Source organism: Hetaerina americana, unplaced genomic scaffold (genome assembly GCF_022747635.1).
Source record: "Hetaerina americana unplaced genomic scaffold, ioHetAmer1.1.p SCAF_5, whole genome shotgun sequence".
NCBI lineage: Eukaryota > Metazoa > Arthropoda > Insecta > Odonata > Calopterygidae > Hetaerina > Hetaerina americana.
The window spans coordinates 43939044-43999991 of record NW_027287095.1 but is presented as its reverse complement, the minus strand read 5'-3'; the positions used below and the strand labels follow the sequence as shown (position 1 = coordinate 43999991).

The following is a 60948-nucleotide window of genomic DNA, read 5'->3' as shown; positions in this document are numbered from 1 at the left end:
TAACATTATTTAGTTGTCTCATGGGTGAATCTAGGAAAAAAGTGCGTAGCTAGGAAGATTAGCATTGTAAATATGCATTAGAGAGTGCTTTATTTTTGCTCTATTTTCCTATCTTGAAAAGGAATGTAATATATGCTATCGACATTAGAATGATAAATTGGAGAATTTATGTAGTAAATTGCCTACTAGGTTCTTATTTTTGCGTGCATGGCCGGTACTCTAATATCCCACCTCCCCTATCCCTTTGCAACATGGTATACTGATCATGTGTTGATATATTGCATATTGTTGGCCTTATACAAAAACCACTCTCCCCCGAACCGGCATTTTTGTGTGATGCCATGATCCCCAGAGGAGGGGGTGATAATTACAAAACTGCACCAGAGCTGAGACATAAGCTGATGAAACTGTGGTAGCTAGGAATATTACAAAAATGGTCATAAATTTTGACATTGCTGTATAGTACTTTCGTTTTATCTCCTTATCTGAATAATTTTTTTGTGGCCTGCATTTTATTTTTCATTTAAGAGTATATTTACAAGTAAATAGATAAATCTGCATTAGAATAGGATGCTCTGAATGGCTTTCATAATCACAGGCATTTATTAATCAATTATTTAAATGTGACAAATTTCAAGGCTATGTTTATTTTTCAGATATTTAATAAAATGCTAGCAGAAGAGGATTTTAACTGAAATCGTACCAATTGCTGATGTTATAGTCCACCACAATGGCAGAGGCTACAGCTCCACGTTCTGTCCTCGCTTCTGAGGTGGAACTTACATTTTCCTGCCGGTATGTCTTTTTACTGTCTGTAGTTCTTTGATTTTTTTGTGGACCACTGTTTAGTGCATCCAAACAAACTAGATTTAAGAATTTAGATTGAATGATCAGAATTCAAAATTTCACAAGTCAAATGACATTGATTGGTCAAGAATCTACAAAAACTTTTTAATAAATTATTGGTATGCAATTTTTACTTAATTTATTTGCTGTGTGGGTCAAATTTCTTGTACTCATGGAGGTGAACTGAAAATTTTATACAAATCTTGATTATGCCATTTTCTTCTTTATTACCCAAGTACTCCCATAAAGCTTAGAGATAGCAGTTGAAAATGAAAACTGAATGACAAATAGTGGGAAAATGCTAGCAACTGTAACGCTTAAATTTTTAAATTGTATCATATCAGCAGCCAAATGTTCTACTAGACATTAGAGCAGTATCTCAAAATGATATTGCTCAATAAATGGAATTCATGACTGGAGAAATTATGATAGAAAGGGGTGTTGAAATTTTTTTGCCTTTTCACTGGAAAAGCACAAGCAATGCTGATATCCCTGTCAGTAGTGTAAAAATATAATTTGACTACTTTGGAAAATTATGCTGCTCACATCAATATAATGCTGAATGAAATTATTATCTGCCTTGAAGGGTAAATCTGAAAAAAATCATGCATTCAAAAGTATTCTCATGGTTTTTCAAAACACAGACATGTGTAATTAATTAGGATGAAATCTGTCATTATTAATTTTGTGTATTTAAAGCTGTTTACCATTAAAGTTATTAAAATGTGAAATTTTGCTCATTTTTCCAATGCACCATGTAGAAACCTGCTGGATCGTGATGTCTTTTCCCTCTCTGACCCCATGTGTGTTGTGTATGAGCGAGCAAGTGGTGAACAAGATTGGCGGATTGTGCATACAACTGAAACTTTACAGGATACTTTGAATCCTGATTTTTCCAATCATTTAAGGATGCAGTATCATTTTGAAGAACAACAGTTTTTACGGTTTGAAATATATGATGTAGACTCAGGAGATGAAGGAGGACCTCTAAGTAAGCATGATTTTTTAGGAGCTGCTGAGACCACTCTGGGAAAAGTAAGTTCTTCTTGCCTTGCAATTAATTAATCAACTATTTATAAACTAATGCCATGCAGGCTCTATTTTTATTTAATTTTAAAATTGTGTACAAGAAAGAATTTTTATTTTTCTATGATTTTAATTTATTTTTTTAAGTTTATAATTATCTCTAAATGTAGATGGAGTTGAGACTCATAATTAATACCCTTGCATTTGACACTAGTAGATTAGGAAAGTCACCTCTAAATTCATGAATCAATATTAAATGAGTTTCTTAGAACCATGAAACATCATTACAACACACTAATCATTCATTTTGTGTTGGCTACTTTTTAATATGTAGTATGCAGTGAATGAGTAATACATAAATAAGTGTACGTTAATCTATAAATTAATTCTCTTTAAATTTTCATGTGATATAAAATTAAAAATTATAAATGACCAAGTTCTCTAATTTTCATTAAAATATACATCTGCTTAACATGAATGTAAAATAATGCAATTAGGCTCTAAAATGCAGCGTTTTTTTTTTTAATTTTGCACAAATTCTGCAATCATAATATTTTTTTATATAATCAGTGAATTACTCACACACAGTTAATTCCCACAATTTACACTACCAAAAAGTACTGATTAATTCATAATGCAATGTTAATAAATAGTGTTTTGCACAATGCATATATGTTTTTGCATGCATTTTATTGCAATGTGAATTTTGACAAATTGTCTGTCACATGTATGCATTTAAATATCTGAGTCACCAACTTAACACAAATATGCATTTTATGCTTCTGAAGAATCATGCATACATTGAATAGTTTGGTTATGGATGCTTTAAATGCATATATCTTGCAAGCTACCAATGCATTGATTGTTTTCTTTTTACTATTGGTTTTGAAACATTTAACAATGTTTTACATGTATTCTTACTTACCATTCTTTCTCAATGAATACTTTGAATCATACTTAGCACAATAACTTATTTATGTGTATCATTAAAATTGCATCTTAAATATTCACTGAAATTGAATAGATAAATAGCCACTCTGAAGTAAATCATGTACATAATAAAAAAATATATTTTCTTCACTGTGGGTTAATTTGCTTGATAAGTTTAATCACATCATAATATGTTATTGCATTAGTAGATAATATAGCATTTCAAAAATCACATAATGAATGATGTCCTTATTTAAATAGGGTTTATCCTAACCATGCTCATAAAATTTAATGTCATTTGAAATAACAGATCATGTATGTTGCTTACTTGTAGCATTGCTTCTCAGAATTGCATATTGCTGACTTTCTATTTCTGCAGAAGATGCCAGCAGGTGGTTAAATCATTCTTTGATTCCTCTCTGCCTTGAAAAATCTTATCTGGTAAGTAATAAATGATGACCCTAGAAAGGAAGCCTTAGACACAACATTTAAAAACTTGGTAATAATTTAATTAAGTAATAATTTAGTTTTATTACAAATTTACCTTGCCGTGTCTCTACCTCCTGTTTGCAGGGAGGTACTGCCTTGCAAATTTATGCCATACAAGGATTGTATACAATGGATTTTGGCCAAATTAAACTTTGTTACATTAGGTAGTCAAATTCATTTCTCAAAACTCTATTGGTTAAGTTCTTAAAAACTAATGAAAACCATGTGTTTGCCAAATTATGCTTTTCTTTTTATTATCTATAAACTTTTCTTATTTACGAGTCTAACCAATTGATGCCATTACAATTTTTCCTCTGGTTAAATAATAATTGCATTTATTCAGTTAGAGTGAGGCATCGTAGGCTGTTTTTGAAATGAAAGATGCTCTTTAATCATAAGGGGAAATATAAAAATGAATGATCTTATATTTTTACTCTCATTATGTAAGGATGCAACTTTATGGTAGTAATTATTAAAACAGTTGCTTGAGGAAGAGATGATATTTCTTCTTCTATTAATATAATATAACATATTTATGTCATGTGACCCATTTACTGTTACATAATATTAAGAAAAAGTTCCCATCATGTAAGATATTGTGCATATAAAAAATTTAGAGAATAATCTCAAAAGGCAAAATCAGAGTTGATAAGTGGTTTTAAAAGTAATTCTGATGCTTTTAATGTGATACACTATTTCCATTCCATACGGTCATATAACAATAAATAATGCCATGAACACAATTCATAGACATAGCAGAATATTTCCCCAAAAGTTCATATCTACCACTGTATATTTTGTTCTCCAAGGTAAGATTTAGCTTTATTTTAAAAAGTAATAAATAAATAATGGGATAGGGTATGTGGAGTAATAATTTTTATTATAACAGATGCTGAGTTATGTGGGTAGTTTTTGATTACTGATTGCTGTGAATGCCATTTTTCCCATGAATGTGATACTTATGAATAATAGTATTTAAAAAAGAAAGGTGAGGATGAGTTTTTACGAACAGGACTGTAATAGATGAAAGGATGTAATAGATTAATGCAAATAGTTGCTAGGGCAAAGAAAATATTCAGATAACTCTGTTAAACTCACATAGTTAAGGAATGTGGAAGGATTTCATTTGCTAAAAATATTTAATGTGATAAAACATTAGAGAGTATATAAAGTAGTAATTATATGGCACAGTAATTGAAAAATGAAAAAAGTACATGACATGTGCAGCTAGTGGAGTATTATGGGTGTTACTTGTCCCAAATAACTAGAAAAACCCAAAGGCCATACAGTCAATTTATAAATTACCATGGTGATTCTGTTTTTGTGATGAATCACGTCAAGGTACCATGGGAAAAATGTTTGTGAATGTACAAACATGTACTGCTCAGTATGGCATTAACAGCAGCAGCTACAGGAATTGGTTATGGCTTCTACAGCACACTTTACATTATTCATTAATCAAGCATCGCAACGTACGATAACAACAGCAAAAGTGTCAAAAACACGTATGTTATTATTATTATTAAAAATACACGTGCTGATAGACAGTGTCAGGTGGCACACAAGTCCATAATAATCGCAAAAGATGATAGATAAAATCAGACTTCCAAACACAAATCTCTTTAACAAAACAAGTGAATCCTCATCCCATTTACAACCATTAATCAGCAAGAAAAAAAGATAAATAAAAAAAAATTAAGCTATTACATATGATACAATACACCACACATCAATCAAATTATTACATATATACCTTACATCTATTCTTAAAAGTATACACTCTGTTAGGAAAGGGCTCGAATATTTTTGCAGGTAAGGTGTTCCTATCAACAATTGTTCTATTTAGAAAAGAAAATTTTTTTTAAATTTGTTCTCTGTGCCCAGCATTTTACCTTAAATTTGTGATCATTTCTGCCTATAAAATTTGGGTTCCCCGCCTCTTTCCTAAGATCTGCCCAAGCTTTCTCCCCCTTCAGAATGCGGGACATTCCACAAAGTCTGCTTACTTTCCTTCTAGTTTCTAGAGGTTCCCAGCCCAGCGTTTCTAGCATGTCAGACACACTCTCCATCCTCCTCTGCTTCCCCAGTACATATCGGGCAGCCTTTCTTTGCACCTTTTCCAGTTTTTTAATATGACCTTCTTCATGAGGGTCCCATACAAGAGAAGCGTACTCTAAAATTGGTCTTACTAGGGTCTGATAAGCCTTCTCCTTGGTTGCTCTAATGCTCCCTTTGAGGTTTCTCATCACCCAATGAGGAGTTTTGAAAGCTTTCTTAAAGATGTACTCCACATTTAGCCCCCACCCTAAGTCCTTAGTTAAATATACACCTAAGTATTTGCAAGAATCACTTCTAGGAATGACATTTTCTGAGAATTTATATTCCCTATTGTTTCCATTTACCTTGTTGCTAAAAGTGATGGATTTGCATTTGCTAACATTAATATCCATCCCATTTTTTGTCACCCAATCCACCATTTTATTAATGTCCCTTTGAAGTTTATCACGGTTAGGTAGAGGAGGGTAGTTAAGCGTGACTTGTGCAAGGGGTTCGCTGGTGTCCTCTATGGCTCCATCACCAGAACAAACTGCTTAGGAACCACAAGTGATATAATTTCCCATCTTTCATATTATAGGAGTCTCTAAAACACATGCTTGCATAAATTTGTAAAAACGTAAGGCTACAAAATGATTTTGAACGATCTAAAATTAGCTTGCTTAATACAGCATAAGTAATTGACTTAAGGCAGATTATCATTTTGGACTCGCCAGTGGCCCACCATCACTTAGGCTTTATCCATTAGCCAAATATTAGAAAATCCAGAAATTTTAAAGTGTAAAAATCATTTGACTTGACCAATATGTATGATTATTACACATTGTGCAAATGATTTTTATCGCATAAAATTTCTGAATTTTAATGCATATTAGTAGATGACTCCAGTTAAAGTTACTGTCGTGGTATCTCCTGCAGTTCTTTGTATTAGAAAATCAAAATGGTAAACATTTCAAACACAAAGCATTATGACTTGGATGACGTGATATTTCTTCCAGTTGACACATATTCTGTTTCATTGAGAAATCCAGGGAAATAAGTTGTGACTTCGTCATTCTTATGCTGTTTTGTGGATTTGATAATTTATTTCTGCATGCTAAGCACTACATAAAATGAATATGTTTTCTTATTTTACTTTTATGAACTTAAACTCAGCCAAAAATGAGCAAATAAAAAATTATATTTCGAAATAAATCTAATTTTATGCACTTTTTTGGATCACACTTGGTGGTGTCATATGTTGCCTTTTCAGCTCCTGCTGGGTTGACGATGTGGAAGTTCAGCTGGCCAAAAATCCAACTCTGCCTTCTGAGCCCCTGCTATACAGTTTTTTATTGTTGAATTTGTAAGTTCTTTTCTTACATTTTGTGTGTCTCTATGTGTTTTTGGTGCTTTAGAATGATGAATATAGGTTTGAGTGTTAACCATATTTAAAAAACGAGTATTAGATTTTTCAAGCATTTTATTTAAACTTGTAGTTACATATTTTTTTTGGTTATAAAATATGGACATTACTGTGTGTTAGTAGTTACATAGTTACATGTTTGTTATAAGTTGATAGCAAAAGGCATGAAGGCTGAAAAACCATGTATAATGTGGACCAAAAGAATGGGCCTTTCCAGTTATTATTACATCATACTATTCATGTAATTTCTGAGGCAGTCCATATGTTTAATTGATGGAAAACTCTAAGATAAAGGAATCGTAGTATATGGCTAACAGAGTGAATACCTGGGACAAATGCTTTAAACTCCTATTACACCACATTTTGTTATCTCTAATGTTAAAAGCATTTTAATGCAAAAGAGAAAGCAATTAAAATACATATGAAGAAGTTTATCAAGAAATATTCTTTATTACAAAAGTTGTTTGATTTTTTCTAAGTTTATGATTTCTAGTTTTGTATTATTCAGTGATTTGCTTCTTTGTTCAGTGATGTGTATCTCTGTTTATGTAAATAGTTTAATTTCTGTAATGATACACTGTCCTCATCTGTTCATAGTACGGGTAGAAATAAAAAGTTGGTTGTTACAAAAAGTTAAAAAGGGTAAAAGTAGTGCTGGTGGTACATTAAAACCACTCTTTGATGGATTGCTAGGGACTCAGTTTTTCTAATGTCTTTTAAGCCAAAATTCATCTGCAGAGGGTATTTTGGAATGCATAATTTTAGGACACCATTTAATGTGTGCAAAGTGTTGCTATTCTGACTAAGATATCCAATGAGAAGTTGAAAACTGAAGTAGATTTCCTTTTTTCGTACCTAAAGATTGGCTGCTTGCATCCCACAAGCATTTAGTTATAATTTTCGGGCAATATTTAACAGTAATGGTGAATGAAAATCTGTAAGCCTTCCGCAGCTAACTATCCAATATGCAAATGAACAAGTTACAGCTAATATATCTCATAATTACTGTAAAATTTTGATCTCTCTGAATCATTTCCCTTGTCAAATTCATTCCTTTATTTAAAAATCTTCATTTACCTTCCTGCCATTCCGTTAGCATAAGCAGAATTTCCAAAATGTGCATCGGTTAGGTAAATCATAAAATAAATGGGTTACTTTATCGGCACAATATGATTTGCTTTATTTTTTAAGAAATAATATGTCTTAAGTTGTACCATAAAACAATATTTTCCAAGTTCGATTATTCAAATAACCATTTGAATTAATGGATCATACACGTGGTATATTGAGAAGCCAATTCAACATAAAATGAAATGTGGACATTTTCTGTGAAAAGTGATGGCAGGAGTTGAAAGGTATGGTGTGATCTGTGGTGGTATCTTTGCGGAATATTGAAAATTGAAAACATTTTTTATCCTTTGGTATCGTAATATCCGAAAAGTTGATTTTCCCTGCCTTCTCTTCCTCACACATGAATTGGATACTGGTGGATTTCGCCTTTAAAGTTTTTAGAAAATTCTCTGTCCATCCATACCCGTCCACACAACAAATATCTTCCACACTCAGGAGACAATTACAACTGCATACTTAATACCATAAGATAGATTGCAAAAAAATTGATACAGCGGTAGGGTTATGGACTCGATCCTGGAAAAAAAATTTCGCTCCTTTACCATCCAACTGAAGGGAAGGGTACTTCCCAAAAGTGGTGCAAATTACCATTCTATGAAGATGTATCCCAAAAAACAAGAAAGGTCTTTCCAAAGGACCCCACTTCAGGGTTGCCTGCTACAACAGAAACAATCTAAGATGTATTTTTGATGGAGCAAAAGACAGGACCGATAAATTGGAAAAAGTGGAGTGTAAAAGTTAAAATGTAGTGATTGTAACACCATGTATGTGGAGCAGACCAGAAGATCCTTCCAAACAAGAGCAGAGGAACACAGGAGAAGTTTCCTTTACTGGAAAACATCCCAATCCCACTTTGTGAGTCATCTGCTGGAGGATGGACATGCAAGTGACTTCACTCCTGAAATCCTACGTCTTATCAGAAAAGGGTGTAAAATATACATATTAGAAGAGCTGGATATAATAAGACAAGTGGAAAAAGGGCATATCCTTAGTGACTCTGTTTTTCAAAGATATTCTCCGCTATTTTCAACCCCCCTCTCATTTAAGAGAATCCTTGTGACCCTCAACGGTGAGCCTTCATGACCAACTCCATTCTGCTCGGCCCTTACCCTCTCCACTTGCTGTAGCCCACTGCCCCTGCCCCCCTCAACCACCCCCACGAACGTCAATCAATTCCAGCCACCTCTTTCCCTTCTTCACCTCCACCATATATATATATAAAACCCTATATAGACCTGTGTGTGTAACTTTGCACCTGAGGATGACAGTGGTGCATTAAAACTATTTGTACCGAAGAAAAAATTTAGTGGAGAGATAAACCGGTTCATGACAGAATGTAACGAGATTATGTTTTAGAGGTTTCACAAACAAACAATCCACACTCCGTAAAGGCTGGAAGCCAACTGCCCCCGGCCTCCAGCCTTTCCTGCGATTCCCATCTCTTGAACCCAGCCAGAGAAACCGCTGCCTATTTGGGAAAAAATAAGTCTTACTGTTTATGGGACAGACCTTGTATATTGCTTTATCCATGAAATTGCCATTAAATAAGGTATGCATCTTATGTGAATTCAGACTCTACAGCTATTTCAGCCTTTTACAGAGAGGTCCTGGAAAACTGGGTCATTCTGCTGACCCCTCCCCTTTTGCCTTCTCAGTCTGAGATCAGAGCTTGAAATTTTATGGGTAGAATATGCATTCTAGTTCTAGTTCAAAGCAATCTATTACTGTTTTTATCTGTCTTATACCCTGGTCCTTTTGAGCAATATGTCATACTTACTTTGTTGTTCCAATGTGTTTTAAAAGAGAATAATTCTCACTGCTTCAATGATTTGGATCTCCCAAGGCTTTGATATATTGATAGTATTCATTTGTAAATTATGTAAGATACAGACATTTTATAGTAAATGATATATACACTAGGGAGGATGACAGAATTAATAATGAAGATTAAAGCTCTGTGAATAAAGCTTCTATTCGTATTCATATATATTCTCTTCTGTGTTAGCATCTAATTGGTTGGTTTCTAAAGTGCATATACATTTTTCTAAATAATGTGTTGACAGTGATCATGTATTGAGTCCAGTGGCTAACCTGGGAAGTCTGTTAATTACTTCAAGAGATCATGTGGATAATTTATCTGAAGGGAATTAAATCCCAAGATTTTGAAGTGTTACTTAGATGGCTGAAATCTAAATATAAGATTCTCTTAAAGAAAACAAAATATATTTTGAGACTTAATATTAATTGTACATCAAGTAGCGAAATGCTAGAGAAAATTTTGAACTTGATAAATTTTAAGGGTGTAATCTCATTCCAACTCCATTCCATTCAAATTCTGAAGAAGCCTGTAAATTCGAAAGCCTGAGGGGATAGGACCAGAAGCACCACTTTCCAGAAAGACAGTGTTTATTTACTGTCATACTAGATATCCACTAAAAGATCAGATTAGGGATGGAGTATGGGGTTTTTGTTAAGGACTTAAGAACCAATCTATAAAAGATTTTGCAGGTGCATTATCCTGGAATATTGCAGAAGATACTGTGGGCATTATTTATCTTTATAATGCATATAAAGTTGCACTGAAATGTGTTAGTGAGTGTTGCACAAAAACTTTTCAACCTCAAGAGTAGTTGTCACTTGTGCAGATAAAGCTATTTTGTGGCTGAACCCCAGACAGCAATGACATGGATATTTGCATCTGAAATAACTTAAGAAGTTGTTAGGTTGAGCAGGTGACCAGAAAAAAATATTAGAATATTCCTGCACTTAAAGTGAGAAGGTGGAAAATGATGGCTTGTGAACAATCAATGTAATTAGGGTCGAACTACTCATTAAGGAACATGTATGATGTATTTTTAGTCATTTCAGTATGCATATATATAGTTGGACCATTAATTTTCGTCTGCATTTACCAATTCTCACTGATGATGTTTCTTTGTTATGCAGGTAATCTCACACCTTTAACTTACTCTGTGAGATGGTTTTTCTGAGTGAATTACGAGCATTATGCTTTTGCATATATTATTAGTGTTAAGCACAGTCATAAGGGATACTCTGATTGGGGAGTATGGGAAATTTTTTTGTGGTAGAAATATTTATGAAATGTTTGCAATTAGAAATCAATATTTAAAATTTTCATGATTATTTGTCTTTTCATTCTTGTACATACCTACATTCTCCTCAGTTGCACATGAGCATTTGTTTGTCATTACGGTTGATAATATAAACATTTGTCACTAATGGTTACAGAACTCTCGCACATCAACAGAGTAATGCATTGCTAAAATTATAATTTTTAATAATGAGCACTATCACTATTGGCATTTTCCAGTCACATCACCAACATGCTTCACCCTGATGCACATAGTTGATATATGAACGAAACCATACATGTGGTACTTCTATGTTATACACATTCATTGATTTAATTATCTATAAATGTTTATGTATGAAACTATTAGATATTAGGCATTTGTGCTTGGTCATTTATAAGTTAAGATTATGGAGCAATTGCAGATATTGTGGTTAGATTGTCAATTTATTATTATACATATTAATCATGATTTTATGAAGTTGAGATAATATTTCTACCCATTTCTAAATCAAATAATTATTTTATATGAAATGATCTCCCTGACTTGTAATATGTAGGTATTGTACCAGCTCAATTTCCTACCAGCTCATTCCATTCTGGAAGATTTGGTATGTCCTAAGTAATGTCTTTCATAATGAGATTAATTTCACACCGTTTGACTGTATATCCTTTATTGGCTTCAAAAGAAGAAAACTTACCTTTTTTATTTTAAAATGCATAGCTATTACACTAGGCATTGTGATAAGCCAGTGGGAAGTGTTCAACTCTGGACCAGGGGGTTCTGGTTCTAATTTGTGGTATGCCTCGGAACACTCATATAACTTCATCCAAACTGTCTTATTTTCTGAATACAAAGCTGGGTGCCTGAAAATCACCAGTTTGGTTACTATAGTGGTGGAAGTGGAAACTGCATATGTAGAAACCCATTTCTGAGTAAGAGTTTAACTTGTTTCTTGAAATAGTGATGGAGTGGAATTTAAATTTATTGCAAACATTACTTTGTGGCGATGAAGTATTATTGCATATCTTGGTGATTATACCATAAAATTCTTTGAAAATAATTTTGTGGGGCAATTAATATTCATGAAATGATTGACAAATTGAAAAGTTCGTGCATGAATAGTTTTGCCCCAAATTTATTTCTTAATCTTCTGAATCTTATTACAACCTATCTAATGGGTAAAATTATAGTAAACTATGAATGTGATAATGACTAAATTTGAATATTTATGTGAGTAAATTTCTCGAATGAGGTATTATACAGGATATGCATGCTATAAAATGGGGACTAAACATATGCAGTCATATCTTGTTTGGTGCAAGGTACTTCTTCCAGAGAGCATTTACACTATACTAATTTTTGTAAAATGGGAACATTTGTATATGGAGGAGATGGGGAATTTGAAGGCTTTGAAAATTTACTTATGTTATTATAATCCCTATTATATATAGTTATTATCATCTTCAAAGCCAATAAATAAAAAAAATTTATGCAAAAAACATCTTCTCTCGTAAACTTAATATTCCCTATTTCAAGTTCCCATTTTTCATCATCATGGTGCCAAAGTTGATTGCTGATTCACTATCAAAGTGAGTCACTATTGGTATTGATGTGTTTTATATTTAAAAATCTGGAACTAACTAGCATTAGCATAGACTCTTTCAGAGCATTCATCATCCCCATCTTTTGTCAGGGACTCAAGTAAAGTTAAAGCTTTGAAACAAAAGACTGACTGTATAAGAGAGATGTCATATCACTACTGTTAATCAATCCATGAAGCAAAATGCTTTCCATTTTTTCCAATGATGTGCGTTTTTTCACTGCAGTAACTATGGCAGATGAAACTCAACTCATTTTTTTCTTTGTTCAAATGATGTTATCAACCATTATATTTGTACACTTAAATTTATGTACAATGACCTACTTATGCTGCCCATTTTCTAAAGCCTATGTTACTTTCATCTTATTTATGAGATTTATATTTCTCCTCACAAATATTGAAGTATTTTCTGTTTCATGGATGGCATGTCATCCTTTTGTTACCGAATCTAACTCAATTTCACTCCTATAATTGTGTCACCAAAAATTGAGATTACTCATAATTGGTGGTGCTTGCAGTGGCTGCTATTAGATTTGATACAAATATGAATGAACAAAATAAAAAGCGGCAGCAATTACTTACATTAAATTCACATGTTTGACATTTAAGGTTAGGGAAAATTTTGAGCCTGAGAGACCATTTGGCACTAATGCAGAGTTGCACTAAAAGAGACGTTAATTATATTAAGAGAAATAACCCTTCCCCAAAATACAGTATGTATCTTGATCAAGAGAAACCAATAAATAAAATTACTGCCAATTTTTTTCATTGTAGGCAATTCCCTCTGGACATACCGGGGGAAATTGTATGAAGAGATTTCAATCCATTCCTGATTTAAAAGTACCACCAAATAGCGGCTACATGAATAAATAAATGCACAAATGCTTGCATTTATTTATAATTTATACACTCTGGCTAAATTAAACTCATTGCTGTGGTTTTTAATTGGCAATTAAAGAATTTGATTAGTACAGCATCAAAAACAGGGCTCTTGAGTTCTGGAAGTTGTCGTATGTTTACCAGACGCTTTATTGCTTAAAGTTTTTTGTGCTGTCCATGTGGCCCTCTGTTCAAATAGATAAGCTGAACCATAATTTTTTTTCAGATTGTTGCAGCAGCAGGTGGTGGTGGAAAAGTAAACCAACGTATGGTTTTAAATTTGACTGGAATACCTCAAGCAAGAGGCACAATATTAATTGGTGCTCGTGAAATTACCAAAGCTGATCGTGAACAGCTGGTGCTGCAGTTCCATGGTCGTCATCTAGATGCTACTCATGTTAACAAAGCTTTCTGTTGCATAGCATCATCTGCAATTCCTCAATTTTTTCTAGAGGTGTGGGTTCGAAGATTTCAGGATGTTGATGAAACCCTAATAACACGCTTTGAACCTTTAGAAGGTTCTTACCCACAGTGGGAGCCAATGAAAGTTGGTGCTGGTGCGTTACATGGAGGAAAACCTGACACACCAATTCGTTTTGTTTGTTACATATCAGGGAAACGTAAACCAGTGGGAGAATTCTTCTCCTCTGTGTCAGCTATTGAAGAGGGAATGTCTGAGGCAAAGGAGTTTGTGATGCAAATTCCGAGGGTAAGTTTGACTTAAATCTTGTGATATACGAGCTTGTTTCCTCATGACATCGTGGCAGTGACATTTTATGTACCGTCATATTAAAAAGTTATTACACAAAGTAGCTGCAGTATTTTGTTATTGTATCAGATTGTTACGTCAGATCACAGTAAGATCTTAGTGTAGTAGATTTGTGTTAATATAAGTGTGATATTCCTTTGTCAAAATTATTTCTTTAGTTACTGGGATGGTAATGGTAAAATTCAGTCTCTTTTACTATAGTTATGGCTATATTCCCTAATTTCATACTCTTTTATGATGAAGAAGGCTTCAGTAACTTTTTGAAAAATTAATGAGAATGTAATTGATACACAAAAAGTTATCTTGGATACAAAGTTAATGTTTATTACAAATGTCTTAAGCATCAAATGTTATAGTCATTATGTGGGTAAACTGGGGTAAAACTTCATGTATATTGGTAATTCAAGTGAAGTTTATTTCCATCACTTGTAGTCATTATATTGATTTACTTCCTGCGGTTATTTAAGATACTGCATTTTACCAGATGAATGTGGTACATTCATTTCGTGTGTGCCACTTGATACTCTGTTTCACAAAACCTCTTTAAATTTTTATAGGGAAGGAATAGCATTCAGAGCGCTGGGGAGATAGTGGTTGTCAGCTTCAAGAGAGAGCAAGTATTTACATTCCTTGATTATATCACATCTGGAACCCAGATCCAGTGCTCCATTGCAATAGATTTCACTGGTAAGCTTCAGCCTTGTAAAAATCTCTAATTACTTAGTACCAAGATGAGCCTTTTAGTTTGGCCATTTTAAATTTCCTTAAGGTCTTTTGCAAAGTATGTAGGTAAGTTATAACAAAAATCCGGTTTAAAGAAATAAACTAAATACATAGTATAGCCAGTTAATGGACATATGTAACAGTAGTAGACATCTGTGTGATGAAATTAGTTGTACCATATCAAAGTTTTCCTGAAATATGAATTCATCTGTAATCCTGCGTACAAGATTTCATATTTATCCTGAAACTGTTGAATACTTTTTGTAAAGATATATGTATTTGATTTATCTAAACTAAAAGGCACACGCAACCCTGTTTGATTAGGTACTGCTTTTTGCTTTGAATTGCATTGTTATATGAATTATGCATTAATAAAATAATGAGGCGTTTATTGTATAGTGGCAATCTTCATCCTGTCGGTATTATTGTAGAACTTCATTCATTTCATATTTACATGTACTTTTTGTACTAAACTACTGTAATATCTGAAGTGCAACTTATATAATTTGACACAGATCATTGATATAGATCAAGGATAGCAAGGACCCCAAAATTAATCCCTGTGGCACTCCTCTGGTAGAAGAAATACTTATGGTTCTATTCATAGTTTGTATATAAAGTATCAGGAAAAGTTTAGGAAAAATAGATTTATTTAAGATTTTCTACAATGCCTCAAAATTCTTCAAAGTACATCCCTTAAGGGTCCACTCACTTTTGCCAGTGGCTTTTCCATGACTGATTGGTTATTTACTTTTGATAAATGAGCCCTATTATTGAATGTTTCTCAGGATTTTACTTTATCTTCCTTTACAGCTTCAAATGGATTTCCTGATTCCAAGAAATCTCTGCACTTCTGTGGTGGTGATAAGCAAAATCTTTATGAACAGGCTCTAACTGCAGTATGTGAAGTTGTTCAAGATTATAACAGTGGCAATGAATATCCAGTGCTTGGATTTGGTGCTCGACTCCCTCCTGATGGCCGGGTGTCACATGAATTCTTTGTCAACTTTGAAATGAACCCATATTGTAAAGGCATTAATGGTAATTATGCTTTTATCATTCTTAATTCTACCTGATATCTCATTACAGGATTAGGCAATTTGTATGTAGATAAAAAAAATGCACTATTGTTACTTCTTATTTGGAACAAACTGTAGGTACATTATTCCTTGGCTTATTTTCTTTGGGAATATTTGGTTTTTTTATCTATCATAGCCAGAAATTTTTACATGTGGTGGTTAATTTCACCAAGATAGTTCCCAACAGGGGAATGGCAGCATATTTGGGCTGATTCTTTTTTATTATTTTGATGTTCTTAAATATTGCTCAAACTCACCATTGACCACAACTTTGATGTGGTGGTATGGCTAGCATGTTCCAATAATCCATAAAGCTATGCTGGAAGGAGCAGTGATAATTGTGGCCACCAGGGTCACCCAGGCCAGATAGGTTGAAGGGTCAAGCCAGAAGAAAGGTAGCCCTTGCAGTGTTTGCTCTTCAGTAAAACAGCTTTAAAGACATTCAACCCCAGTGGGGTGGCCATTTCAGTAATGGTGATTTGTTAACAATAATACTGATAAAGACTGAAGGAAACAATATCAATTAGGGTACGTAAATAAAGTTTCAAGACTGGTCTCAGAATGCAAAGTTAATTGAACACTTTCATACATCGGACTCCAACAAAATTTCCACTGCTGGTAAGCTCCCTGGAACTCCTCAACGGGAATGCTGTCCAAAACCCTCGTTGAAGCCTTTTGGACTGCTGTGACACCGTCAAACCACTTCCCTTTCAGGTCTCTCTTTATCCGGGGGAACAAAAAGAAGTCACTGGGGGTAATATCAGGGCTATAGGTAGGTTGTGGGAGCTTTGCCGCGTTGAACTGGGTTTAAACTTCAGTGATAGCGAAGCAGGTGGGAATGGTCACATTGCCATGGTGGAGCCTCCAGTTCTTTCCTCTCTGGGCAGACGTGGTGGACTCAATCCCTCAAATGGCAGACCACTCCAGCATAATACTGACCATTGACAGTCTGACCGGTTGGCACAAACTCTTGGTGGATCATTCCTTTCACGTCAAAGAAAGCAATGAGCATGCTTATCACATGTGACTTGCTCATGTGGGCTTTCTTCGGCTTTGGCGATGAGGAGGTGGTCCACACCGAGCTTTGTCTCTTCAACTCTGGATCGATCATATTCGAAGACCGAGGTCTCATCACCAGTGACCACTTTATCCAAAAAATTGGATTCGGTTTGCAAATGTTCGAGCATTTCATGTGAAACATCCTGTGAGTTATTTTGATGTAGATTGGGGTTTAAGGCTATTTTTTTTAGTAAATTTGGGTAGGGGTTAGGAGTTCAGTAGTGTCTAGTGCTTGGATCCATTGGAAAACTTTTTAACCCAGTAGACTAATGCTGAAAAAAACAGCAAAATTAGCACTCAACTCCAAGTAGTTTACTTTTCCTAGATCCTGGGTAGGTATGTGACCCGCGTATCGTGACAATACAACAGGATGCATAACACTGCAAACATAAGAGGGTCATCCGGAAAGTAGTACCCGTTCGTGCCGCATGAAGTGCTGACGACGCGAGTAGCCGCTGGACGAGGTCAGATAGCTTCAGTGGCTTGTCTGCCTTCTCTGAGCCAAGTTGCGTGACGCTAGCATTGCCTGTGTTGTTTCTGTGATTGTTTACAATGTTTAAAAAAATTGAGAACGCCGCCAGTTGTGAAGTGAGGGCAGTGATTAAATTCCTCAATGCAAGAAACGTTCGCCCATGTGATATTCATCGCCAATTAAAGGAGGTGTATGGAGACAATGTAATGGACGAGTCGTCTGTTCGGCGGTGGTGTCGCAACTTCAACATGGGGAGGGGGAACACACACGACGATGAGCATTCGGGGAGACCATCTGTCATTACAGACCAACTGGTGAGCTCAGTTGACGAATTCGTGAGGAACGATCGGCGCGTCACAATTGATGACATCTGTGAGCATTTTCCCAATGTTTCTCGAACAATTGTTCATGAAATTGTTAAACACCATCTGCATTATGCAAAAATTTGTGCAAGATGGGTCCCTCGCGTATCTCAATGAGCTGGCGGCGAAGGACTATGCAGCAGGAATACAGAAACTTGTCACACGTTATGACAAATGCCTTAATTTGCTTGGAGATTATGTTGAGAAGTAGTTTAAAGTATCCTCTTTCAAATAAAATTTTTTATGTTTGTTAATATTTACTTTTGTGTCATTATTTCACGAACGGGTACTACTTTCCGGATGACCCTCGTATTATTTTTACCCTATAACTGGCTGCCCATTCCTAGTGGGATGTGTGAAGACTGCCAAGGCTATTTTCAGGAAGTATCCAATTCTAGACTCTTAGATTTTGAAATATTTCTAGTACTTAAATTTATTTTATTCATCTAGTTTTTTACCCAATGCTGAAGATATATTTGGGGCTCAGAATTGTGGAAGAATTACAGGGGTTAACTTCAATTTTTAGAAAGGCAAATATAAATTAATTACAACATTTATGAAAAAACAAACTTTTATGTTTATTTTATATTATTATCAGAAAAATATTACTTCCATGCAATGAAATGGTATTCTTTAATGATAAAATTTAGTTTTATTTATATAGCATAAGTCCAAAAACAGCACATTTTGGCTGTTACATCAGACTATTATCAATGATAACAATGGTCATATTTAGAAACACCCAAGCCCTAGGTGGAGGAAAACCCATCCAGGTGGGAATTGAACCCGTGACCCTTGGAATGGCAGACACGGATGTTATCTCGCCACCACTGGGGTTTGTTTTCTCTCCAACATTGCATTTTCATGATGAATAATTAATTTTTGTGAGAGGTACAAACATTTTATGACTGTACACTCTTGCTTTCATCCATTGATACACACATGCTTATGGAAGCATTCGCCGTGAAGGCCTTTATTGCATTTAGCACACAGTTCAGGATATTTTTCTTTGTCCTTTTCCCTTTTTCTCTCTTAGGCTGCATGCACAACAGTCCTTCTCTTTATTATTTGGCAGTTTTATAAGTGTTTTGACGCCACCTGTCACTGATGACTCAGGTTGCTTAACTCTGTTTATCTTTTCTTGAAGCCACTCTCTGCAAAGTTCCTCTATTATGCTAATGTTATAAGGTTGCCTGGACCAAAGCTTTTTTCGACTTCTCAAATATTTCCTGTCCTGTTGTCTCTAGAAACTCAATGGGCATTTTCAAAGGGTTATCGTTGTTCACTCTTACTTCCACCCACTCATCTTTGCCTGGATCAACATTTCCATCCTCTTTTTGTTTGCACCCACATGAGTCATCTCCCTTGGAGGAAATGAGATCTGACACCTATTTGTCCCTGACCTTGAGGTTTAAACAAAAGATTCTTCACTGCTAGAAGAATAAATCTCTTCATCAGAGATCTTGGATGGCAAGTCAGTGTTGTCATCATTAATGATGGGTGCATCTTCAAACACTTTGATATTTGTCACAGAGACAACCCTAAAATAATATTTTATATGTTATAACAAAATGAAAAATTGTGAATAGAAAATTACTGCATCTACTTGACCAATGCTTAACAACATGGAGAAGGAGAGGCACACAGTTCAGGAAAACATATACAACAGGAACACACAGCGTGAGCTCCCACCAGCCCAAAAGATCATATGCTACAGGCCCGAAGTAACGAAAAAACACGGCATAACTTACGAGGCAAACATAGTGTGCTCAGCATATATCTTTAGAATTGGGGGAAACCATCTAAGTAAGCATCAGGGATAGAGCACTAGCCTTAGAAAGAGGCGGGAGGCATTTACTGGGCCGCGTATCATGAAGTAAACTAGTCAAAAACAAGGGACCAGTAAATTGGGCGGTGGTAATTTTTGCACATCTAATGAGGGCCGATATATCAGCTTGCTGGCAGTAATAGGGTTAATAGGTAGCCTATTTTGCAAGCCAATTAATGATGGATTTTGGACAGTTCCTAGCAACTATTAACTCCTCAGTATTGTAAGAACTTTCTCTTTTTTTGCCATTTTGCTTTCTATATTAGCCTTCAACATTCCCTTCTCCACCCACTTTTTCTTTAAGTGAGTAAAGTGAAGGAAGTAAGAACTTCCTCTTTCTTTGCCATTTTGAGGGATGAAGGGTGGAGAGAAACCCAGCATTAGCATTAGCCTACTCTTAACAAAAGGCACCAAGGGATCACAGATTAATGTCCTATCCAATGGACGGCGTACCTACTCAAAGTGCTCTCCACCTTGCACCTCAAATAAGGATTGGGATACCATGGAAAAATCTGCTGCACTCAAGATTCGAACACAGGCCCCTTGGGTGGGGAGCAAGTACGTAGCCTCCGCACCATCATGATCCCCCTGCATATATTTGTTTTTAATGTGTTACATTTGTGCCGTACAATCATTCATTAGTAGTGATGACACAAAGAGTAAAACCATAATGTAAAAAAATCTGGATAAAAGAAAAAAATCTCAAGCACATCAAGCACACTCTGTTTTGCTGGTTATGAATTCGTCAAACATAGCTCATAGTCTGGAGGATGATTGTATGGGATGATGAAGTATTTTTTGAGTTCCTTGTGCCAGGATAATAATTATTGTACATTACACCTGTTTACATCCTTTGGTGGTTTCAAAGCTGAATAAAAACTGCCAACTGACAATAAAGCTTGTTTAAGAGATGGTTTTACCCCTCAAAATTCTTCCTTTGATAATGGTCTTTTCTCATAAAAAATTAACTTTCACTGTAGGTGTCCTGGATGCCTATCATGAATGTGTGAGGAAGGTGGAATTTTGGGGACCAACAAACTTCAGTCCAGTAATCAATCATGTGGCAAGCTTTGCCAAAATGTATGGTGATGGATCACAGTATTTCATTCTTTTGATTATCACCGATGGAATCATAACTGATATGCATAAAACAAAGGAGGTAAGTGTTTTTATGATGTATTAACACTTTGTGAACCACTATAAAGTCCTTTTAGTGTGTATAAAAATAAAATTTGGAAGTTCATTATGGTGAATAGGCCATCCTACAATTGTTTTATGTCAGTATATTAATGTTTTCATACACGCATTTAAGATAGAATTCTGAAGTGACTTCATAGCTCATTCAATCCTTTTAAGGATGGCATCTGACAACAAACTGTGAGCATTTTTCATAGTGAGTGAATTGTCTATTGTTTGTTGAATTGTGTGTTGTTAAAAATATGAAGAAGTGAATAGGTATTAAGTACTGGCCTGGACTCTTTTAACCTAAGTTTTCAGTAAAAATTACATCCCTCACTCTAAAGAAAGTAATTATTTTAAATTTTATGGTGTATTGTGTCTGTGAGGGGAGTTTGGGAATTAAAAGTCATTGTTTACTTAGAGAGCTGGCACCTTAGTTTTTCAGCTAGTAGCATCTCTTGAAGGAGTATGCACTGAATTTCAGCCAGATTAGTTTATTGCTCTGTCTTAAGGATATGTTTCAATCGAGCAAGTAGAGTTATTTACAAAAAAGTGTGAAAGAGAATTTATTGAATTGATCAAACTATTTATGAAAGGCAAATCTCCTCTTGTAATGAAAAAAAAACTTGAAAAGTGTAATGGTGAATCTGTGCTTGTGATTTGGATGGTTTATACGTTTTTCAAAATCTTCAGGGTGACCATATAAGTACAAGCAATCCTGAATGTTTTGAACATCCTGTTGAGGTCAAAACTTAAGAAATCTTTGATTAAATTCATGATATGGTGATGGATGATAGAGGGGTTGATGCCCATGAGATTGTTAATACTATAGGCATCTCCAGTGAGCTAGTGCATAATATTTTGCATCCACGTATTTGGACATGAGAAAGCTATCCATCCACAAGATGTGGGTCTTTTTTCTCACAGCTGACTAAAAAAAGTTGTATTAAATGTTCTTAAGCCAGTTTGGAGCTATTTCATCAAAATCTATGGCACTTAAAGCAACCTTTTGTCAGTGTAAGTGAAGCATAAACAAATTGTTACACACCTGCAACCAAGGAACAACTGAAGCATAGGGATGCTATCAGGGAGTCTTCACCAAAGAAGGTGAAGAACATACCTTCAGCTGGGAAGGTGATAGAGAATAATTTTGGGATTCAAATAGAATAATCTTTGTTGCTTATTTGGGAAAGGGCCAAAATGTCACGGATGAATCATTATTAGACTGTATGAAAACTAAGTTGCCAGAAAAAGTCCATGATTGACTCAAAAAATTCCTTATAAAAGTGACCATTCATTTTGTTTTAATGTTGAATATTAATTTGCCTCTGATTCATTGTACATTATTGCTTTAGATGACTTTGACTTATTATTACATCTTGTGGATAAAATTTGGGTAAGCATGAAATTATATATGGAGTTTTTATGCTGTGTACTTTTTTTTACTCTTTGAGCAAAACTTATGGATAATTATTACTACATGTAGGATTAAATCAGGAATGAACCTAGGTTATGACATTTTTTCCAAATATTTCATTAATTGGACAGGCATAAAAAAGTTATGAATATTCTGCTGTTTGCTGTCAATACCCTCTTTATTTAATATTGGGAACTTTTGTGCATGGTGTTATTTATCACTTGGAAAAAAAGTTGATTCAACTTTCAATTCAGCAGTCTTTCAGTCATATACAGAGTGTGCGGTTATCTCCGGACAAATTTCATTTGAATTTCCTGCCATACCGTAGCTCCACTGTTCTTGATAGCTATGGGCATCTAGTAAATAGTCATAACTTCAAAATGGCCAAGATGTTACGTACAAATGCGGAGTAAAATCGAAGAGCCACTATTATATTCGTGCTGGAATTTTGTCCAGTAAAATAGTTTGATTCTTTGGGTACCCCAGGTCAATTGTTTATGATATTTTGGCTAAGCATAATGCTTCGGATAAGTCTGGGGAAGGTTTTGCTAACCCAGCAAAGAAATCTCATTCGAAAAATCCTCATTCGAAGAAACGCGTGTCAAGAACTGCGGCAGTCGTCGAGAAGGCTCATGCACTGATTGCAGAGGACCTGGGACGATTGCTGCGGAAGTTAGCATCAGAATTGAATGTTAGTGAGCGAACAATGCGTCGGATGGCAGAGGAGGACCTAAAATACAAGTCATACACAATAAAGGTGCGACACATGCTGTCTGAGGCTGCCAGAACAAAGCGGATTGCTCGTTGCAACCAGCTATTGTGTTCTCTAAGAAATGAAGTTGTGGGGCGAATCAGATTCTTTTCTGAAGGAAAAATTATCACCGTTAACGCGAAGGTCAACCTGAGAAATGATCGCTGGTTTGCCCATGACCCCGAGGACATCCCGATTGTTGCTTGAGCAAAATTTCCGGCTAATGTTCATGTCCTAGGTATTGTGTCCAGTGAGGGTGATGTCATGCTGCCATATTTTTGTTTGAAAAGGGACAAACAATCACAAAAGAAGTCTATCTGCAAATTTTGAACAATTTCGTGAAACCGTGGATGGTAGTTGTGGCCTCAGGGATACAATATGGCTTTCAACAGAACTATGCACCAGCTCATACAAGTCCGCAACTGGCTCTCAGATAACATTGACATGTTCTGGTCAAAGGAGTTCTGGCCCCCGCATATACCGGACTTGAACCCCCTTGACTATTATGTTAGCAGCGTAGTCGAAAGAGTTACCAATTAGACGAGGCACCCTAATGTCGTATCTCTACGCACCGCTATCGTAGCAGCATTCACGAATACGAGCAGCGCTGTTTATAAGAGTCCATGCGATCGATTCAGGACAATGTTGGAGGCAGTCATGGTACCTGAAGGGGGTTACATTGAATAATGTTACTCTTGACTGATACCACTACTTCTATGTAAAAGGATTTCCATTTTCATTTGTATTTTTCTTGGTAAATTTTTTAAATAAAAATTCATTTGTCCGGATTTAATTGCCGTACCTTGTATATTTACATGAATTGAGCTCATTACTAGTGAAGTAAACCATAAATTAATCTTAACATTTAACTTCTATTGTTTCTTACTAAAGAAGAACATTTCTGATAAAATTAATTAATCTCATATTATAGGCTCTGGTTGCTGCTTCTGTTCTGCCAATGTCTGTTATCATTGTTGGAGTGGGAAATGCAGATTTTGGTGATATGGTTGAACTTGATGGCGATGTTGTACCCTTGGTTGGGTTTGAGGGCCAAAAAGCAGCTCGCGACATTGTGCAGTTTGTTCCATTTTCAGAGTTTATAACCGCTGCGGCAGCAATATCAAAAGGTGATGAAAATTCCACTGCAGCCAAAACGCTGTTGGCTCGTGAAGTATTGGCAGAAGTCCCGGCACAGGTTGTGTCATTTATGCAAGGAAAGAAAATTTTGCCTGGTCAGTGGGTCAAGAAAGGAAAGGAAGAAAAGAAAGAAAAGATTTAGTTTTATCTCAGTCAGGTCTTCCAAACATTTACGGTTAGAGTGTATTACTTATATATTTTCTTATAGCCTTTGACATATCTAATAAAAATGTAATATTGTATAGTTTTTCAAAAATCAAATTTGTAATCAAACCAAATTCTCTTGCACTTTGTACAGTAGAATAGGCCTTTCTTGTCCTGTTGATACAGCATGAAATCATCATGTTACCATGTAAATATCACCCAAATTATAGTTCTTAAAATAGAGGCTATGATAAATTATCATTTGCAGAAAAATGCTATGAAATATTTGATTCTTTCAGGCATGAATTTAACGAGCATCAAAATTTAGTCTCCATCATTCTAAGTGATGGCCTATAAATAGAGATCATTCTTGTGATTATTTGTGAATGTATATTCTATTGCCTAATATGATTTATGAAACAACTGGGCTGAAAATTAACCTTTTTTAATGTCACTCGGCTATCTTTTTTCATGGCTACCCAACAGTGATGAAAATAACCTGGAGGTTAATTTAAAGATGTGGTTAAATGAGTTTAAAACTATTAAAATGTCTGTTTTTGATGTTTGATGTGATTACTGACTCAAGGTATATTACCAAGATTCAAGTACAGAGAAAAATAAGTTGCTCATTTTCCATCAACAGGTCATTTTGTTGGTGCATGTTTGTCGCTATGAAATTTAAACAAATAGTTAACAGACATGAAGCCAATTCTAATGTCAAGTGGTAAAAAAACCATTTCTAGGATGTAAATGAAATTTTATATGTAAGTAGTTGCAACTATAAAAAACATCAGGTAATATTGATGTAAAGTCATGTAGAAAGTGATCTTGTAAGTTGTAAGTAAAACGCTTTTGCCTTTGCCATCTCCAAGAATCATCTCTGAAGAGGTTAGCATGTGGGAACCTTTGTACAGGATGCATCAAGCAAAAATTCTTCACAATTCTAGTGAATTGTGACATACTATTTATCTGCAAATGCCAAAATAACTTTTATATACTGCAACAAAATGTTTCATAATGGAAATGGCATGTGGCTGAACAGAATCATTTATTTTGAAGACATTTCAGCATATGTATATGCTCTTAAATATTTTAATATGATGAAAGGTTAAAGTTAGAAAAGGAACAGATATAGCAGCCCTTGTAGTGTGTAAGGGTATATTGTTATTTTCAGTGATGTAAATACAGTATTAGTTCCACTTTGCTGCAGGGGCAAGGACTTCAGGAAAGCCATTATGAGTGATGGATGTTTGTCCAGATGCTGCAAAATGCCACATGCCATAAGTAATTTGTAAATAAGGTGTTCAAGAGGCACATTTCAATAGTAAGGGCCAGTGGGTATTAAATTGAGAACTAAATGAAAAAAATAAACATTTAGTTGTGGTTCCAAATTTTTCCATATAACACTATTTTCCTACATTGTTCCTGGTCACTATTTCGTTCCTAACATTTTTGATATGCTGAAACAAGCTTTTTGAAACCCTCCACAAGGAATTCTGCCGCCTGGAATTTCAGCCAATTTTGCATTTATTTTTTCAGCTGTTTAACCATTTTCACAAATTATTTAGATGCTGGCTATTTCTTGAGGCATATTGATGCACAAAATTTATGTTTTATCACCAGTTATGGAATGAGAAAAAAATTTGTTACCCTCGTGCTTATAACAGTCTAAAAAAGCATCTGCAGGTTTGATTTCGATATCTGGTCTCAGTACTTTTTAACATTTTTGGCACCAATTGTGCACAGTTTGTGATACCCTGGTGGTCATCCATGATTCCAAACAATATTGCCCTTGAAATTTCTAGGAAATTATTTGATAAGATAACTAATTCTCTTTCTTTCACATTTACAATCTCAACAAGACCATCAGTCCAGAATCTAGGTCTGCCAAAGCTCTGCTCATTGTGAACATATGAGCAATATACCTTAAACTCATGACACCAGTGCCTCATTTTCCCATTACACATTTTAGTGGGTGCATATTTTTCACAAAATTAATGGTTAATTTCATTAGTACAAAGTCCTTTTGTTTTTTGAAATCTAATCACTGATCAGATTTTATACCCGGCAAGATTGGTTGTAATGGCACTCATTATAACACACTGTTATGCAAAAGTAAACTACACAAAACCGATGGCAGTATAGTGGTTTTCCAAATGGCCAGTTAGAACTAATGTTCATGTTTGATGTAATTATTTCTCCCTATTACAATTGATTACCAATTGACCCTTACTTTTGAAGCAAGCCCCATAATAGTTATATTTTAAGTCAAATATGGAATCAGTAAATAATTTTACTGGAGTCCCTTATCATATTCATATCGTAGTGTAGTTATTAATATAATCCAATTTTTTAGCTCTCTATTTCTATTAGCCATTTCATAAAGGAATATATTCGTATTATCAACCTCAAATTCAATGTTTTGATAGTCCTACAGTTAAGGACTAAAGAGCACGCTCATTCACATGGTAAACGATATGGTCAAATGAGATTGAAACATTGGAATTTCACTGAAAAAGTTTGTAGTGGGAGCATCACCATGTATTCAATATTTTCCAATGTGACTCCCAGGTTAATACATGAGCATAATAGGTAAGCTCAATGGGTTATGTTATTAGAGGTGATTCTGACAAAAGCATATAATCAAAAACTTGTTTATCTGATAGTATTTTGAAATTATGATTAATAATTGACTTAAGTGTTCAATTCATATCAATCTGAACCATTGTCAATTGCAATATTTTAACTATGCATTTTTTAAACAATGAATACCTGTAGAGTTAATAATCAAAAGGTTTACTGAAACCAGTGTAATAGGTATTAATGTTTAGTCATGTGTCCTGAATATACCTTAAATAGTAAAATGAAATTCATTTAAATTATCAGATGAACATTAATGATGATTAATGGCATAGACACCTCATTTTCAGTGGGCATGAAAGTGTTTCAAATTACTGTATAACTTCAGATTCTTTTTTGCTTAAATAATTGTCTTCTTAGTTTGGGTTGAATGTCTATGTCTGTATTTTTAAATCCTACTGCCAAGTTTATATATTTAAAATACTAGTTTATGTTGGGTTCTTAACTGTATATTAGGTCATTCAATTCATTCTGTATTTTTCTTTTTGGACACCATCAGTTTTCTATGGTACATACAGTAAGCCTTCACAATGCTCCAGGTAATGTGATTAATCTTGCTAATATGTACATATGTGATCTGATTAATGTGCTTTTGCTCTTTTATCATTAATATTCCAAGTTAAAATTGCAATGGAAATATCTTCGGCAGGGTTTGGATCATCGGACATAACTGATCAAAATCATTCTCAAAAGTGAAGTTTGTGAAAAAGTCTGCATGGTTTCTCATTTCAAATTATCTTTTTTATGTTAACAGCAGTACATTTAAATTTGTTGAATTGGGTACATGGGGTGGTCCTTTTCGTGTGGTCACACTGTCTAATGCTAGAACCTTAGTGTGCATCAAGTCTGCTGTTTGAAGAATCATTCCATAGATTTCTCAAAAAATTCCTCTAATTTTCTGAAATTACCATTCCTGCCAGTGATATTTCATGCACTGATTAGTATCCTATGGGTTAAGGATTTCTCTTTAAGGCATGCATATATTTTTTGACTAAGAAAACTCCAAATTGGCACTTTGCTCACATTAGGGTATTGGTTAATCTTTTTTTCTATTTCAGTCTGCTAATTTGAGGGTTTACTGTATGTAGTCCATTCAATATTACATAAATTAGCCCTGAAAATACTTCTGAATGAAATGTATTTGTGTTTTTTATCTGTAAATCTAAAGATTTTATATGGGGCTTAAGTAAGTTCAGTGGTTAAAATTCAATGAGTTTAATTATATTACAATAGTTCTACATTTATGATTGGTCAAGTTAAAAGGCGTGCCTAGAAGATGACTGCCCATACTGATTCATCAATAGAAAATATGTATTGCAAGGAAAAAGAATCTTTCATCCTTGAAAAAATACTTTTAATTTTCTTTCTTCATTTTTTCTTTCCATGTTGTCCCTGCCTTTAACCATAATCAAAGCTCTTATCTCCTTTCCATTGGAGGAAGATGTGAGGCCACATTTCTTTGTTGAGAATGCAACCATTGGCCAGCTATCACAGGCATTCTCACTTTCAGTTAATAAGAGAAATTTCAAGAATTAAGCAGTTAACTCTTAAATAACTCCTTTTGTTCTTATGATTTCTTTGTCTCACATTTGTATGACATCTGGGAGTATTTTTTACTCGCATTGAAATACTGGCCAAAATTTAGAAGTATTTCTTTCATTGTAAGGTCCAGGTAATGTGATTAATCTTGCTAATATGTACAGCTGTGATCTGATTAATGTGCTCTAACTCTTTTATCATTAATATTCCAGGTTAACATTGTTAACAAAATTGTATTGTCTTTTCTCAGGTGGGTGGGCATAGAGGGGTAAGTTCATATTTAGTGCGTTTGGAGACTTATGAGGAGGAAAAAAAATCAGAACATCAGCTTTTATGCATACAAATTTAAATGTATTTATAAATGATGCATTCTCTCTTTCCTTTGAATCCATGCTGAAAGTAAAGTTAGGTCAATTGATCCTAGCTCATATTTTACAAAGGCATAACTTATCACCTTCTATCCACCTCCCACCCCCTGATAGAATATAAGGTAAAATTAAATATTGCACATAGTCCTGAATTTTGAATGAAAATAAGGGATTCTGATGTAATCTGATTCTTGTGCTCCATGTGTGTATTTTATTATATATTAATGGCCTTAAAGCCTTGTGAGATCTGTGTTCTTGGCATGAGAAATCTCCATCTACTCAAAAAAAAGGAGATTTTCTTTCTATTCAAATCAAAATGCTCTGTAGTGTAAACTAATATTTGTATACTTCAAATGTCTACTTTTTATATAACCTATTGTGTAATCGACAATTTTGAAGGGCCATCAGCTTTTTTAAGCATTGGTGGTATATTTAACTCAGTTCCTGATCATTTAGCTCAGAATAGTCAAATCTCTCCCTCTGAATATTATCTGTTCCAAAAGTTGATTTATGTCTGTATATCTTGAGAACCAATGAAATGTGTTCTAAATGATTTTTCCACTAAAACTTGAGTGGAATTCATGTTTATTTGAGTGACTTACAATGTTCATGGGAAAATGTCATCCAGTTTCATTAGAGTTTTCCCTAACTTATCGTGATTGACTGAAAAGTTCTCTTACTCTCTCAACTTTCTTGTACGTCTATAGTGAAGTCATCATATTTAATACAGATTACCTTATTTTATCCATTCTTTTTTTATAACATATATTTATATACATACATGTCATTGAATATTATAAGATATAATATATGCATACATATTCCACTGTCATTGCTCATCTGCTTAGTAGGTAAATTCCCAAATGCTTTTTTCACTGTTAGAAGCATAAATTAAGTCATATATTCCTTTACCTTTTTTTGTAGAAGTACAATAAATAGTTATATTTATGTTTCCAGAATTTTTAGTTGGAAGTAACTGCTTTTTGCGTAATACAGGTATTTTCCCTCTGAAAGCATATGGATGTACATATACATTATTCTTGTGGTTTGTATATTTGTTTTTTATAGCGATTTGAGTTTACACACAAGTAATAAGGTTTGTTGATTTTCAGAAATAAATAGCTACACATTAAGTGGAATGTCAGGAAAGTACATATTCATAATTTTCTTAATTCTAAGTTAATTAAAAATAAATTATTTCGTCCATGCTATGTTTGAATATGTCTTTGATTGATATTATTGCTTAGATATGAAATTCTTGAACAATAGTTTTATTTACAAAGTCCTGGGTGAACTGGAAGTATCAGTTTTAGGCATTTCTACAGAATACCTTTGTATTAATAGGCCTGCCATGTTTTCTGAATGTTTTATTGTTTCTCTCTTCTAATATAAACAGTATAAGCACATTTCAGCAGCATTGTTATGTTTGGGACCAATTAGAAGAGGGATAGGGGAAAGGAATCCTGTATTTCATGTCAGAATCAAATTTTAAATGCATTTTCTAAAAATTATTTAATTCTAACATCTCTTACTGTGATTTGGTGCATTGTGTGCTGGTATAATCTCTCTCTTGTATTCAAGTTCCCCAATTGATTTGTAACAGAGTTAAAAACCATTTCTTGATTAATGGAAAATTAACATTGTTAAGGATGTGCCCTTTTATAAAACAATTTGTTATGCATTGGTAATTTCACTCTTCACATAGTAGCACAGCAGTTATGAAAATCCTTGTACTATAATATTAGTGCGCTTGCTTTTGCAATAATATATGCATTACTGTAGTGATACATATGCTATGGGAACCCATATAAGCTAATGGCAGTAAAGGAATGCTGAATAATTCAATTGGGGCATTAGACTAAAAGCAAGGGCTAGACCCACTTAAAATGTATTAAGAAAATATTATAACTGCATATTGGGACATTTGCATCATGCTAAAATTATAAATAGACAATTGCTTTCCACTATTATAAAGTTTCACTGCAGAATTTAACTGTACCATGGGAGTTTGCTGCACTCCGCGCATCATTATGCATTTCATCATGAAACCTTTTATATGACTCGTACTCTAAGAGGCTTCCAGTTTTTCATGCTGGAAGACTTAACATGTAAAGCATTTTGTACAAGACTACATTTATACTAATCAATTATTAAGGCTTTTAGTATTGTCTTATTTAGTTCAGAGTTAGTATTTTTGCATGAAAAATGTTTAAAATATCTTTATATTTTGTGAATATAGCATTTATTTCAAATACTTTTTGCTGTTAAGTTGTGGTTTACTCATTTCATAGTTCATATATATATGCTCTTTCAGAATACCTAATATAATTTTTACAAGTGCATAATATATCGCTGCAGGTGATGGCATTGTTTAAAGAAATTTTTAATGGTCATATTTGGCCTTTTTTTAGCTTAGAATTTTCATCAATTTTCAATAATATAGTCAAAAAGAATAAGTGTCTTGACAATTTATTAAAAAAAAAACATGCCTGCTATGTAAATTAAAGTAATGAAAAACAGAAGTATGTAGCTAAAATATTTTTTGATTTCATAAAAAATATTGCCAAGGTCACCCAATTAACCCGTACAACCTCAAAAAACCAGCTTTTACTAGGAACAGTACCACTCCAACATAATATACACCAATGATGGCATATTATATACCTACATCAGTGTAGATTGCCATTTTTTTTGGCATTTAAAGCATCTAGGTATTCTAAGAATATCAGCATAAAGCAAATTCTTATTAAATGAACTATGAATTTGTTTTTATCTAATAATCCATATATCTATGTTAAAAACAGCACACATTTAAGTGGACTAAAATTATGAATGAGCAACTTGAAGCAATGGATACAAACAAAAAATCTATTATTGGCAAACTTGTAGCTTTGAGTAAATTTAACTTGAAAATTATGTACAGTTGCCATTTGTTTCATGAATGCCATTTTTCATTGTACAAAGTTAAACAGGCTAGCCATTGAGTGCCATACATTAAATTAGCAATGAAAAAGTGACAAGGTAATTGAAAGCAATTAATTTCCCTTTCAAAAAATGTAAATTGTTTGATAAATTTGTAAAGAAATTGATGCTACTAGATTTGTATGTTACAAGAGGACATACATGTATACTGTGTTAAAAATTGTATATTTAATGGGTTTGTACTCTGGTGGCTTTTGATTTGATTTTAGCTCTGAAAACATTGCAGATAACAACTGTGCACCAAAAATGGTGATGATATTTATAAATACTACTTAGGAATTGAACTGGAAACTTTTTTATCCCTGGGTTGATTGATAGAAGAGCCAGTTGTTTATATGCATAAGCTGCTTGTATGTATATATTTATAATAATTTTAAACAAACTTCGATATGCAATAATATTATTAATGTACCTGATTGACATTGCTATTTCAATCGCTCAATGTTAAGTTGGTCATTAATGTGAAAATAATGTCTCTCCAAAGTTATGAGAGACAGCAATAAAATGCCAATTTTAGTGATGGTTTATGAGGTTTTACATGTGTATTAAGTGATTCATTCACACTGCATCTGAATGCATTGTATTTTCCATCCATTGTGAATGATTTATTCAATTGTATTGCAGCCACCCTGTGTGGTTAAGCATATATGTAACAAAATGGCCATTTTGTGGAAGGAGCGTTGTTTTTTATCACTCGGTTATCTGTGTTCAGTGCTCACAACAAAATTGTTCTTTCTTATCTGGCCTAACCTTCCAGATAAGGCATTGTAGAGTAGAATGGCATTTTATTTACCTAAGCTTAATGAATGTAAGTGATATTATTATTATCATTGAGGTATATATTGGAATATTGCATGTAAATTTAAGCAATAAATATATGAAGAAATGTATAAGTTGTTTAATATTATATTGGTCATTCTTCAATTGAAACATTTTCCCGTTCTGTTATATGTAAAACTTTTTAAGACAAGGATTTTGTATTCAAGATGCCATTCATGGAACTATCATTCTAGATTTTTTAGTGACCTTTAAGTTCAGCAGTAATTAATCCCGGCCACACAACCTAATAGTGGCCTGCAGGGTACAATGCAGATTGATAGGTAGCTATAGATTGCATAGCAGATTGATAGATAGCTTCACTCAATTTGTATGATTTTTCGGAAAGTGGATTTTCCTAGAAGCGGATCTTACTTGATCTATGTCAGGAAAAGTAGCTGGCACACCTACCCTTTTATTAATTAAACACACCTTTGGGTTAGCACTAAGGTAGCTACCATCACCTATCAAATTAGTCTTCAGGTTGATAACTGGGGTTCAAATATCGTAATTCTTATTTACGTAGTATATAAGTTATAACATGGAATTTTCCACTCTAATGATGATGGTGGAAGCACACCAATGAATTTGAATAGACTGGCAAGGCAAAATCTGTTGCTCACAGGTAAATTTTCACATGTAATGTAGTATTATTTATTACATAACCTTACCTGGTATTTAGAATAATTGAAATGGTTTTAGAAATAATAACAATATTTTTTGCTAATATTTCGTTATTCATTTTTACCGCGAGACTTGTTGATTTATGCCCGTTGGCAACTTGTGGAGTAAAGTAAAACCAGTGACGGTTCCTGTAGAATTACTGATAGTTGATCATATTAAGCAAACACTTAAATTAGCTCCTTGCGAGAAGTTAATTAGCGGTTCGTACTACAAGAAAATCAGTTTAAAGATATTACCAAGCTGAATAAACTCCCTGACAAGACGACGACAAAGGTGGAATCACAAAACACATAGCTGTCGGTAAAGTGAGTAAGTTTTAATTTTCTATTTAAAAAATTCATATTTATGTTCTAGAATAGCAAAAATCGTTGATTTAGTGAGGGACTTCTTATGTAAAACCAATGTACCAATACATTCGAAAACCGTTATCTAAACTAATTGAAACAACCCGAATTTTATATTTATTCAAGTTAAATTATATATGTGTATTCAACTTCAGATTTAAATTAAAGGTAACTATTCGTTTTGTTGTACAATCTTTTTAGTTATCAATTACAGATTTCTAATGTAAAGGGAAGGATTCAAAATAGGGAAAAATATGGAAATTGGTTACTTATATAATCGAAAAGCTCTTTCATTATACTGGCTTTAGAATTGTTTGTTAATCAATTTTTAAGGGTTCAGTTATGGTTCAAAGAATCGTTTCATTTCCCTGGGACATTAAACTGGTACCTATATCTTCTAGCTCTTACGAGTCCGTGAGTACAGGCAGGGAGGTTAAGCGGGTACCTACCCTCCAGCAGTGTTCGCATGAATTTAAAATATAATTCGTTGCTTTTGAATTTTGAGGAATTTGGCCAAATGACCAAAATTATCAAAAAATTCAAGAGTCACATCAACGGAAATAATTTTGTTTGATGGACAATGGATTTGATGTCAAAAATACTAATTTCTTTTGTGGACCCTCCCACCAAAACCAACCGAGAGCATAATCGAAGAAATTGTTGAGAAAGGGAAGATAATTAATTAGGGAAAGGAAGGTAATGATTAATGAGGAAACTTCGTTTATCTTTGGTCTCCACCAAATTATTCACCTGCCTTCTTTCACGGCTTTTAAAATTGGTTTCTCTCATTAAAATCGTGGCATGTGTTTACTAAATGGATGAATAGTAATTAATTGACATAAAAGTTGAGTTCTCGTTGTAAATGTGCCACTAGCAAATAAAAAATTTAACGTATAATCCACTTTCAATCTTGCATCAGCCGCTCAGATTATCTCAAGCCTTAACGGGAGAGAGTTGTTCAAAATGGCGCTAGATGACAGTCACAACCTTCGATAAGCCTCTAAGACTCTTTGGCACGTCTCGTAACCACCTTTCAGTTCGCCTCGTTTTTAATAGATGGCTCACCTGGTCTCTGACCGCTTGTTTCGGCAGATCAACGCCAAACTCAACTTCCGTGAAACGCTGGGGCATGATAAGAGATTATCTACGAAGTGAATTTCCTGCATCGCTACGGGGGTGGGGGAGAACATTTCGACTTTTAGGACCAAAGGCATGTGGCATCATCTTTCTTTCCGATGTAACAGAAAAGATTCGCAGTTGGTTTTCCAGGTACAGAGTTATTATCAATTCGCCAATTATACGAAGGTAATGGCTCGAATGCTGAATTATTAAACATGACCCGAATAAAATAATTTGTCGACATTAGGTAAGCGTTACCAAATTATTTCTAACGATTTCGACTTGACGATTTTTTATTTCATCCCTCAACAGTTAAAAAAAATATCATATGCATATGAAAAACTCCCACGACGTCTGTTTTGAAATGATTGCAACTTATATTAGTTCGGAAACATGAATTCCTCAAATTAAACTCTAGTAGCAAGCTGAGCTCAATTCAACGCGAACAACTTGCTCGACAGCTTTACAATTTTTTTGTTAAAATAACTCTACTTCATGACGGCTTTATTGATGTATTCATTTACTAATTGAATAATTAGTGTATCGTATACGTATTTGGGAGCTACGTAAACAATTTATCTAAAATGTTTGTAAAAGAATGAATAAACCAGAATTATTATTACTTACTGCTTTCGAAAATGTTATTTTTGCAAGAATAACGCTAACGTGGTCACCTAACCTAAAATGCCCATGCTACGAACATAATAAAAATTTCATTAAAAACTAAAAATGTAAATCCTAATTGTTATCGTTTTTAGTACTGGATAGTAACTAATATATTTTGTTAATTTCTGAAACATCAAACATTTTGACCAATTTCATCGACGAAGAAGAATTTCTTTGATTGATTGAAATAGTTTTTTAACTATGCTGTTTATTCTTGACAGGCATTACCTAATGATTACCTAGGTTTTAATGCGGTTTTCATCTTGGGTAGGCGAAGAAATAGGTGAGAATCGAAGGAATTTAGTCGACCAGGTGCAAGCCTTATCGTGAAATGGTTTCCTTTCCCGTCCCTTGTTTCGTACATTTGCTATGAGCGGACGCACCTGTCCACGCGAATATTACCTCCTTGGCATTATCCTATTCCGTGAGAACAGAATTGCGAAGGGCTCTTCTGATGATAAATAGCCGAGTGTTTTCCGTCCTCTCTTGACTGTTGGTGTGTCGCTCCATTATATATTTTTTACATCATTATTGCCGACAAAGCATGATCCATCTAAATAAAACAAACTCTGCAGTGAGCAATTCACTGTTTCGCAAATTCCTATCTAGATCAAAGAATTAAATTAACTGTCGAATCAAAAACGGTGCACATGGCTTTTACAGAAAGGACGCTCAAGTCACCCAAGTCTTATGTAGAAGAGAAACCGGCTAGACGGGAATCAAACCCGTGACCTTAATATCACCAGGCGAGGATGATACCATCTTACCAAGGCCGGCAAAATTTTTGATTTTTGCCAGGAAGCCAAAATATTGAATATCCCCCATCGGAAATGTTAGGCTGGATTTACAATACAGAAAGACTATTGTGAACCAACAATCGAATTGATGGTTCACAATAGTCTCGTATAGAGATGACTGCACTTAATATTCGAGGTGCGAGTTAAAATTCTAAATGAAGATATATACTCCAAATAATGTATGAGAAAATCAAGAATACGTAAGAATTGCATCCTCCGCTGGCAGAACTGTCTAAATCATCGACTGCTGTACTTTCAGTCCGTGAAGGGAGTCATTGTATCTCGTGTCGCATGCCCTCCTCTTTGGTGTAACTTTCTTAAGTGTCGCGAATTCCGAGTTGATTATTTAAATAACTGCCCATGCATTTTCAAACTCTTTGTTACTTATAAAAGGTAAAGGCGTGCTCACTCTTTAGGATAATTATTAAAGTGCTGGAGAGTGGTACTGTAGGTTGAACTTAAAAATTTGTTCAGATTTTTGTTTAAAAATTGCGCCCACGATTGTGTGGACATGCGAAAAATATGACTAAATGGTTATTTTATTTAAAAGAATGAAAAAGTAATTCCAAAAACTATTCATCCTTCATGGCAACACTGAATGTAATATTTAATAGGCTGACGAAGGATTTTTGGCCAAAAATAAATGAATGACCTATAGGTGGTGGTAGTAGCTGGAGTCTGTAGAAACTGCATGATACACGAGCATAAAATGAGCACATACTAGATATTTTAGATAAATAATTATTAGATATCTGCAAGTCACCGGTAGGCCATGTGGTAGGGGGTTAATACACACCAGACTAATTTTAACCCGAATATAACCCCTATCGCGGTCGGACAATGTTATTCTGATCCCTTTTCGTTAGTGGAAAAAATGACATCTTCAATCTATCTGTTCTACGCTTTATCTCTCTAATTTTATTGACATGATCTTTTCTACGATGGGGGTAATAGTGTATAGATGTATACAGTGTTTTTGTCTTGTTTAGACTTGTAATTTGATGCAATAAAAAATAAATAAATTGTTGATGCAATATTCTTTGATGGAAGGTAAACGGCGCCAAAAATTCGCCCGCCAGAGTCTAGTATAATGATCGTCTTCATCTCCAGCACATTTCCTTTCTTCTTCGGTCTCGTTGGGTGTCAAACGAAATCTGATCTTTCGCAGGCGACCATAAGTACAAGTGAATTGACTTATGACCACCTTAGGAACTCAGTTATTCTCATTAAGATATGAGTAAAGATTAGGAATAAGGATGGTTGGAGTGAAACATACTTCCGTTACCTGAAAATACGAGAGGACCCATGGCTCTAAACTTTACCTCCCGGAGTCGGGCTAGAGCCCTCGGCAAGAGTAAAATATACATCAGCTACATAACCAGTTCCTTCCCCACGAGCGAAGAGCAAGGACGCTACTAAATAAGGGATAATATGCAATTTGCCGGTTTTAATGGGGCAGCTGTTGATGCAGAAGGAATAATGAAGCCTATTTCCGTAGGCTTATTCTCTGGCGGGCCTTATTCTGGGTTATAATGTTTTAACGCTGCTTAGTATTCATTATAAATAGGTGCTCCTCTTTTCTTCTAACGATCGATAAGTACCCAGGTAGTGTAAACACCGCTAATTACGAGCGTCCAGAGGTGGGCCCTCGGTCCTTCGCTCGATCACACTAGCCGCTCTCGAATCATGTCTTCGTCTTTTGCAGCGTCATGCGTCTTTGTCCATTTCTCAAGACACTGCCGTAACATTTATATATGTTCATGCTCTTTAATGGGGTTTCATCAATGGAATAAAACCTTACTGACTTGGGAAGCTCACTCTTACCGGCGAGCAACGAGTTCATAGGCTCTCACTCAATGCTTTTGGGATCAAATCCCACCTCAATAATCGAGATGGCTGTTACGCTTTTCAATAATGAATATTGTTGGATGACGTCATTGTAAGACATGATCTACGCTTTTAAGGATTCTAAAAAGCCGAATTGCTAAAAGTATTCGAATAAATAAATGCTTGTGTTTCACAAAGAGACGAATTTATTATCTACCTAAGAACTAACAACTAAATAATTTGAGCTAAATTTGAATTTTTCTGAATAAAGCTTCTATCATGTGAAACATTACGTGATTAGTACATGAAATTTGCTAGTATGCCGATATTTTAAATTATTCAAAGATTTCGTGTTATCTTTCTCTCTATTAGTTTTAGTCGATACCAACGTCCACCAAAAACGTCTTGCATAGATTCTCTAGCGAAGGAATTGTACCCGCGATAGTGCGAATGTTCATTTCTGCAACTCCCTTTCCTCCACATATATTCTCTCTCTTATCCTTGAGATATGTTTTTCTTCTTTTGCTTCTTCCTTCCAAATTTTCTCTTTTTGCAAATTTACCTGTATTTTCGCTTTGTCTGCCAAAATAAGTTCTATGACATGCCTTGTGTCTCAACTCGAGAAGAAATCTGCGTTACACGTTATTTTCCGGTGAACTGAATGTATGGAAGATACAATATTGTCTCTGATCGACTGTGGCCATGGATGTTTTCCTAGGACCTTCGTTAGTTAAACAAATTACCATGAAATCTCCTTCGATCTTCGTCTCTTTCCTTTTTTACATCTTCCTGAAACCCGCTTATCACCCTCCTATACCTGATACGTTCATGGAAGGCGTATTCAAGGCTACTCTGACGGACACTAGTGTTACAATGGATTCATGTTACCACGTGTCAGGGTAGCTTCAGAGACTACTACATTTGTTGCAATAGTTTTAGGGAAACTGCTCTTTTTGTTAGACTTATCGCTAGGTTAAGACGGTAAAGTCACTGGTTACATTTTTAAATTTTAGAGTGACGTACCACTTAAATACTGTATTTTCCTCGTTAACTATCTGTTCTAACTGGTAGTGTTGTAAGTATTATATGTTTTGTGCCAAGTTTTGTTGATTTGATATTTACTTTCTTTAAAAATGACCAGCTAGTTTTTGCTTGAATACATTTTTCGATTTAAGCCAGACAATTAAGAAATAAAATTTTAATGATAGAAAAAAAATAAATTTTCTCTGCAGCAAATAAAACAAAAACATTTTGCATTTTCTCTTGTCATCGTGATACAACTGGCCAGGCGTTATTGTTTGAGAATAACCCAAATAACCTAAAGACCATCGATATCTGCAAAGAGTTGGCAGTTGAGTGCAAGCTTGTACTGCGGAAAAATGTACAATTTCCAGTTACAAAAGAAATGTGTCCAATTTATGAAATATATTCTTTAATCTAACAGCGCTCCTGATATTTTCCTCTTAATGCAATAATTTAGTTAATTCGGTGAATCAACCTTGAATTTAATAAGTGAAGTGGTATTTGATACGAGCATTTGAATTGGCGATGGAATACTGAACACTGTGATGGGGAGATGATATAAAGCAATCGTGGTAGGGGTAGGAAAATGCTTGGGATGTTGGCCGGAATGAAGGGGGCTAGAATGTATGACGATTTGAAAAACAATGCAACGATTCCAAAGTGTAAAAATCATTCGTTTTGACCCGGATTCGCTATGATTGCGAATGATTTTTACACTTCAAAATTGTTGCATTGCCATGCGCATTGTTGGATCACTCCGTTTAAAGTTTACTGCCGCGGTATCTCCCGCAGTTTCTTTGAATTTGTCAATTGAAGGATAGTTGGTTGTAGTTTGGGGTGTCAGGCTTTGTCTTTTTAAGATAAGCTAAGAAATTTAGGAGCCCATCCGGCCTGTGTTCATTCAATACCTGCCTAAAACGGTACGCATAATGAAGGGGCCTGAAATTCAAACGAAAACTTGCATGAACAGTAAAAAAATACTGTTGGTGGCTGAGGGATATTTTAAATTACATTTGTTTTAGAAAATCATTTGCAGCAATATTTGACCACGTACGGTAATGGATAGTGTTATTCTTCCTGCAAGGCTGGTGCAAATATCACCGTCCTAGTCGTTTCCAATATATAACTAGTATTTAAAACATTTACTTCAACGTTTTACGCGAAAATGAATTGGCCGTAATGGGTCAGGTAAGCGCAGGATGAGTGCTGCAGGTGGATCATCGGCGAGAATGGGAATTCAACCCGATTTAAAATTCTGGCATATTTCAAGATTTATTACGAGAAATACTCATCTATTATAAAATTCTTGACTAAATGTAATCACTGCAACAAATTCTGCATACTACCTTGAACAAAAAGTTCCCGGAATAACCACCGTGTGGCGCTCCCATCGTTCCGATTTGAGTTCTGTTATTTTGTTAAATTGGTACATCTGTTGTTGATATTCCCTTTAAATCTTAGTGTCATAACTTGACATTTGCAAAAGTTACGTAGCCAAGAGTACATCTATCTCTGTGTGTGTTGGCGATTTTTTACAATTGCAGAAATGGATTTAAATTTGCAACAACGAACTTGTATTAAATTTTGCGTAAAAAACGGATTTAGTGGCGCACGGACGTTGGAAATGTTGGAAAAGTGTTTCGGCAACGATTCTCTAAAAAAAACGGTCGTTTACCAGTGGCACGAGCGGTTCAGAAGTGGTCGTGAGTCAATCGAAGATGATGAACGCAGTGGCAGACCATCGACATCGAAAGTCGGTGAAAAAATTGATAAAGTAAAAGAAATGTTGGTCAATAACCGCAAATTAACCATCAGAGAAATAGCGGAGGACTTGAACATTGCCTATGGATCCGCCCAAGACATTGTGGTTAATGATTTGGGTTTCCGTCGTGTAGCAGCAAAAAGACCTCAATTTCATGCAAAAAAGAGACCGTGTTGACGTCGCAAAAGACATGATTTGCGAGGCTGAATCCGATCCCACATTCATCAAAAGGATCATTACTGGAGACGAGACGTGGGTTTATGAGTACGACACGCAATCCAGACATCAGGCAAGTGAATGGCGTTCACCAAATGAGCCGAGACCAAAAAAACCACGTCGTTTTCAGTCAAAAAAGAAGGCAATGCTGACGGTTTTCATGGATTACAACGGTGTAGTGCATCGTGAATTTTTGCCAGAAGGCCAGACAGTAAACAAAGAGTATTATTTGGGCGTTATGAGACGTTTGCGTGAAGCAATTCGCCGAAAGAGACCAGAAATGTGGGCAGAAAACTCGTGGATTTTGCACCATGATAACGCACCGTCGCACAGTGCTATCATTATTCGTAATTTTTTGACGAAAAAAGCAACAAATACCATCCAACAGCCACCGAATTCACCTGATTTGGCTCCCTGTGACTTCTTTCTGTTCAATCGAGTTAAAAAACCATTACGGGGAACGCGTTTTAGCAGCCGAGAGGAAGTAATGGAAAAATCGCAGGAAGCACTGATGGACATACCGAAAACCGACCGTAACTTTTGCAAATGTCAAGTTATGACACTAAGATTTAAAGGGAATATCAACAACAGATGTACCAATTTAACAAAAAAAACAGAACTCAAATCGGAACGATGGGAGCGCCACACGGTGGTTATTCCGGGAACTTTTTGATCAAGGTAGTATAACAACTAGGTGCCAAATTTTATAAATTTGGGATTTTCCTTACATTACTGGTACACAGTTACATGCGTACAAAGCAGTTATGCACAAACTATTATATTGGAGGAAATGTGATGGTATTTTTATTTAGCTCATATTGCCGTTGCATACACGTACAATTGTTTCTCTTTGTACGCGCTCCTTTCTCTGACTTCATGTGCTTACGTGCGACTATTCTGCCCCCTGTCCACGCGTGGGAAATCGCTCTCCCAATTCTTCCATTTCCCTCTTTACCTTTTGAACCCTGACCAACCCCTTCACCTTCTCGCCAGTTTGATTCCCTTCACTTTCTCTCCCCTAGGCCCCCTCCTACCTCCTTTTAGCATCCAGTGGGCGAGCTTAAGAGGATAACCTCGCGCGAGGAAGGAAGTCGTTTATTTATCACGGATGGGGGTGTGTTGTCGGCCCTTCTAGAGACTTGCTTCGCTGTTGGCATTGTTCTGGCTCCCCACCGCGTTCATCGTCATTATTTTTTTATATATTTCCCTTTTCTTATCCCCTCCCTTCTCCCCTCCATTTTTTTCTTCTCGTTCCTCGACGGTATCCATCCGTCCGTCTTCTCGAGTTTCTTAAAACTGTGTATTTTCCCTCTCGATTTCTTTCCTCTACATCTTCGTCTCCTTTCGCTATATTCTTAGACTGACCCTATGCTCTACAATGTCAACCCAACTTCCCATCGTCCCCGCATGCACCTGCTCCGAGTTTAAGGTGCGAAGGGGTGGGAGCCAATAATGGAAGAATTTAGTTACCTATTCGGATGAAAGCATCCGCTGGCCGCGTACTTTGGTTTCGCAAGTATTTATTAAAAAGGTTTATAATAAACTTCAGTTGAGTTGTGCTAATGATGAATTCAGCTGGTGTTGTTTTAGATTTAAACTTAAGGAATTCCATTCAGTCTAAGTTTCTCGTAATTATTTTCTCAACAAAGAGCATCGTTATTGGCCAAAGTGTGAAATATTAATAGTAAAAATCCATTTTTTGTCCATTTACTTAACTTTAATTCTTTTTAGTTACTTATGTGCAAGCTGCCATAGCGGGACGACGATAACTTGCGTTATCGTAGTTTTTGCGTATTGCATTGTCGACCGATTCGTCGAATCGCATAGTAGTCATTTGATGCAGACTGTTTTATTAGCTTGTTACTGGTGATGTTTGGGTACCTGAGTTACTTACAATAATTATAATGTTGTGAAGTTAGTAAATGAGAGTAGCATGCTACTGTAAAATAAAAGTTCATTAGTAATTAAAATGCTGACGGATCACATCAATTGCATCAAAGATTAATACCTACTTTTACACTTCATATGGAAATCATTCAGGGTTTATTTGTTGAACATTGTCAGGTTTGCTTTTTAAATAGAATAATACAAAAATTCCTTCCCCAAATCATGTAAGTTCTGTATTAAGTATTAACATGATAAACCTTGCTTTTTTATAATTTAACAGCGTTTAGCAATGTCTTGTCTCATTCTCCAGCTATCTCTCACTATTACTGATAGATATTATAATTTTCTTGATAATGTAAGATTCCTACATTCGGTAATCAACAAATTTAAAACACAAGTTGTCATAAATTTACTGAGTGGACAATGCGTTAGTGTTCAATATTTCAACGAAAAACGTTTTACAAATATCGAGTCGAGATAGTTTTACATCTAAATTTATAGCGGTGTATTGACAACCAGATTAAATGGATCTTTGGCATAGAGAGTCGAAACTAGTTCTTTGTTGATTTTTTAATCGTTTTTTAACGCCAAAAACCACTGATCGGAGGATTATAAGGTTGGCAACATGTATTTCTTCACATTATCATGGGAATTAAACATTTTCGCCATGATATTCTTCAAAAACTTTAAAAATGCACCGACAAACTTGCTGAATTAATGAGCTTAGGGAGAGAACGGAGTCTTCAAAGATGAGATGTTGTCATGCCCCATACATTTTCTGAAGATGACCCCTAGGGATGACGCAAGACAGGTCACTTTGGGAAAGAGAAATGAGTGGAAATGTCAAATGTCTACAGGTAAAATGAAAGATGCGGGAGAATATTTTTCGCAGAGGCGTTTAAAAGATGCTTAATAAAATATTTATCCTTATTTTTCAAGAGGATGATTAGCGATTAGTGCGTAAAATCGCTGGATTGTAAAATCCCCTTGACTCTTTAATTATGCGTTTTCTTTAATCCTCTAAATTAGTAAATTATTGAAATTTATGGTTTGATATTCGATGGCAATATATATTGACATACATATACCGGTATTGCTCAAATATAGCGTGGGGCAACCATTTCCGGAACTTTTGATCAAGTATCCTAATGCTTTATCGTATTTTGGATTTGAATTTTTTCTTGTATTCTGTAGCAATTGATCTAAATACTTTGACATCCTAGCAAGTAGTGCTACGAGTTGTATTGACATGGAAATTAAATCCTTTTTCTCCTTGAAGCAATCCGTAGTCCTTTGTTTTTGGTCCTCACCTACCGACAAGGTCAAACCTTTTGCAGAAATATTGGATATATTTTGTGAAATATATAATTTTTTATATTTTTGCAAGCATAGGTGTTGTTCTATAGATAACTATTCGACATCTCCGCTCATGTTGCACTCTTACGATTGACATTTGGTGTATATGACAAGACAGGCGATTTCTGTCGCACCTTCTGACATTGGAATTAGATAGGTATCCTCCGAAAACATGCCTTCGAGGTCTCCCTTGCACTGCTTTCCATCAAAGTTCATGTAGTGCATACTACCTAAGTCGATAGTGTAATGGCAACTTTGTTGGCAAAAAGATTTTGAGCCTCTACGTATCGTCATTTCATCCGCAGAAATGTTCTCTGAATCACAAGCCTGTAATATCGCCACAGAATAGTAAGAGAATGAGTTAAAAACTACCGACGGGCAGTGCTGCAAGTTTAATTAACTAAAACTCAATAAAGGAGGTTAAAATACAAACGAGAGACATTAGGCTTGATACACATTTTCGTTACGACCAAGATACGATCACGATACGGTCTCACCATAGTCGCGGTCCATACTCATTCACAGTGACAGTCCAATTTCTTGCCAATTACGGTTTAGCGGCCGAGTTTTCTCGACCACTCTGTGTAATGCGTATTAGTTTATGAACTCATTTCAATGAAAACCCCACTGATAGAGTTCATGATTATTTCTCACATTTTTTTCGTGATTCCAGTCGCCTTCCATTTTTCATTATCTTCTGATTAATGTTCATCATCCACTGCAACACAGGTAAAATCAACTTCCCCGACCAAAGAACTCCGCGATAGTGAAGATAACAAGTTCGGACATGTACACTGGCACTCCAATCTCGTTACTGAACGATGACGCATCGCTCTTGATACGATAAAACATTCCTTTGGAGGAGCGCTCTAGCCGCAAGCGAATACAGAGACGTCGGGCTGTTGCTATACGTTGAACGCTGAAGTGTTTTGATCCATCTTGTTTGGGCTAAAGTGTATTTTATTGGGGCGAGACAATATTGTAGCCGTAACGCTAATATGCATTAAGCTTTAGGGTTTAAAAAAGTCATCAGAGTATTCCTTCGAACGAGTGTGGCTGTTTACCAATAGGTTTACCGATTTCAAATACAGGTAGATTGCACTGTTAAGTGCCTACTGGTCAAATAGATTTTTCGATGCTAAATTTATGAAAAATTTGAAAATTTACTAACAGGTGATGATTTATTCTCCCATTTTAATACCCTGGTGCACACTTTTATTTAATAAGAGTCGTTCGTGTTGACTGTATTTTGCGTAGGAGCTATCCGTCCCATAAGGATATCCCGAGTCTCGCTATCGCTCGCGATGGTTCTCGCATTGCGCAACTATGATGTACGAGTTGTAGGATGTGGTGAAGGAAGGCTTTGGGTGAAGTATCTCAATTTGTTTGTGAGATATTTGTGTCTGCTGGGGCCTTTTATATCAATTCATTACTCTTTCACGATAAATAGTCGCTTCTTACACTTTGCTTCTCCGTTCGGCGGCCAACGATGCGTTAAGAGATCGCTATCATCATCAGATTATTCGCCAATGAGGTTTGAGATATCGAGATTTGAGATAAAATCGGCTTTGAAGGCATTTCGTGTCAATAAACTAGCTGGCATGGTATAAAGAGTAGCGTATCCAACCTAATATGAAAAAATATGCCGTAATTATCCGGTAAATGAAAATCATTACTTCTTTCACCAATCAACTCTGAGGGCTTGCGATTTAAGCTTAGAGGACTGAGTAAAATACGTTCCTGGAAGTCACACTAGCATCGGGCACAACATCAAGGGAACGCTTAAAAATATCTGCGGAGCTGTATTAAAAAAGCGTTGCTTCATCAATTTACTTTTGGAGACGTACGTCCCACTATTATTTGAAGTTCTTCATTTGGAAACCACTGGAAGCATGACAATTAAATGAATAGCTTAAATACTCGTCCTAAGTAAATATAAATCATATGAGTTTTGATACCAAAACAGGGGAAATATTTTTAATTCCACGCAGTAAGTGAGATATTTCTGAAGAAGCTAAGGTAAATTGCGCACCGGACAGACCGGTATAAGAAACCCATTCCTTCTCGTTCAATTAATGAGCACAACAATAGAAAACATAACGTAAAGCTATGGAATCTTCTCGAAAATAAAACTGTCCTACATGATTAAGAAAAGGGAATAGATTGGAAGGATGGGTGACGTAAGAAAAGTTTGTGCATGGATCAAATCTCACAGTTAAGGGTAGCAAGGATAGAATCATGCCGGGAAGTGGTTTGAAGGAGTGTGAGGAAGGGTTACTGGGTATCTCCAGTACTTTTCAGCATTTATGCTGATGAAATTTCAGGGATAGGATGGGAAGGGCTTGAGCTGAGAATAAAAGTGGGGGGTGATATGATAATTCCGTTAAGTTTGCAGATGATCAAGCAATAGCAGTCAGACAACAAAGAGATTTCGGTTATTATTGAGTGCTTTATTGTAGCAATACAAGAGGTATGGAGATGAGGATTGATCACAAGAAAGCAAAAGTAATGAGATTCTCTATGAGTAGGAAAGTTCAGTGAAACAGTCGGGCAAGCGGGACTTAACTTAATTTGGTAAGCAGTAAATGTATTTGACCAATATTGTAGAGTAAAAGGAGCATAGAAGTGGGGATATTAGGAGAAAAATTGCGTCAACGAAAGAGAAATTAGCAATTAGAAAATAATTAATGGCGGATACATTAAGTAAAGACGTGAGTAAAAGGTTCGTAAAAACTTAAGTATGGAGCGTGGGGCTTTACTACTCGCTTGCAATGAGGCATTTTAAAAATGTTGGTTTGACTTTCAAGTCACAATATTTACATATACTTGTGTGGCAATTAAAAAGGTACACTATGATTGCAAGGACAAACGGCAATTAACTATTTGGGGCGTTAAGGTATTTAAGAAATACTTGGGCCATCTCATTTACTTTTCATAATTTTAAAGTGTGTCATTCTATAACAGCTAACAACTGAAATAGTGGTTTGGAATAAGTACAAATAGATGAGGGCTTGGGCTGTTACGATATCTAGCAAATACAAAGGCCGTAACAATTTAGCCCAAAAATATTTTTATGACCGTTGGAGTTTAACACCAGCAGCTGAGCTTGGTATTAAGAAAGATGGTTTATTACAGCGTTCCATTATCAAAATAGTAATCTTATCAATGGGATTTTTAAATTTACTTTGGGGGCGTGTTACATTCATGGGTTTGCACAAATTGTTTTTGAATCAGTCTGTTGTTCAACTCCTGCACCGGGGCACACGGTTAGATATTCATTTCAGAGTCTTTGTTATGTATCTCCGTACCCAATGCAGATTCCTGGAGTTGGTTTGCATCAGTTTTATTTTGAAAAGTTTCTTGTATCGCCACTGATACTGTTCCACTCGCACAAAATTATTACTTGAATGCATGAAAAAATTGGCTGCTCAAAAAAATAGTCCAAGGATATAAAATGTGCAGGGGTCAACGATATATACTCTGTAAGCTGCCCCGTAAAATAATTATCTTAATACTATATTTTGAAGGCATCCATAAACTGCGAAAGCATCTACGCGACAGGAGATATACTTTCATCACCCGTGAGGTACTATCATGTTTTTATTGTAATTACCGAGTAATAAATCATGACAACCTTATAAAGAGACTTAGGGGCATTATTTTCATATAAGATACTTATCGTAAAAATCGTTGGATGAAAACGATCGGTAAAAATTTGGTAATAATTGAAGGTTAAAACGCTTAGAGAACATCGAATGACACTAGAAGAGCATTTTCTTCGCGTTCATCAGCTTGATAATATAATGGTGGCGAAGTCTCTATTGAATTCCTCATAGAAATTAACGGTAACTACCACACTCCCTGAAATTTCTTGGCATTTTATGAAGAAAATTTTAGTGATGGAAATAAGCTACCATGTCGATTATTCTTGGAAATACATTCGCGAAAACACGAAGCAGCTATTTATCTGTCTTCGAGCGCTTGACATTGAAGATTAATAAGCTTTAGACAGGTTTAGCATAGTGCAATAATTCTCTTTCCATGAAAACTTCTTGTGATCATCCATGGGCAATTGATGAATCAAATTCAATTGGTCATACGTTTATTATGCAGTTTAGCATTCAGGGATAACTGCTAATACTTAACTTGAGGTCTGGAACTGGTAATAGTGCTTCTTAAGGATTTACCTAGAAGTGATGTAATGATCACTAGAATAATGTGATATTATCCCTATGTATCCCATTGGAAACACTTTGAGCGTAACGCGTTAGGTAAGAAATAGCCCCACCAATGCTCATTTTTTTTATCCTGCTTTAATTTCAGGAATATAAGCCATTTAATGTAATAAAGATACAGACATAAAATATGCTTATGTAATAACGTAGTCTTTCCCACGATCTACTAAAATCTAACTCTAACCCAAAGCTGGCGAAAAACTACGCTCCTTCGTGGTTTAAATAATTCAAGCACTCTATTTGGAATAGCAATCCCAGTTCATCGAGGGGATTTCTCAAATGAAATTAAATTGGGGACAATAACAGATGAAAAATGAGTCCTGAGTCATAAGACTCCTACTTTAAAATTCTTCAGATAAATCTGATTGAAGATATTTCTAGAATTCGCTTCACATATTCAATTTATTGCTGTCGTTCTATTACATGATATTCTATTTTAACTTTGCCTTGATTAATGACTATTTGAAACACTTAAAATTATTAATATTAAATCCTATGTTGTATAAAAACTTTATCGGCATTACATTTCAGAATTGAATTATTCTTTGTTAGTTAACGCTATTACCAATTGCAAATTGAGAAGTTTTGAGGTTCGATGTAATGGATTTAAACATGAGTGAGAAAAAAAATCTTCCTCAGGATGAAGGAATTTACAACGGCAAAGGCTTCGTCGTATCATTTTACCAGGTTTTTCATCATTAGGCGGAATATTTTATATTAAGTTGACACCTTATCAGCTATATTGCGCTCTAGTCGATAGTCGACTCTTTTTGAGGCTGCAACATATACTCATCGGTTCAGTTAAAGCCTTTACTTCTAAGACTGAGGTGAGATATCCGGTGATACATATCGAAGAATTTAGTTATCTTTTTTGTATTGGCCTATTAGTAGTTAAAGGTCAGTGAGAAGTGGAACAGCTGTTTTGATATTCGTTGAGAGTTTGGGTAAAAAAGAATTTCTTTCACTGATCTTAAACTAGATACATTCTGAATTCCATATTAAGCTGTTATTCGATGCCGTTAGGTACTTATTAAATATTCACAGGTGTTTGGAGCAAGATATTGAATTATGGAATGGAATTTCTCCTTTTTTTAGGTAAAGTAAAGCGCAATGTAAATAAAAAAGTAACTTATCCCTGCGGACATATGTTATGCGATGCTACTTTTTCTAATGGTTTATGATGAATCATTTCTTGTGGATCTACATATACGCCTACAAGAGTTTCAAATCTCCTGTCTTTCGTGCTTTTTTGTTTTAGCTGACCTGACCAAGAAGGCCTTCGTATTGTAAGATTGCCTGCTAAGTCGATCTTCGTGGACTCGTCTCCGCCTGGTCTGGTCAAATAATGAATATTTTGAATTGAACTGATGTTCTTACTTCATCTCAGTTGCTGCGGCTTGTCTGCAGTTTTCGCCTCCAGAAGCGGTCCCTGAGATTGCCGTCCCAAATCCCCACTAAGAATTTAATTAATGAGAGGTCTTTTTTTTCACCCTCTTTTGGGTAATTAATTCCAGTTCCGACACCACTGCAGTGATAGGGACATCCCCAAGAAATATCGCACGGGCGGACCCCAACGCTAGAGCTCGGGTTTCGCTGCAACTCAGGTGAAAACTAATCGCTGCCTTGCTATTAGTACATCTCTCTCTTCACTGTATTTTTACTTTCTTACTTTTAATAATTCTTCAATTTTACTGGTAAAACTGAAGCGTGCACAATTCTCTTCGGCACAGATATCCGATATTTAGCCTTTTTGTTTATTGCCTAGAAGGAATATTAGGGATTCGCCGTATGTAAGTCTTTTGGAGTTGAAGATATTTGTTGTCCACGAAGGTGTTTCTTGATTTCCGCCTCCAGATGAAAATAATTTTATAATGGCCAAAAATATGCCCTATTGCCCCAGGTCCCAAAAAAGAATGGAAACTTCAATTGTGTATTAGAGGAAAAAGTAGGGTAGTGGTAAATTTGGCTTCATTATTGCCTGAATTTTAGGAAGTGGGGTATTGTGCTCCGAACGATTGTAGATAATTAAGGAGTATATTTTCATTTGGACCCAGGAATGAATCAGTATACTCCTACACATCTCTGTAAAGCTTAAAATAACACGAATCAACCCGTAAATTTGTTTGATAAGTGAGAGTAAAGGTTATATATTATAACTATGAGATAACTTGGGACGCGCCTAGGGGCCACATTCTTTCTACGAGTATATGTCACTTTCAGATTCCAGAACATCGTGTCATGTGGAATGTTGGATAGGACTGTCCATAGGCATCACTCTGGGCTCTCGCGGTCAAGAACCAAACTCTCTTCCCCTCTGGATTTACCACATCTTACCGAGAGTCTGTTCACTTTGAGAGTACAGGAGTTCACTTGAACCGGTAATCGAACTAATGCCCTTCCTCTTTCCAAGTAAACGCTCTAATCGTTTTAGTAGAAAAAGAAAACGGAATAAACGCGAGGAAAAATGGAACGGAAACGGCCCGAGGCCATTGAGAAGGCGCTAACTTTTACTTAAAATGCTGGACCGTCCTTCCTTTTGGCAAGATTATAAAATGCTTGAAACCCGAATCCACTATATTTTACTGAAATGGAAAATGTTTTCAAGTCTTGAACGATTTATTTGTAAAAGGATGTAAATAGGAGTACTACTTTGGAAAAGCGTAGAGTATTATTGCGGTTTAAAAACTTCAATCTTAATAGCAAATCGGTAGCAGTCGGTATATGGCTCCCAGATACAATACGTGCTTCGAAAAAAGGTAAAAAATCTATTAATCTTAGGTTTTGAATGTTTCATAACAACTCTTCCGTTCACTTCACGCCAGCTCATCACATGAAACTTCTCTCTTTATTGCTTCCTTATTCAGTACCTCATAACTACTTTCAAGCTGTTAAAAAACCTATTTAATCCTCTTCTTCCTTTCATTCTCTATTATATATCAATGCCTTCATCATTCTATTGTTTCACAAAATGTATGTCTTCTGCCAACTTGTTGGTATCCTTCGTATTTCACCTAGCAACTTCCTCTGTTCTCTTAGCATTTAACTTTCTTCTCCATACCCACCTCTAATATACCCTCATCCTCTTACTCAAATACTAGGTTTCTGATCCATAAAGCGTTAACTCCATATTTATAAATCTCTTTACGTCTTGGCATAGCGTGCAATGCATAATATACTGTCACTTCCCTTCTAAGAAGAAAAATAAATTGCTTGCAGATGCTTCTTTCGCGAACGCTATTCGTTCTCTTAATACCGTCACAGCATATAAATGCACATTTTCCTCGAGCATACTGTCCAATTATGTGAGTTTTTCCATTTGATTTAGTTTATTCTTGCATATTGTAATTAGAAATAGATCCCTCCTCCTTTAATTGGAACTAGATAGAGTGCAAGGTAGAGCAGTTCGGTTTTTGTAAAGTCGTTATGAGCAACGTAGCAGTCACGATACTATTAGAAGAATTGGGATAGGAACCACTAAATGACTGTAGGTTGAAATGCAGATTGAATTTACTGTTCGTATTCGGGGCAAATCACTTATCCGAGGGTGTTAAAGAGGTAGATCTGATCACGTACATAAAATCAGGGAGATAGTTTGTAGAACGTAGATTTCGAATGCCGTTTTTTCCTTGTATAATTAGAGACCAAAAATATATATGATCAAAGGCGTGAAGAGTATAATGAGTATTAGTAGTGTCTATATTTTGTCAATATCATGCATGAATCTTAAGTAGACCCATTTTTATAACATTATTCCCGCATCATTTGAGTGTTGTCCTGTTGCTGAATATTTTAACATACATTTAAGTAGCTTCTTTCGTGGGGACTAACTTCGTTCAAATGCATGGTCGAATTAATATCTGTGTAGATGTAATGATTGTAAATATCCTATTAGGCTATTAGTATATGCTAATATATGTTTGGTAAAACTGTAGGGTATCCATAGTCTATGGTAACCTAACACTCCCCGCCATACTTGCGGCGGCTGGTGGGGTATTAAGTAAGTGTAGATGTAAGGCTTATATTAGTCTGTCCACTTCTTGAAAATCCCGAAATACATTAAAGCATCAATATATTTAAAATGCCAAATTGACGAAGTAGTAGTTACTCTGTATTTAGAATACTGAGAATTTATTAGATAATCGGAAAATATGAGCGTGATATTTCATATATCATTAAAAGAACCTTTTAGTTTATTAATATAATAATAAATAAATAAAGGTTAATAACTTTTTAGGATATAAATCTGTGAATTTTGCTTTATTATTAATGTTTTGGAATTCATATTGTACAAAATATTAAAAAGAACTTCAATAACGAAATGAAGATGTTATATCACCTCAATACTTGAAAAAAGGATTAATTGATGAGAATTACCTGATTTTAACTGAGTAAATATCTCGCAGAAATGTTTCAAAAACTATTTAATTTTGTTTTTTAACTTTCACTACTTCTTTGTCAAATATGCCAGGAGCAAACCATCAAGGATTCCACGCATGCATTTACTTAAAGATTTTTAATTTTAATGACGTCCATATGCTTTCGATTATTTTTGTCTGACTTGACCAAGTATCAACAAAGTACTGTGAGTAATCTTATGAATGTAAACAATTCTTCGATTGTTTTCTATTCAAACCAATCATCAGAATGTATTTTTGTTCCGATTAATAATTATTTTTTGATGACGGCAAGTTCCGTTGTATTTTTGTTTCTTTCTATCAACAGTGCAATAATACTGTCACTTATTTACACGAAAAGCGCCACATTACGCTCATTTGAAAGCAAAGAATTTTCTGTAGACCGCATATGACAGCTTGATTTCGGCTGCAGATCGAATACGATTAATACGAATGTACTTATTCATGATAAAAACTATTCTATGGTGATTTTAATATAGCATAAATTTTATGGCTGTTAAATTTAGCATATCGGAGTATATCATCCAAGGCCATTAGTGAAAGTTGATACTCTATGATCATGAAAGGAAATTCAAGCAAGAATATTGGTTTTTTCCTGAACATATTTATGAAAGGAGAAAACTAGTGGAGGGAATTGCGAAATCATTCAGGCTGAGTAGGTGTATGATATATTGACGCAGTGATAAATCTTCATGGCCTGCATGCAGTCTGCGAAGTATTAAGAAAATAACGTTGCTGAATCATAGCGCTTGCCGTAATTTTACGGATTATAAATTCTTCACGTTTATTGATGCGGACTATCATTAATTGTAGTTCAATGATGGTGTTCTACATAAGGAAATCATACTTCGGGAGACATTTATGCGCTCTTCACTTTGAATTGTATGGGTTAAGGAAGGAAAACTATGACGACTGGTAAAAGTTGCTTATTAACATTGAGCCAGCATTAGTTAGCTCAAGACGCAGGCGATATTAAAATTTGGTTTTAAGGTTAGTACTTTTGTTGAATTGTTCATAATAAGAATAGGAGGAAAGAAAAATCAAAATAAGTCGATAAAGAAACCAAAGAGGGTAACGGATAACATGTGTTTGGATTGAAGAGTGAAATGTGTCAACGCGAAAGAGAGAGAGACAGCTAGAGGTACCGGGATGTATCGACGAAATACGTGCGAATAGGGACGAAAGCCGACAAAGGTTTTTTCGAAGTTATGGCATGAGATAAGGCGAATGAGGAAGTTCTTAATAACAGAGAGGGGAAAATTTCACAAACCACATGTCTCTTTCACTATTCCTTACAGTCTATTCCCTCTGCTCACGCCTTACCCGCATAAACCTTCCCTCACTCTTACTCTGTATTGCTACTCGCAGCCGTTCCAATTTCTCACCATGCCAAACGCGCCCGGTGGTTTGATATCAACCCCATCTCATCTATGGCTGTTCCAGAACCCAGCAAAGGCACCTGACACTCCGATCACAAATTCAGCCATGTTCTACAAAGGATATGCTATTAAAAGAGCTGTAGAGCCTGTATTTCCCTTAAGTATGCATCATTTTCTGCCACATTTACATAAAATCTTCGCGGATAATATACAAAATAGTTGAACGGTCCCATTTCATTCAACTATCTCTTGCATATTATAAGCTGGCCTATTATTTAGCACATGTGCACAAAAACATATTTTTGTTATGTATTCTCCAGTAGTTTCAGTAATCATTGATAATATAACGAAAGCTCAAACACTACTTTGGATTTTTAAAGGAAACCTATTCTGGTACGGGAAATGTACAGATAAAAATAAATATAGATCATAAAATAGGTATAAACCATAAAGAAGCAGATTTTTTTATTAATCTTCACTTCCCAATTGCAACGTTTTATATCGAGAACTGGGCCGTTTTGAAATGAAATCTGTGGAAAAACCAAGTGGATATTCTTGCCTCAAATCATTGCACAAAGCTACACCTGAAACAATAAATTACTCAGGTGTAACAAAGATTTTTCTTATTGTTTCTGAAAGGCAACATGAAGGGTAGTCCTCGAAATTATCCGTGTATATACATACACACTCAACGGAGGTCGAGGGGTGGACCTTCTGGGAATGAGGGGAGGGTTGGGGCGACCAATGAGAGAATCAATGGAACTCCTCTCCTCATTAGTTCCCTCCCCCAAACCTAACCCTTCACGCATTCCTAGAAGGACTGCCGCCCCCACCTTAGAGGGCATATACGTGCTGTGAGGATATTTCTATATGCAGCTCACATGACGATGACGTTTTACATCGAAACCTGGATCGCGTTTTGATAAAATCTGTGGAAAAACCAAGTGGGTATTTGTGCCCCAATTATGAATTGATTCCACAAAGTTACGCCTGAAACAACTGACTCAGGTTTGTTTAAAGTTTTTCTAAGTGCCTCTGCTAGGCGGTGTAAAGGAGTAGTCTCAAATTATCCAGCCTTACATATCATTCATAAATATGTGGTTATTTATTTGGAATTCTTTTTTCGCCCTGGGGGCATGGTTTCGACTTTTGACCCATTGAGAAGACTTACGGGCGGCGGCAAGGATATCTATTTTATGGTGACCACCGTTAATCAATTCCAAAGGGCAGAAAAATAATCCGCACATAAATGAATGATTTTTCTTGCAAAAAACAATAAATGGCGAGAAAATTAAAAAATAAAATCGTTTGACTGTATAATGGTGTAAGTTCCACTATGTTGCTAATTTTTTTCATATTTGTTGAGGAAATTGTAATTGCTTTTTTCTAAAATTTGTAATTTTTATTTTTTAAATTTTATTTTCACATATATTTTTTATTTAAAAAATTTATGAAAATAAAAATTTTAATGAAAATAATTTCTGGGAAAAAAATTTTTTGCTGGATCCAGTGTCTCACATTGAATAAAAGCCGAAAATTTCACTTCTTCGGCTTCTTCTTCTTCTTTTGGTCGACTTGACCAAAATCTAATTAGTTCATCTACTCTTAATAAAAATGTTGGATATAAGTTATTCTAAGATTGATGGTGGTGTTATGCACGTCATGCATGGAAGTCATCATTTGAAAAACAGCCAAAACTTGGCCAGGAGATCTCAAAGACATTTTCGTTTAAAAATCGAAGTCGACATTATTCTTCGAAAAAAATAATTTCCTCACTGGGGGGAGAGTAAAAATATATTATTTATATCCTTTGGTTTCCCCTGTATAGAGAAATAAAAAAGATCAACCTGGTTGATGTCCTTAATCGGAATCACAACTCGGTTACGTTCCATTATCCACCATTAACTCTTGTTATTGATTGATGCCGATAGTCGACAACCAGATTGTTTACATTTTGGACTGTAAATTAATGCATTTAGCCAATTTGTTGATTAAATTACTTTTCATCTACATCCAATGCCATCGAGCAGAGTCTCAAATGTAAAATCTATTTAAGACAAAAAATTTAATTCACAAAATACTATCAATTTATTATGTATTGATAAAAAAATCTCTATTATTAGCATTATCTATGGGATTTTATTTTCGCTCACCAGTTCTGTTCCTTAAATTTACTACCTAATAGCAGTGAAATAAATAATACAGTATTTTCAATGGCCAAAGTAATAGCTTATCTTACGGTGCATGTACTGTATGACCGGATTAGTTCAATCCTCAAAGTCGGAACCCATTTATATTGTTACGCAATCATAAGGTATTTGTGAAAAGAATATTCAGCCATCAGATTTTGCATGTTTATCGTCCCCGTATTCAAGATTTTAGGTACTATCCGGATATTTTCATAGCCTCTCTGGTTTTTGTTGCCTTAAATGCAAGCTTACGACTTCTAATTATGTCGCGCCGTAAAATTTTTCTATCTCATTCATGGACTTCACACTTGGCATTTAGACTGGAAGACTGTACAAAAGCATTCTATAATTGAGTGATTGAGTTGAATTCTTCATAAAAGGCGGCCCTTTTCAATCCCCTCCCCGACATGATTATTACCCTTCGGAGTGTGACGTCAGCTCCGCGTGTGATGGGATGATGGAAAGCGCGGAGAGATCCCTCGAGGACTCGCGACTTAAGTGTCAAGGTTACTCGGTGGCACAATCCGCAGCATGCTGGGAGCCCACGCCTTGTCGGCGGTGTGTTCATCCAAGGGCTGGGTTGGATTCCAGTCAGCCTCCCCCGATTTTCAGTATTGGTGACAAATCGTGCACCGCTATGGACGGACGGTACATAGATCCATATGAAGATGATTTGATTTGGATGCAATTACTAAAGGTATTATCTGGCTTTTGAAGTAATTTGCATTTTTTTATATGTTTTATTTATTTACAGACCTTGCACATTAGTGCCAAAACTTATTAATAAAATCTCAAGGGCCCTACTGCATTCAGCAATCTTGGTAATGCAATTTGTGAATATAATGATTTCATAGTAACGATGTCCATTTGTTGTATACATGATTGTCACTTTGTCATGTCATCCTGGTGTGGTTGTCATTGATCCGGTTTGTTTCTCTCTGTGTTAACACTTTTTGGCTTTTGCCCTTTATGATTAGTTTGATTTTATTATATTACACATTCACTTAAATTGAGACAGGGTAGCTTATTGGTTAGTGTTGGGCTACTGATTGTAGGGCCTCAGGTCACCGTCAACCCAAGTCGTATGATTTTTCGGGTACCAGATCTTTCTGAGAAACCACAGGTCGCCCAGGGAAAGGAACTAGCGGCCCTTCCCTGATGTGTGAATTCCACACCTTGTAGGACTTAGTACTACTGGTAGGTGAACTCTACTCTCACCTACTGGACTGACCTTCGGATTGATTGCTGTAGTTAGGTTATATTAGCCTATCATAACATTTAGTAAAATATTGAAAATCACATGCCTATCTATGCAAGTGGCGGAAATCACAAATTACTTTTCTAATTACTCTATTAGCACACCAACAACCGATCTAAACCAATGAAAAATACCGCGAAAGGCCGATATTACCTTAAATGCATTTTTCGAAGTGTTTTGCATTAAAATGGCCAAAATATTGGGAACATAAGAGGAAGAATTGCGTTAGGCAAAGAAGCTTTCACTAGGAGGAGAGAGTTGATGTGAAGAAAAGGCTTGTTAAACCATGATATGGAGAGTAGTAATTTAAGGCACGGAAACATGGTCATTGAGGCAGGATAATACGCGAGGCGTATATTAGAGGCTTTTGAAATGTGGGCATGGAGAAGGATGGAGAAGGTAAGTGGACAGAAAGGAAATCAAATAAGGAGGTGCTGGACATGGTGGGGGAGGAGATGGAATTGTTGAGAGAAATCGAAAGGAGGCAGGAGGGATGAGTGCAGAGAATTTTATTGGGGCAGAATGTTGAAGACTGATAGAGGGGAGAAGTGAGGCAGACGAGCAATTGGCGGGAATAGGATAAGGATGTCTGACCGAATGAGGGAAGGAAGTATACGGAGTTGAAGAGGAGCTTATTGTAACATAGGATTTTTGTTTTTGTTTTGTTAGTAGGGACAAGGGAATTGTCTCTGTACCGTCGGGTAGTTTGTGTCCATCCAAAATCTACCTTAACCGACAGATTACCGATAATAATAATAATAACCTTAAATCTTAGAATACAATGCAAAAACAGCACGGGAAAATTAGTTACCGGTAGCTTAAGGAAATATTTTTCCTACTGAGTTCTACTTTTTCACGCGTAAATTATTTTCTACTGATGTGACATATTTGGTACCAAATTGATGAACCTATACTATGCATAAAATTGTATGCATGGTACAATTGTATTAATTTCAAGCGTAATCTGCAAATATTTCAAAATAAGCGCACCGTAGGGATGTGACCTTGAAGAGACTTTTCATTGAACTATCCTGCACAGATTTAAACATTTTTGAAGCGTCAGCGTTTAAGTATTCTTTAGTTGGCTTATCATAGACTAGCCAGGAAGGTTTAAGAAAGTTCTGTGTGGGAAAGCGCTACCCATGTGCGATTCTAACGTACGATCTGTTAGTGGGCTAGTGGGCTTACTTAGTAGGGTAGGGTTAGTGGGCTCTAGGTACTCTCCACACCAACCAGAAGTCAAGATTTTTTTCAAGGTAAAAAAAGAAATAGCGCGGGCTGCCTGAGTGTATTCAATTTCAGTCCATTGATTTGTGTTTGATAAATTGTGATAAACAATTGGCCATTCAGATCTACAAATATTCTTAAATCATATGTAGAAATGAGACTTGCTCAGTCAGATTTCTTTGAAACGGTGAAAATATTCGAAATATTTTTAAAGTTATGGGTACCTAATTTGCGTTAAATATTGTACATAAGGCCTATTCATAATTTATATTCAGCAAGCCAAGAAAATATTTTTATTAGTGATTACATTACATTTATTGTTAAACGATTCCCGGCTAAATTCTGTGAGTCACATGGTTTCATCTCATGAGGTGATGCTCGGAAATAAACACAACTCTAATCGAGTTGATGAATGATGCACACATCTTATCGATTCTCAATCACCTAAACGCTTCTTTTGAACTTGATGACATTTGTGGCTAACCAGTGTTCGAGAGAGAGAAACGTTCGCTCTTGTTTATTGTGAAAAATCAGGGCAGATAAACAGGAGAGATTTACTCATCAGGAAATTCGTTGACTCTTCAAGGCTACCCCGAAAAAAAACAAAATCGGGCGAGATCATTTCGGAGAAAGAATCCAGAGACTTTTATCTTCAAGAGCCTTTCTCGCAGAAAACTGGATTTCTCTCTTCAGTGTGCAAGCCGGTCGTCGTTGGAGTGAAACCTCTTATTCCGTGGAATTCAACTTTGACCCTGACGGATTGAAAACCGGCAATTTAGCAGTTCTAATAAGTCGCTCCATTCGTCAAGTGGAACCATTCATTACTACTTAAGCAACAGCCTTTCCGATGCCGTTCAGTATTTGTGGGAAAGATTTACGATTATAAATTGCACGCCATAAGCCCCGCAGCGATTTGAACAAGAGCTTTTTTCCCCGAGATATGCCGGCCCGTTTATTGCGCCTTTCCTGATATCCACGAAAAGCAGTGAGGCGGAATATTTCTCCACCCAACCGACAACACTCATCGGCGTTTCCTCCTCATTGATCCAGACTCCTTCCCGAGCGACCTCGTGCGGATCAAAGGGAGGGCCCCCCGACTCATCAATCCGACTTGCCTTCCGCAGAACAAAAGCTCGATGGAAAGTGATATTCGAAGGTCGCATGCAATCGCGTGGCCTCTCACTGTGCTACCGTCGCTGCTTGTATCCCGACTCACCCCCGCATTTTCTGCGAATTGCGCTTCTTATTTCGTTTCCTTATCGCGACGGTGATGCTGAGTTTGTGGCAGTCGCGTGGGCCGTGACTCACTTGAGTTACCTCTAGGGAAGGCGGAGTGGGGTTAAACTGAAAGGAGTGGCGTGCCGGCGGACTGTTTAGTGTCCAGAAGTTAACGGGAGGGTTGATCGAGGGATCTAGCGTTGTTTTGCGAGTGACTCACCTCACGGGTTGTTCGTCTGAATAAACATTCTCAAAGTAACGGTGGAGTCGAATTTTATGGATACGTAAAGAGTAATAAAATGGGCAGAGTGGTGGCTATGGTGCGACATCTTGATGGAAGCTCCCACGTAATCATTAGCTTCGATTATAACCCGCGTCTTAATTATATTAAAGGGTCGGACGTAATCCAATTTTGTTTTGGTAATAAAATTATATTATCCTCGTATTTTAAATCGTTGGTACTACACAGAGCTAAATAAATGACTTTATGTTTTCAAGACTGCAGTAGAATTAGCGAGTCTCTAATCCAAAACTGTGCATACATTGCTCAGCAAACATGATTTTCCATGATATGAGTAATGACTGAGGTTTTTATATACATCTGTATACAATGGACGTCTTGTTT

General features: G+C 35.6%; 2 protein-coding genes across 2 annotated transcripts; both read left to right on the top strand.

Moving 5' to 3' along the window:
- Positions 1-691: 691 nt before the first annotated feature.
- LOC139694318 (copine-5-like) lies at positions 692-6691 on the top strand. The gene is made up of 4 exons (XM_071592803.1): positions 692-795; positions 1608-1881; positions 3137-3243; positions 6599-6691. The coding sequence occupies exons 1-3, from the start codon at positions 731-733 to the stop codon at positions 3200-3202; spliced, it is 405 nt and encodes a 134-aa protein (XP_071448904.1). The 5' UTR covers positions 692-730; the 3' UTR covers positions 3203-3243; positions 6599-6691.
- Positions 6692-12257: 5566 nt separating this feature from the next.
- LOC139693647 (copine-8-like) lies at positions 12258-24374 on the top strand. Its single transcript, XM_071591887.1, has 6 exons — positions 12258-12299; positions 13683-14165; positions 14783-14912; positions 15762-15989; positions 20729-20907; positions 24027-24374. The coding sequence occupies exons 1-6, from the start codon at positions 12258-12260 to the stop codon at positions 24372-24374; spliced, it is 1410 nt and encodes a 469-aa protein (XP_071447988.1).
- The last annotated feature ends 36574 nt before the right edge of the window (positions 24375-60948 follow it).

What these genes read in the sequence shown, in the direction of transcription:
- LOC139693647 (XM_071591887.1), top strand. Translation starts at nt 12,258, where the DNA reads ATGGGGACTAAACATATGCAGTCATATCTTGTTTGGTGCAAG. An exon ending in CATATCTTGTTTGGTGCAAG is followed by an intron (nt 12,300 to 13,682) that starts GTACTTCTTCCA and finishes ATTTTTTTTCAG; the next exon opens with ATTGTTGCAGCAGCAGGTGG. An exon ending in TTGTGATGCAAATTCCGAGG is followed by an intron (nt 14,166 to 14,782) that starts GTAAGTTTGACT and finishes AAATTTTTATAG; the next exon opens with GGAAGGAATAGCATTCAGAG.
- LOC139694318 (XM_071592803.1), top strand. Translation starts at nt 731, where the DNA reads ATGGCAGAGGCTACAGCTCCACGTTCTGTCCTCGCTTCTGAGGTGGAA. An exon ending in GAACTTACATTTTCCTGCCG is followed by an intron (nt 796 to 1,607) that starts GTATGTCTTTTT and finishes TGCACCATGTAG; the next exon opens with AAACCTGCTGGATCGTGATG. An exon ending in CTGAGACCACTCTGGGAAAA is followed by an intron (nt 1,882 to 3,136) that starts GTAAGTTCTTCT and finishes GCTTACTTGTAG; the next exon opens with CATTGCTTCTCAGAATTGCA.